At 38.0% G+C, this 72,089-nt stretch overlaps 1 protein-coding gene across 1 annotated transcript; it reads left to right on the plus strand.

Moving 5' to 3' along the window:
- The first annotated feature begins 1,736 nt into the window (after positions 1 to 1,736).
- On the plus strand, positions 1,737 to 47,931 carry mRpL48 (mitochondrial ribosomal protein L48). Its single transcript, XM_090370133.1, has 5 exons — positions 1,737 to 1,989; positions 8,266 to 8,379; positions 16,837 to 16,970; positions 34,296 to 34,404; positions 47,725 to 47,931. The coding sequence occupies exons 1-5, from the start codon at positions 1,987 to 1,989 to the stop codon at positions 47,929 to 47,931; spliced, it is 567 nt and encodes a 188-aa protein (XP_090226259.1). The 5' UTR covers positions 1,737 to 1,986.
- The last annotated feature ends 24,158 nt before the right edge of the window (positions 47,932 to 72,089 follow it).

The following is a 72,089-nucleotide window of genomic DNA, read 5'->3' on the forward strand; positions in this document are numbered from 1 at the left end:
GTGGTGACATTACTTTATTTACTTATTTATTTGAGGAAGTAATTTTATGAGAATGAACCCCCTCTGCATCCATTAAAAATGTTTGTGAAGAGGCGAAAAATTTGTTATAATTGCTCAAGAAGAGAAAAGGAGATAGAAATTATTCTACATTATCTTTAAGTTGAACTGGATTCAATCTCTCTCCTCTTTTTTTTTTTTTTTTTTTTATGGAAGGATAAAATATTCTCTCCAGCGCTCAGGCAAATAATTCCACCAGCTTTTTATAATAATATACGGTATTAGCAAGAGGTTCGTGAATAAAAGAACTGGCAAAATTTTATCATTTCGATCCATTGAAGGAGTTAGTTCTTTTGAACAGCTGGTTCTGCTTCATGATAACTGCACAGAAAGTAAAATCAGTTTCTTTAATAATATACGTTTTATTATTGTTGTGGAGTTTTAGATGCACCAGCAATTAAGCCATATCGAGCCACACGTTATTTCTATAAATTGCATGTGTTCTTTGGTCGATTCGCCTGTTTGCCGAAAATAAAATCGAGTTTTCGGGAGAAAAACCATGACATTACCCTCGTTTGAGACCATGAAACTCAGCCATGTTGCGGAAAATGCCCATAAATATTCCTCACGTTATCGACTGGATATTTTTTCGCCCAGCGTGGGGAAGGATGGAGATTTTACTAACTGTGCTCCCCGCGAGGACATACTGTAAACGTAAAATGCCTCAATTACGATAGTAATCTGCGTGTCTCGTGATTATCAGGCTTAATGTCGAAGTTTGCAGATGACACAAAGGTTGGCAGGGTTGTTAATGACAGTAATGGCAGTGTGCTACTGCAACAGGATCTAGATAATTTGGGCAGATGGGCTAAGAAGTGGCAACTGAAGTTTAACCTTGACAAATGCAAAGTACTGCATATGGGTAGAAGTAACCCCAGAGAAACGTACCAACTGTGTGGTACTACACTTAATGTGGTAGAAAATGAAAAAGATCTGGGAGTAATTGTGCAGTCAGATATGAAGTTTTCTGAGCAATGCAGACAAGCTGCTAGGGCAGGTCATGGGGTTTTGTCAATGATATATAGGAATTTTGCTAGCAGGGAAAAGGAGGTGATTGTCCCTCTGTATAAGGCAATGGTCAGGACACGCCTTGAGTACTGCGTACAGGTCTGGAGGCCTCATTTTAGGAAGGATGTAGATTTGCTTGAGCGTGTACAGAGAAGAGCAACACGATTGGTGAGGGGAATGAAGGGATCCTCTTACCAAGAGAGGCTTAAGTTCTGCAAATTGCAGTGGCTGGAGACTAGGTACCTGCGCGGTGATCTGATTGAGGTCTATAAGGACTTGAATGGGTTGAGCACGCTGAATTCTGATTGGATCCTTCCACTTGTTCAGATTACAAACCTACGGGGACAAGTTCAAATTAAGAAAGGACAGATGTAGAATAGATGTGCGGAACTTTGCCTTTAGCCAGCGGGTGGTTAATTGCTGGAACAAACTTCCATCTGTCGTTGTGGAAGTTGATAGGTTAAATAAATTTAAGGAGGAACTGGACAGGCATTTGGAGGGAATGGTGTGATTTTTTTTTTTTTTTTTTTTTTGGCTGATGCTGCATAAGCTCATACACTTGCTTTCTTGCATCACGTGCCACTACTACTACTACCTTGTATTGGTCTAACTGTTTTAACGTGCTTCCACCAGTAGCATCCCGTTGCCTCGACGTGGTGTTCATCACGGAGCAGTAAGATATCTATTCTGTAGTGTTCATCTGTAGGTTCGAGCACAGAGTAGTATTCTGTGGGTGCGAGACAGCTACAACTTCGTAATCTTGATGATGACAACTAATGAGTTACTGGTGTTAAAGTTTCGTGACCACTGAATTCCTTTTTTCAGTAAATTGGTATTAAATGTAACCGAAAAGCGGTTTGATTTATACTGAAAAAACTTCATTACTTCAGATTAATACTAAATAGCAAATTTATTTCCTCCATGGTAAGTTATTCTTTTTAAATTTTCTTTCACCTGAATATGAAAAAAATTCTATATTTGTTTGTCCATGGCTTTGCCCTAGACTTTTTCATCTGCACAGACATATCATAACCATTTGAATGATCTTCATGTGGAATTAGATTTATGATATTAAATTGATTATTTTTTTAAAATTATGAACTTAGTTACTATAGAATTGCAGTTAGCTGAATTTCTGATTAACCAAAATTTTTTCAAACTTTTTTTTTTCCACTTATGTTTTTTCCTGTAATATCAATCAAAGAAATTCTCATATTTATTTCTAAGAAATTAATGTATCACATAAATTTTATAAAAGTATGATTTCACTTATGTAAAGCCTTATAAATGAAGCAAAGAAGAGTAAATTTCATCCATGTGACTTCTGTATCATAAATAAATGCAAATAAAAATTTATATAATAGTCAACCACAGCATAAGTGTTGTTGATCTTATAAGTAGCATGGATAATGCTACTTATAAGATTAACCCAAATTACCTGGCTTTTTTTCACAGACACATCAAACTTAGTATTTTTGATATGCTTTGTTATTTTAAATTTTTATCTGAATAGTTCCTTGATTTAACTTTCCATAAATAGGGATTTTATGTTAGTAATTTGAAATAATGTAATAAGTAATAATCATCTGTAATAAATTCTTTGGACGCTTTGACAGAAATGCACAAAAATATACTGTTTCAATTTAAGCTGACACCACTGAGACGAGTACAGAGTTTCATCACATTTAAAATGTCATCATATATTACTAAGCCCTATTTTCATCAGTAGCATATTATAGTGTTTTCCAATATAACAAATATGTATTTAAAAAATAAACATTCATATTAAGAATTAAGTATTAACCCACTTGTGATTTAGTTCTCTTTTTTAAATTTTCTTAATTTTATTAGCAAGGGAATTGATGCTCTACTTAGCATTTCTCTTGAAGAGTTGGATATATGTTCATATTCACAATTCTTTTCTGCCTAATACTCTTATTTTTTTCTTTTCTGTGTTTCCCATGCTTACTTCTGAGAAACAACTTTCCAGATTATGATGTCGATGGTAAACCCAATACGTTTGAAAATATTGCATTCTATCTCAAGGCCAAAGGAAAAACGTTTGTCAATAGGAGTGACATCACTTTTACTGGCGCCTCCGTAGCCAGGTGGGCAGGAGCAATAGTGCGTAGCACACGCTTCTTGATTAGACTGGGGTTCGAGCTCATGACCACCAAATACGGAGGATGCGGAAAGGTTAGGGAATGACCACCGCATATCCCCGGAGCAATATGGCCTTGGATACTAATGCTCCTAAAAATCAAACAACACATCACTTTTACTTACGAATGAATGTAAAATAAATTAATAGGAAAAAATATGTATAATGTTTATTTTGCCAGTTCTCCCATATAAATCCATCAAACATATTTTGATATGTTAGATTTAACCCTGGGGGCTCACATCTGGTGAGTATGGGCTTGGCAAACCCAGGGTCCTGAGGTGGATATCATCATTCTTCTCTTTCTTGGTGATTCCTTTATACTTCTCTCTCTCTCTCTCTCTCTCTCTCTCTCTCTCTCTCTCTCTCTCTCTCTCTCTCTCTCTCTCTCTCTCTCTCTCTCTCAGGGGGTAACTCGGAATTTTTTTTTTTTTTTGGCTGGTGCAGCATAAGCCTCAGGCTTCCTTGTACCATATGGCTAATAATAATAATAAGAATTCAGGCTAAAGGCCTCAGAACTGCAGGAAAGTTTACAGACATAAGTTAGTGCAAATGCAGCATGAAATGAAGGCATTCATACTATGAGATTAATGAAACGATGCCACTATAATAACTTGGTTAATTTACTGCGTATGCACGCGATGCATTTGCACTAACTTATGTCTATTTTCTTTAACCTTATGTCAGATGTTTCACTTTGCTATACCGCGACTTTATGACGTCGCCTCCCCCCCCCCCACAATTAAAACTAATGATTTCTTTCAGGTTACAGTTTGACAATAATAAACACGACCATGGGTGCCGGCAGCATTGTGCAAGTGCACCACCTTTGGTTTTTGAAGTAATACACAATTTTTAATATTTTCATTAATTTATTGAAACAAGATTATTATTAGTTACGTGGTGCAAGGAAGCCGGAGGCGTATGCTGCGCCAGCCAAAAAAAAAAAAAAAAAAATTCCCGAATTACCCTGAGAGAGAGAGTCAAAAGTAGACAGGAATCACCAAGAAAGAGAAGAATGATGATATCCAGCTCAGGACCCTGGGTGTGCCAAGCCCATACTCACCAGATGTGAGCCCCTACATGTATTTGAAAATTTGGTGAACAACAAAATTATTCCCACATGCACCACCTTGCAAAATATCCTGCTGGCATCCATGCATACAACTTTTAATAATTAAATTTATACATAAAACAAAAGGTGATATTGTACACGTCAGCAGGGCTACGTTAACCTACGGCCAAACCGGCCATGGCCGGCGGACTCACCCAAAGAGGGGCCTCATTTTCAGTGTAAATATTTTCTAAAGTAGTGATAAAAATTTCTAATAATAATAAAAAGTGTAATATAAAAGCATATTTAAACTTAATTTTGTTAACCCCAGGGACTCACATCTGGTGAGTATGGGCTTGGCACACCCAGGGTCCTGAGCTGGATATCATCATTCTTCTCTTTCTTGGTGATTCTCTTTTACTTTTCTCTCTCTCTCTCTCTCTCCTCTCTCTCTCTCTCTCTGTGTAACTTGGGAATTTTTTTTTTGGCTGGTGCAGCATTCAGGCTTCCTTGCACCATATAGCTAATAATAATAATAAAGTGTTTAAATTTTATTTTTATACCTTTTTATTGTACAATAAGTTTCTACTAAAAGTGTTTTTATTAGAAGGTATTTTTCAAGTCAAAAAACACATTTTTGACCTCTTATTTTACATTTTTATCAAGGAATTATTATTCACAATATAAATATATGCAATATATATATATATATATATATATATATATATATATATATATATTAAACTGACCTCAAATTTGAATATGGCCGGGGAAAGAGTCTCAAATTTATATATGGCCAAATTTATTTCATCCTTAATCAGGCCCTGCACATCAGCACTAATGACTAAGAGTAGAAGATCTGCTTACATCCAGGTCAATGTTGAAAAAAAAGTCGCTAGTTAATAGTTAAAATTGAAAGTGTGTGCAGTTCGTTTCTGGAGAGATTATGCAAGGCTCATGTAGTAGAATTTTTCTCACCATGGTCTGTGCTTGTTAACAGGAGAGATTACTTCTACATGGATGGGATACACTTATATAGAAAGGGTGCAAGAATATTTGCTGATGCTATTGAGGCAGTGTTAGGTGAGTTGAAAAACTGCTAGCTTAGGGGATGGGGGGGTATTCACAGACTAACAGATTAATTAGGAAGGGAGGAGGCATTATGCTGTTAGTTAAGAAACAAAATCTAAGGAAGTGCATCCAGTTGACATTGGTGGACAGCACAATGTTGAGTCAGTTTGGTGTGACATAAGCACTGGGAAAGAAAAAATGAAGGTAGGAGTTTACTATAGGCCTAATGACTCAAACGAGTACAACAAACAACTATACAGAGAAATAGTGGACCAGTAAATCAAAATGTCTTATAATAGGGGATTTTAACTTCCCAGATATTGACTGGAACGTGTGGGTAGGTCACTTGCACACTAGTAAGACTTTTGTGGATTTATTGGATGATTGTTTTCTACAGCAGCATTTCAAGAGGCAACCAGAGGGAGTAAGTACTCTTCATCTGATTATCAGCAGTGATTAGTCATGCATTAAGAATCTGCAGATTCTTAATGCAGCTTGGTGGTTCCTTTATCTGCAGTGATCACAGCATACTGATGTGGGATTTACTTAAAGATGCAACTGCCATCAGGGATAAAAGGGAAGGGTTTTGCTTTCATAAAGGTGACTACAGCGGTCTCACAGGGTTTTTAAATTCTATATGGTGTGACTAACTGATGATAATGCGAACAGCAAATTCTAAATGGGAAGTATTCAAGGAATTAATGTTGAAAGGTACTAGGCTTTTCATACAATCTAAGAAATACTGTTCAAGGATTAGACCTAAATGGATGTCAGATGAACTATTGAGACTCATGGCAGTGAAAAACTATGCATATAAATTTTCAGGCAACCCAGAAACCTATGGTAGATATAAATTAGTCTGTACATCAAGTTGCAAAGGAGGTTATGAGAAATCTTATGGGGGATCTAAGGGTGACACGAGTTATTACAGACATGTTAGTTTAACTTCTGTTCTGGGGAAAATAATGGTCACTGGTTAAAGAAGCATTGCAGGATCATCTAGACAAGGCTGCAGTTAAAGTCAGACACAGCTTGGGTTTGTTAAGGGGAAGTCTTGTGTGACCAATTTGATTGGATACTACAATGTGGTCACAAAGGAACTGAATGCAAAAAAATAATTTTGATATCACATACTTGGAATTCAGGAAAGCCTTTGCTACTGTTGTATACAGAAAACTGCTGTACAAATTGGAGCAGTGTGGCATTAAGAGCAAGTTGCTGCTGTGAATAAAGGGATGGTTGAATGGGAGAAGACAAGAGTGGTAATCAATGCACACTGCTCTTCGTGAACTAATGTTATATTAGTGGAGTCCCAGGTTTCGGTGTTGGGCTCATTGCTGTTTTCTTTATTTATCAATGAGGTTGATGAAGATATATCAGGCTTAATGTCCAAGTCTGCAGATGATGTGAAGGTTGGCAGAGTTGTTAATGACAGTAACGACAGTATGCTACTGCAACAGGATCTAGAACTTTGGGCAGGTGGGCTGAGAGGTGGCAACTGAAGTTTAACATTGACAAATGCAAAGTACTGCATATTGGTGGCAGCATCCCTAGAGAAACATACCAACTGTGCTGTATTCACTCGGGTAGTGGAAAATGAAAAAGATCTGGGGGGTGATTGTGCAGTCAGATATATAGTTTTCTGAGCAGTGCATATAGACAGCCAGAGCAACTCATGGGGTCCTGTCAATGAAATAAATGAATTTTGCTGGCAGGGATAGAGAGGTGATTATCCTCTTGTATAAGGCAGTGGCCAGGCCACACCTTGAATACTACTTACAGGTCTGGGGGCCTCATTTTAGGAAGGAGAAGCTGCTGGAACGAGTAGAGAAGGACAACGAGATTGGTGAGGGAACAAAGCAGTGCTCTTACCAAGAAATACTTAAGTTCTGCAAATTGCAGCATCTGAAATCTAAGCACCCTGGAAAGTAATTTGATTAAATTGTATAAGGTCTTGAATTTTTTTTGCAGGCTCAATCACTGATGACTTTCTTCCTCTTGCTCAGATTATGAACCTGAGGAGGCATAAATTTAAATTGAGAAAACACAGTTGTACATTACATGGGTGGAAATTGCCATTAGCCAGTGGGTAGTTGATTGCTTGAACAAAGTTCCATTGGTCATAATGGAAGATGATAGTTTAAATAAATTCAAGGAAGAACTGGACAAACTTTTGGAGCAAATGGATGGGTGAAATGGGAAGGTGTTTTTTTTTTTTTTTTTTGGTTGATGCTATATAAGCTTGCTTTCTTGCATAATGCTAACAAATCTTCATTCTTTTTGTAGTTGCACACTAACCTTTAACTTATGCCAAATTTTCTGGCTGCTGCATAATTGTTCCTGGTTTTGGAAAATTATACAACTTTCAACTTGAATCCACTGTTGTACTTCATTCTTTTTGAAGGATTATTCATTTTAAAGAAGCACACACACACAAGTAATAAAAGTAGTAACAAATAAGACAAAATGATGCTGTTGAAGAATAAAACTCTGAAAGAATAGAAAATACAAATCACTTTCCTTTAACCCATTATTCAGGCCTTGAGTCACAGCAATATCCACAAGTGACTCAAGGCTTGAGTCAGATACAAGCTTATAAATAATACTAAGTATTTACCTGGCTCCTGGGGATAGCTTCCAAAAGTAGACTGGCAGCAAATAATTTGATACATGTGCTTCATAAAAGGGTTTTGGAATTATAACTCTACTTATACAATGGGTATGATTAAAATATGTATGTTTTGTATTAAAATATAAGGTCAACTTATACACCAATCACTGTGGTAATAAATAAAAAATTTCAGTTAGTGACATATTCCTTATGAAAATATTATTTGAATTTTTGCTAAATATTTTGGTTATGTTAAGCAATTTGTGATAATTCTTTTTTAATACAAATATTTATTTTGAACAGAATACTATTACAAGAGTTCTTTGCAGTGGTAGGCTGTTTCTTCGTGATAAAAGTTTTGGACATGTGTATATGAAGCATTTTGCTTCTTCTATTCACGAACCAGAATATTTAGAGGTAAGAACTACTCTCTTTCAAAAGTTTTTTTTGTAGAAGTTAAGAAAGAGTCTATGAGAACTGTTGGCAACCTGCTTTCCCACCACATGATTGTTGGTCCAAATTATCTTGTCAGTCAATATAAACAAAAATGAATTTTTCTTTTTTACTTTGATAATCTGTGGTTCTGAGAAATTTATAACTTTATTGTTATGACAGTTAAATTCAATGCCACTCATAACTGAGTGGCATTGAATTTAACTGTCATAACAATAAGCCATGCTTTTTATGGTAGTGTATAGATTTGAATTTTATTATCCTAGGACAATAGCCAGCCTTGTCTTGGAGGGTTCCGTGCTTGCAGTAGAGCTGCTGACAGTTGCTCTTTTATACTTGTTTTTGTAAAATCCAAACAGAGGAAATGGAAAATGTGTTGGCATTGTGATCCACTGGGCATTTAGTAGCAGCAACCACATAATCATGTGAACTTTCGTGGGGATTTTCATTTCTAAATTTTGTCTAGTAACTGTTCCACTTGTAAATTTCCTTAACCTTACCAAATGCACATAGTTAGGTTATAATTAATTGTAGTTAATATAAATGTTAAAAAACTGTATGGTTGATCATAATTTTTTTATGTGGCATTGTGATGAGTCAAAATGATTTTTAAGCATGAGCAACAAGAGAGAAGCCAGTAAGCTTCTAAACAGCTGACCTGTCAGTGTCTCAGATTTTTAAATGTAAATAGCAGATTTGCCTATTTGCGTGATGCTAGAGCTGGCCCCAGAATTTGTGGGGCCCTGTTCCAGAATTACAACTGAAATCCCCACAATATCTGCCATCAAAGGCAGATATTGTGGGGATTTCAGAGACATGGTGTCACACAGATATAAGGAGTGGAGAACTGGAATTTGGGGAGTACAATGTCTACAGAAAGGACAGACAGGATAGGAAGGGAGGAGGAGTTATGCTATTAGTTAAGAAATACATAAAATCCAAGGAAGTGAAGCCAGTCGACATCGCTGGACAGTGCATTGTCGAGTCAGTTTGGTGTGACATAAGCATTGGGAGATCAAAATTGAGAGTAGGAGTGTGCTATAGGCCTAATGACTCTGATGAGTATAATAAGAAACTGTACAGGGAAATAGAGTGGGCCAGTAAATCAGAGAGTGTCTTATAATGGGGGATTTTAATTTTCCAGATATTGACTGGAATTTGGGGGCTGGTCACTCACACACTAGCAAGGCTTTTGTGGATTTATTAGATGATTGTTTTCTACATCAGCATGTTCAGGAGGCAACTAGAGGGAGTAATACTCTTGATTTGATTATCAGTAGTGATTCTTCATGCATTAAGGATCTGCAGGTAAATGAACCACTAGGTGGCAGTGATCACAGTGTGCTGAAGTGGGATTTACTCAAAGAGGTAACTACCATTAGTGGTAAAGGGAAGGGTTATTGCTTTTGTAAAGGTGACTACGATGGACTGAGACAGTATTTAAATTCTATACAGTGGGACCAACTGATGATGTTACCAACAGCAAATTCAAAATGGGAAGCATTCAAAGAACTTATCTTGGAAGCTACTATGCTTTACATACCAACTAAGAAATATTGTTCAAGGTTTGGGCCTAAGTGGATGTCAGATGAACTAATGAGACATATGGCAGAGAAGAAAAATGCATGGGATACATACAAATTAACACGTGACACAGAAGCCTATGATAGATACAAGTTGATCTGTAATCAAGTTACAAAGGAGGTTAGGCAGGCAAAGGCAGATTACGAGAAATCTTTGGCAAGGGATGCAAAGAAAAAAACAAAGTTCTTTACTTATGTAAACTCTAGAAGGAAGGGGATGAATCAGATTGGTCCACTTGATATCGATGGGTCAACTGTTGATGATCCTGCTCAGGTAGCTAACAAACTAAATGAATATTTTGCATCGACATCACACATGAGGAGTTATTCAGCGAGGGGAATGCCAGAGGTGTATTCAACTCTGGCAGTAAGCTAGAGAATCTTGTAATAACTGAGAGTAAAGTGGAGGAGAAATTGTTGAAGATAAACGCAAGAAAGGCACCTGGGGTGGATGGGATCTATCCAGTTATATTAAAGGAAGCAGCAAAGGAAGCAAGCAAACCCTTAGCCATAATTATGAGAGCTTCTTTGGACTCAGGGGAAGTACCCATGGACTGGAGATGTGCAAATGTGACCCCAATTCACAAAGGAGGATCAAAGGGCGACACAAGCAATTATAGACCTGTTAGTTTAACCTCTGTTCCTGGAAAATTAATGGAGGCACTGGTTAAAGAAGCACTGCAGGATCATCTAGACAAGACTTCAGTTATATCTCGGACACAGCATGGTTTTGTTAAGGGGAAGTCTTGCCTGACCAATTTGATTGGATACTATGATTCAGTCACAAAAGAACTGGATGCAGGGAATAACTTTGATATTATATACTTGGATCTTAGAAAGGCTTTTGATACTGTTGCACATGGAAGACTGCTGCACAAATTGTAGCAGTGTGGCATTGGAGGCAAATTGCTGCTATGGATAAAGGGGTGGGGAAGAAGACAGAGTGGTAATCAATGGACACTGCTCATCGTGGACTAATGTTATTAGTGGAGTCCCTCAGGGTTCAGTATTGAGTCCATTATTGTTTTCTGTATTTATAAATGATATTGATGATGGTATATCAAGCTTAATGTCCAAGTTTGCAGATGATACGAAGGTTGGCAGGGTTGTGAAGGACACTACTGACACTATGCTACTGCAACAGGATCTGGAAAGGTTGAGCAGATGGGCTGAGAGGTTGCAAATGAAGTTTAACATTGACAAATGTAAAGTACTACATATGGGAAACAGCAACCCCAGAGCAACGTATCAACTCTGTGGTACTACACTGACAGTGGTAGAGAATGAAAGGGACCTGGGGGTGGTTGTGCAGGCAGATATGAAGTTCTCTGAGCAGTGCAGATGGGCTGCAAGAGTAGCTCATGGTGTATTGTCAATGATATATAGGAATTTTTCTAGCAGGGATAAGGAGGTGATTATTCCCTTGTATAAGGCAATGGTCAGGCCACACCTAGAGTACTGTATACAGGTCTGCAGGCCTCATTTCAAGAAGGATGTAGAGATGCTGGAACGAGTACAGAGAAGGGCAACAAGATTAGTGAATGGAACAAAGTGGTGCTCTTACGAAGAAAGGCTTAAGTTTTGCAAATTACAGTGTCTGGAGACTAGGCACCAGCGAGGTGATCTGATAGAGGTGTATAAAGCCTTGAATGGTTTGAGCATGCTCAATGCTGATGGGATTCTTCCTCTTGCTCAGAATAATCACCTGAGAGGGCATAAATTCAAGTTGAGGAAAGACAGATGTAGGATAGACGTGAGGAAATTTGCCTTTAGCCAGCGGGTGGTTGGTTGCTGGAACAGACTTCCATTCCTTGTCGTGGTAGTTGATATTTTTATTTATTTATTTTTTTTTATTTTATTTTTTTTTTTTGGCTGATGCTGCATAAGCTTGCTTTCTTGCATCAAATGCCTCTACTAATGCTAATGCTAATTACTTTCTGGGGCCCTGGGATCCTGTGTAAAACTTATACGGGGTGTTTTTGTAGTACCGATTTTTTAATTTTTCAAATTTTATAGCAACTAAGAAATAATTAAATAATTTTTTATTATACTATACAAAAATTTTAAATACGATAATATTTAATACATTAATCAACAATATTGTGAGCCACCATAGCCAGGAGCGGGAGTGCAGTAGCACATGCTCTTTGAGTAGACCTGGGTTCAAGTTTCTGACTGCTAAATACAGTTGACCTGCCAACCTGCAATGGATCAGCTGGGCAGATTATGGTCCATTTCCCTCAACATGAATTGTTGAGGAGGCCTCCATTCTGCAGTTGTGGGTTGATAATGGGTGCAGTTTACTCTTTTTTTTTTTTTTTTTTTTATTGTTTTGACCATTTGAGAGCAGGGCCCTGTTCGACAGAACTGGCTGAACATGCTTTTGGCTGGCACTGGGTGATGCTATACAATTTAAAAAGATATTAGCAGAACATGGATAGTGGTATTTGTCTCTAAGTTGAACATAAGCTTTAATGCTGAGTATTTGGTGGTCAGTTTTCAAGGAGAGTAAAGTTTTTCCATGTTTGAAATTGAATGTAGGTAATGTGTATGAATTTTGATATTTCATATCAGCTACTACTAAGTTGAAATAACTCTGCAATCCTATAATATTCTAGGTCAACAGAAAAACTGCTCATTTGTATAAAACCCTAATGTAACGAAACTTTCATAAGTTAGACAGGTGAATTAAGCCAATTATAAAAATAATTAGTTATTTTAGAAGTTTTTTTCCAGCCTTAACTGGTACTTTCTGGTAATATTGTTAGTAAATTATAATATATCAGTGAATAGAAAGTGTTTACTGAATTTGTTTTTTCCTGATCCAAATCTACTTTAAATACTATAAAAATAAAATATCTTGTTACAGAAAAAAAATACTTTTTTGTAGAAACTGTTAGTTACTTTTGTTTAATTTTTTTTCACCCTAACTGGTCACTTAATTGAGCACACTTGATGGCCAAATTGTCCCCACATGATCTCTAACAACCATACCAAACCAGCCATCGAGGCCTTTGACTACACCCTTTTTCCTGCACCTTGGCAGACGAGATGGTAAGGTAGTTGTGCAACTGGCTTCACTTCATTTTTGAAAATTATAATATATATTTAATAAGTATTTTTTTTTTTTTTTTTTTTTTTCCCAGTCAGGAAATCTCTCAGTACAGTAAACTGTAAATCCAGCAGCCTTTGGGACTGATAGGTGCCAATTTATACAATTTCCCATATTTTAGAGAGTATACCTAGTTGAAAAGATGGATATTAAAAACTAATACTGAACTTTACATCTATAAATATTTATAATGACTAAAAGGTAGTGCTAGTGGTTCCACTCCAGTGCCCTTATGTTTAACTTCAATAATTTCTCCTCCACTTTGCTTTCAGATATGAAGTTCCCATGAGCTATTCTGGCAGCCTCAGTACAGAAAGGCTGCTAGAACAGCTCATGGGATTTTGTCAATAATATACAGGAATTTTGGTAGCAGGGATAAGGATGTGATTATCCCATTGTATAAGGCAGTGGTAAGGAGGCCTCATTTTTCATTTGTAGTATGCAAGATGAGTCCTCATTAGGGCCACATCTTGAATACTGCATAAAGGTCTGGAAGCCTCATTTTAGGAAGGATGTAGTGCTGCTGGAACAAATGCAGAGAAGGGCAGTGAGATTGGTAATCAGAACAAAGGCATGCTCCTACTAAGAAAGGCTTGAGTTCTACAAATTGGAGCATCTGGAGACTAAGAACCTGTGAGATGATCTGATTGAAGTAGTGGATTGAGCAAGCTCAATGCTGATGGGATTCTTTCTCTTGCTCAAACTACACAGAGGGCATAAATTCAAATTGAGGAAGGATGGTTGCAGAATATATGTGCAGAAGTTTGCCTTTAGCCACCAAGTGGCCAATTGCTGGAACAAACATCCACCTGTTGTTGTGAAAGTTGATAGCTTAAATAAATTCAAGGAAGAATTAGACAAACTATTACAGGGAATGGATTGGTGAAGTGAGAAATTTTTTTTTGGGCTGATGCTGTATAAGCTTATTTTCTTCCATCATATGCCATTACTACTTCTCCCTGTAAAATATTATTATGAAAGCAGCCAAAGACAGAATAAACTTGAAATATTTCCACCTGATTGAGATTTAGCCAGACAAGTTTCTTATTACTGAGTAGAAATAGTTGAGAAGAGTTGCATTAACCCAGAAAGCAGCAGACTGAAAAAAAGGAGAAACCAATTTTTAAAGCCTGGAGGATAACCCAATCAGAGGAACAAGAACAGAATCCATAACATCAGTGAACAAAGCATTTCATTCCAGAGCCAGAACTAGGCAATACTATGCATGGGGCAAAATGTTATAAGTACACCCCCATTATATACAGGTAGTCAATCTTTATGAATTTATAAAAATTACTATTGCAGTGATCTACGATTTATTAATAAAATAATTTAAATAATACAATGAATATAACGAAACAAAAATATCAAAGAAAAAAAAAAACTTACAAATATTCATTTATATCTACAGAGAATTTATTTATATATAAACTACAAAAAAAGTATATAACTACAAAGAAATTAAAAAATCAGATAATTTATGTTTATATATCTAGTATAAAATCATAGAAAAAAAAATATTGCAAAATATAGTATTTTTAATATTATAACACAGACTAAAAGTATGCAAGAAGGTGTATTATTTTAATTGAATTTTTCTCACTTTGAAAGACCTTTCACAAGAAGCTACTGCTCCCGGTTGGGTAGGAAAAATTCATAACACTATTTCTATATTTGGACAAGATTCTATTAGCCAATTCTCATGAATGAATTGGAGAAGTTGTAAAGGGTTCACAGATTTTATATCCTGCAGAATTGATAAAAGTTGATTTTTCAAACTTTCAATATCTGTTGAAATAACTGACACATTTAAATCTTTGCTCTATTTTAATGCAAGATCAGAAGTAGCCTTCTGCAAGTTGGATTTATTAATTAATGCGAGTGAAGTTCCAAATATAATATGAAATGAAGAGAACAAAATATGTCATGGAAAATTGGGTTCACGGAAGCGAATGACTAAACTCTGTCGTTCATGGTTTTCAAGAAAACCCATTAGTCCTAATCCAACAGTTCACCAAATATACAACGTCAAAAAAACAGATAGAAATACTCTCATAGCATAATAAAAATTTGTCTCAATACTACCATTAATAAAAAGAAGAAGAAAAATCAGCCTTTCAAATTATTCCAGATTTGAACCGGCATTCTGTTGTACATTTTTCATTTCTGTTACAGTTTAAAATCAACATCTTGTGAAATAGCCATTGATTTATATTCACAATCCATTCAAAGAAAGTTTATTTGAAAACTCATAAAAAAACTAAATTGCCTTATTTTAAAATAAATTTATATGGTAAATAACCATTCTGAGTTCAGCTACAACTCAGATGATGTAAACCATGCCAGAGACCAAGCTTTGAGTAACAGTTCACTTATGTTGATCATTCAAAGAAGCAGTAAGAACAGTGTTATTTTGGAACAAAATATTTTATTTAAAACCATTATATGCTGAGAAATGTATGTATCATTGGTGCACACACACACACATATGTCATAATTAATAGCCTCCATGAAAGATAAACTTAATAAACATAGAAAAAATTAATGTGAGTGAAGAACTGATTTCAGCTTTTTATTGGTTTGATAATAGAATCTAGTGAGGATCTTGAACTGTCACCTATTATCAGATTTAATGCAGTTTGATGGTAGTTTACAAATACTCAGTAACAATCAATTTTGAAAATTATTCATGTGCCATAAGAGTGTTTTTACTTCATATGTAATATAATCAGAATGACAATTTTTTTTTAGATTTCTGCCTCCATTGAAAACTTTACTTGGGCCCTGATCACTCAGCTATGGTCATGCTTAAGTTTTTCTTTTTTAATTCAATTCATTTATAGCCTGGGAGGCACTTGGTTTATTGTTTGGAAAGTCAGTTCATGCTTAAAATAACAAACTGCTGGCTCCCTAATAATTTTATTGAACTGTACTCATATATGGTGCTAAAGAGTAAGATTTTAATCAGTGCAATTTTATTGTAAACATGGTTTTGAAAACAATATTACTGTTATAGTTTTATTTTTTAAATAATTTAGCTTTACAGCTACAAAAAAGGCAACTATTTTGATTTATGAATATTGGCTCTTTCAAAATTTTGGAATATGAAACATGTTATGGGAGGTTTTTTTTCCTAATTTATCAACTATGTAAATGCAGAAATTCAGTAATCCATTCATGAATGAGTATTCTGCACATCCAAAAAGGCTATATAAATGAGCATCCCATTTTATTAATGGTAAGCTCTGGCTAGTTTCTTCTTGAAATTTTGATGTTTTGTAAAAATGAAAAAATTGTACCTAAATGCTTTGAAATATTATTTATTTATATTATTTTTTTGTTTGTTCTTTTTACCTGGTTTGTTCACATCAGTGAATTTATTGCCAAATATGGAATTAGAAATGTAAAGCTTTTCAAAACATTACAGATGCCATTTTTGAATCATATATTGGAAAACAAGATTACATTGCCCACACATGTAAATTTACACACATTTGTACTCTTGAGAGGATTAAGTGAAATTTTGTTAAAAACAATTTTCATTAATGTCCAGATGTGTGAGATTTTAGAAGTGGAAAAAATATAACTTCAAAAAATGCAGATTATTTTTATTACTGTGATTGAACAGTTATAATTTTCAATTGTTTTATGGTCAGTTTCAGGAGGGAACCTTTATCTTTAAATGTTAATTCTAAATTTATTTAATCATATATACTTTATTTTCAGTACTTAAAGCCACGGATACCATCTTTTGAACTGCTTAACATTCAGTTGAAATCCTTTGATTATGCAGTATTAGAGTGCTTTGCAAGATATGTTCATAAAGTTGCCTTGAAGATGGGAATTAGTGTTAAAAATTGGTAAGATTTTGCATAAAGGACAGTTTTATGAATGGTTTTATTTAGTATTATACTACTGTATTTTTCTTCTTTTGTTATATTTCTAAACAAAAACTTTTATAGTTACAGGGGAAAAATATTATGCAAAAACGATGTTGATTTATAGAAATAAATAGAAATTGTATCAAAATGAGACCATTTGTGGTGAATCAAAAAACCACACAGTCATAACTGTTATCCATATGAAAATACAGTATAAAGTAAAATGTACAGATTCATGGCTTTCTTTCATTTTGTTACAAGCCTTCATTCATAAAAATTTGTGCTCACACCATAGCTTTTCATCTGTTCATGTAGCAATTGCAAGAAAAATCCTTAACTGTTACATGAAAATTTCTTGCAAGTAGTTCTCAAGCTCATTTAAAAATATGCTTTTTCAATCCATACTTGCAAACAAGCTCATAAACACTTTTGTACACACACAGCTACATGAATGAGCAATTTTTTGAACTGGTGCACTATGACAATATGTTAATACATTATTCACAGTGAACAAGCTCATAAGTATAATGGGGGGAACAGAAGCAGTCATTGCCGATTGTGTTGAGATATTAAAATTTAACTTTACAAATCAGGTTTTAAGAATACCAAGTAACATTTGACTGCTTGTTATATTACTTATACTCAGTGTTTTTGTTTTGCCCACTTCCTCTCACGGCCCCGGGTGCCAAGCGAATGTGATCGAGCGTTTTCTCTGTGCTTAAAAAGTGATTATATAAAAGCGATTTAAAGTTATATTAAGTTACTGTCCTTAAGAAATTAATTTTTTATATCAGCTACTGTCACAAAAAGTACTTGTACAGAGCAAGAAAGAAAAGCTACCTTTCTTTATTTTTCATACTTCTTTTACTAACACTTAATACTCTACGCTTGGTCACACCAGGCACTGCTCCTGCCTCCCCGTGGCGGGGCCGGAAGTCTTGGCAGAAAAGCTCATCTGCCAAGGACTAAAAGGAGCAAACATGGATCAACATGCCTTTCCGCCTCTCGAGCCGACAAGCTCTCGGCCAGAGTTAGAAAATGAGCATAGCACGTCGCAACCCAAGAGGATGAAAACCACTTCCTCAGCGACAAATTGTCCTGCATTTCTAATAATGCACTCTCTTACAGATCAGCCTCTCAGTAAACTCTCTCTGTTCCTTATCCAGAAACACCTGGAAAGTCTGGCAGGATCTCCTAAGACAGTCAAGAGGCTACAATCAGGCGACCTTCTATTGGAAACAGTGAATTGTAAACATTCAGAGAAACTGCTTAAACTTACAAGCTTTGCTGGAATTCCAGTAAAAGTTTCTCCCCATGCTACCCTAAATACATCTAAGGGCGTTATATCCAGCTGGGATCTATTGAATGTCACTGAGGAGGAGATAACACTAGAGCTTCAAGATCAAAATGTTATTGCTGTGAGAAGAATTATGGTGAAAAGAGAAAATATACTCACACCAACAAGGAATATTATTCTAACTTTTAACACGCCAAATCTACCACCATCGATAAAAGCAGGCTACCTACTCTGCCGCATTAGACCATATATTCCTAACCCATTGAGATGTTTTAAGTGCCAGAAGTATGGCCACTCTCAAACGGCGTGCAGAGGAAACCAGGTTTGTCCTAATTGTGGGTCCGCTGACCACACCCAAAGTGACTGCTTGGCAAAAGAAATGACTTGTCCCAACTGTAAGGGAAACCATCCTGCCTACTCAAGGACGTGCGACAGATGGAAAACTGAAAAGCAAATCGTTAAATATAAGATAGAAAATAAAGTGAGCTTTCAGGAAGCACGGAAATTAATTGCTCCCAGTATGAATAAACGTACGTACGCCAATATTACGCAAAAATATCAATCAGTAGCCACCCAAACTGATGTTACAGTCCCTTCTACCACCTCAATCTCTGACTGGGCTCGGACTGTTCTCTCTCAGCAACAGTCCAATCTCCCGAAACAGTTGAACCAGGCAAGTAATACTGCACTTACAGTACCAGCTACATCTCCTGCTCCTCCCCCAGTGATTTCTTCTATATCGAATAATCGTAACTCAAATTTAAAAAAGAATATCCAAGAAACGTCTATGGATACCATTGACTCATCCAGACAGGAAGAACCGATCTTAGAAATATATGCGGAAGAAGAAATGGACACCGGTCGACCATTATTCCCAAAAAAAGACAAACCAAGGCCTGAACGTCACAAGACAGTTACATTAAAAAAACAGTCAGAAGCAGCTTCTTCTACTAAACATCAGTAATGCCTTACATTCTACAATGGAATTGTAGAGGATTTCGTAGCAACCTTAATGACATTCAAGTCTTAATTAACCGCTACTCTCCAGTTGGTTTCTGTCTACAGGAAACCTATCTAACTCCGCAAATTTCCACCAACATAAAGAACTATGCCATCTATCGGCACGATCGTAATAATTCAAATACTGCCCGTGGGGGAGTGGCCATCTTAGTCAGCTCAAATATCCCGACCAAGCAAATTGTTTTGCAAACTACAATTGAAGCTGTCGCCGTACGTTTGATAACCCAGATTGCTTTAACACTGGTATCAGTCTATCTCCCACCAAGTCATACCTTCTCTTACCAAGACCTTGAAAACCTGCTAATGCAATTAGTACCCCCTGTCTGTCTCTTGGGTGATTTCAATGGCCACAACCCCTTATGGGGATCTACAAAATTAGATATACATGGCCGCTTAATTGAAACCTTTCTGGATAAGGAAAACCTTACTCTTCTTAATACTGGTGCACCTACTCACATACAACTACCAACTGGACAAACCTCTGCAATCGATCTATCAATATGTTCCCCGATTCTGTTTCCAATTATAGAATGGTCTGTTATGGACGATCCCATGGGCAGTGACCATTTTCCGATTATTTGCGATCTGCTCACTGCACAACCACCGTTAGTTATACCCTGCAGGAAATGGAAGTTCTCTCAAGCTAACTGGGTCAAATTTCAATCAGTTGTCACCCTGGATGAACAATATATACGAACACAGTCAATAGATGAAGCCACAGATTATATCACTTCTCATATAATATCTGCAGCTAAATGTTCAATTCCATTGTCGAATCCCCAATCCCGACGGCACCTTAACTATTGGTGGAATCAAGAATGCACAATAGCTAAGAAGTTAAAAAATAAAGCGTGGAATTTATTTCGTAGATCCCCAACCACAGCTAATCTTATCAATTACAAGAAACTAAGAGCAAAAGCACGTCGCATTCAAAGAGAAGCAAAGAAAAATTCTTGGATTCGGTTTGCATCTACCATAAACAGAAACACTAACTCCAGGTTAATATGGAAGAAAATCAGGCAGATTTCTGGAAAATTTCCAACCAATCCTTCACCAATTCTTTCATGGAATGGGCAAGAACTATCTGCTCCTCAAGACATTGCAAATGCCTTGGCTAAAACTTTTGCCGAAGTTTCTGCGGCATCAAATTATTCTCCGGATTTCCAGAAAATAAAGACCAAGACTGAACAACGAGCCATCAATTTTCGAACCTCAGTTTCTTTTCCATATAATCAGCCTCTTCAATATCATGAACTTATACATGTCATTAAAACAACACGCAACAGTGCCTCTGGACCAGATGGAATATCTTACATTATGTTACAAAACCTTGGTGACAGAAACTTACAAATACTACTGGTCTACTATAACCGGATATTTATGGAAAACATTTATCCCAGCTCTTGGCATCATGCCACAGTTCTTGCCTTTTTGAAACCCGGTAAAGATCCTACCAGTCCTAACAGTTATAGACCTATTTCTCTATCCAGTTGCCTCGGTAAATTACTTGAAAAAATGATCCATAATCGCCTTGTTTGGATCATCGAAACGCAACAACTAATTAGCAATAATCAGCATGGCTTTCGAAAGAACAGGTCCTCCTTAGATCTCATGATCAAAGCTGAGTTTGCAATTCGTAATGCCTTTGTGAAAAATGAACATCTTGTTATGGTTTCCATAGACATAGAAAAGGCATTTGATACTACCTGGCGTCGTGGCATTCTCAGTGACCTCCATGCTCTAGGTCTATGAGGCAACCTTCCTATATTCATCAGGAACTTTCTCAGGACTCGTTCGTTCCAAGTTCGATACCGCAACTCGCTTTCTAAGACATTTTTACAGGAAGAAGGAGTGCCACAAGGGTCCGTACTGAGTGCAACCCTATTTTCCCTAAGAATCGATTCCATCACAAAAGATCTTCCAAATACTGTTGAGACCTACCTTTATGCCGATGATCTCTCTATTTCTTGCCATTCTCTGAATATGAGATCCATTGAACGACAGCTGCAGATATCTTTAAATAAAGTCCAAAGGTGGGCAGAGTTAAATGGCTATCATCTATCACAGCAGAAAACTGTTGCAATCCACTTTTGTAATCAACGGAAAATGCATACAGATCCCGAACTTCAGATGCAAAACTTTACTGTTCCAGTGACTAACAACATCAAACTCTTGGGATTAATCCTTGACAGGAAACTGAATTTCCTTGAGCACATTAAATCTGTGCGTATATCCTGCCTCAAAAAGCTGAACATACTAAGAGCTTTATCTGCCTTGTCTTGGGGAGCAGACCGTACATCTCTCTTGCTTTTATATAGAGCATTGATCAGATCCCGATTGGATTATGGTGCTCCCCTTTATGATTCTGCCCGTAAGAGTACACTACGATGGCTGGATCCTATACAGCATAGCGCATTGCGGATTGCACTTGGTGCTTTCAGGACATCTCCTACTCATAGTTTGTATATTGAAGCACATGAGCCCCCCCTTCACCTCCGCAGAAAAACGCTGCTTCTTAAGTATGCAGCCCGAATACAAAGTTGCTTTCAGCATCCTATTGGACCATATCTCTTTAATCCACCACTGCAAAACCTTTATAGAAATAAACCCAGTAAAATAAGACCGGCAGGCTTACGCCTTATTGAATTAACGCAGAGTTGGAACGTTCAAATTTTCAACAGGAAACATGTAATGAATTACTCCCAACCGCCATGGATTCCTCCTCCTCAGTTATATTTGGATACTTATCTTGAAAAGTGGGGAAAGAATCGTCTACCAACGCTCAGTGTGAAACAACTCCATGCAAGTCATATTCAGAAATACGCAGATTTTTTGCCCATATATACTGATGGCTCCAAATCACATTCAGCCGTAGGAGCAGCGGCAGTATTTCCGTCTACTATCATCTCGGCTGCCCTTCCACCTGAGTATAGCAGCTTCTCCGCAGAACTTCATGCAATAAAATTAGCTTTAGACAACCTGAATCTCTACCCATCTATGAAATATGTTATATACACAGACTCTCTCAGCTCAATAACCGCAATGCAAAACTCTTTCTACAAGGCTCATCCTGTGTTAAATCAAATTAGAAGACTCCTGTTACAAATTGAAGAACGTCATCAATCAGTGACCTTTTGCTGGATCCCAGCACATTCAGGGATAATGGGTAACGAACTTGCTGATGTAAATGCTAAAAATCCGTCAACCTTTGATTTAACCTCCATTCCGATTCCAGCCTCTGACTACTGTCACATCATACAAACAGCATGTTTCGCGAAGTGGAAAGATCTGTGGCACAAACAAAAGAATAATAAACTCTACCAGTTGAAACAGGATCCAAAACATTGGCACTCTAGCACAAAAACAGTGCGAAGAGAAGAAGTGGTTCTTGCACGGGCACGTATTGGACACACATATCTGACCCACCTCCATCTGCTCAGAGGCGAAGATCCTCCTCAATGTCCATACTGTTCAGAAAAATTAACAGTCAAACATATTCTGATTGACTGCCCTCACTATCAACAGGACAGAACATCCGTCCTGAGTTCCCTGAAAAATCTACAAGAACCAATGACATTACAACATATTATTGGAGATGATGCAAACATCAACGAATTTTTCTCATATCTGAAAATAATTGGATTCTATGATAAATTTTAAATATCTCTATAAACGCAAACAAGTTGTTACGCCTAAATTATGTTTTTAGCTCTTTCATGTGAATAGGCGCATTATAGCCACAGCAGCTTATGCGCCGATAAACACCCATAACACACACACACACACACACACACACACACTTCCTCTCACATTATTGCACTTTACAAATGCTTTCGCTATTACGAAATTTATTACATTTCTTTTATTTAAGTAAACATTGTCCTTTGCTATCTAGGTCAAATTTATTATTGGAATTATCTTGGCTATTCATATTGCATCACAAGATCTAATTATTTCACAATGTGTTGGTAATAAAGGCTTCCAGGGCACTGACTTCTGGATGGCTTAGGCCAGAGGGGGTTAACAAGGAAAGAAGTAAAATACATATTATACTATCCATCGAGGCTCGGATTGTCTTTGGCCCTTTAATGTGAAACTTGGTTTTGGAAAATTTGTACTGGCAAATTCAGAGTAGCTGCTGATGTTATATATTCTATTGACAAGGATCACCTTACAGGTAATGATAATGTGACTGATAACCCATGTGTTAATCTAGAACATCATCATATGCATGCTTTGAATGAGTCTTATGGTAATGACATGGAAGAATTATCCATCAAGGCTAACGATTTTTCATATAGTGATAAGTACTTGTCAAACACCAGTTGAGAAACACTGTTATAAATAACTATTCACTGTACAAATCTGAAAATCCTCCCTTCCATGGAATATTGTTCCCACATCTGGGGTGATGCCACCAAAACTTCTCAAGCTTCTGGACTCCATTCAGTAGAGGGCAGTAGATTAATTAATAGCCTAGCTCTTATAAAGTCTTCCCACTCTGTCTCATAGCCATGCAGTTTCTGCTACATGCATTTTCTATAAATACTTCCACTGAGTGTTCTTTTCAATTGGCACTGCAATTCTCCAATCTCATCCAAACCAGTCTGAATACTTGCCACAACCAGTCAGCATCTATTCACTATCAAACTCTAGGAAATTAGTCTGACGTCAACAGGAATCTTCTGTCTTAATGGTCTTCAACTTATGCATGGTATTAAGTACTATAGGTTCTAATATCTTGTGTTTTGAACTAAAAAAAAAAAAAAAAAAAGTATAATGGATAAAGTGACATTTTTGCAAAAATGAACTTTTTTTTTTTTTTTAATAAATTTAGTGTCCTTAAAATAGAAAATTTGATATAATATACAGTATTGTGTTTATGTCTTGATCTGATGTGATGTTGGCTACATTTCATAACACCAAGATGTTTTTTTTTTTTCTTTTAATAATTTTCATTCTACTATAATTTGATAAACTCTTGAAGTTCACATCTATGTATTTTCTATTAATATTTCATAAGTTATTATGATGTGCTGCAGTTGGATAAAAGTCTAATATATTAACCAGCTGATTGAGTTGCATGAAAAATAAATTTCAATTTATATTTGTATGGCCATGGCCAGTATAAGTTTAGTGTCATTGCAACTGATATACAAACATAAAAGTTAACAGGGGACTGCAATTTGTTTGTGGCAGCATACAGGCTCAATTTTAACATATGTATCCGTGGCTGTTGTTCGTGGATGATAGTAAGCCCTGTAGAAATGCCACTTTTAAACCATAATGCTGTCATGAGCATATTTTTTCAAAATCATGCAACTTGGCTTACTAAAGAGGGAAGCTTTCACCTACACTATAATCATGCCATCACTTATTATGACATATTTTTGTTCTGCAAACCTTATCAAGGAGGGTACTGTAATCTCTGAAATGTAGTATCCCATCAATAGAACAGGATTGGCTGATGATGGTTTTTATGAAAATACTGCCAGTTAACAAGAAATACAGCTGCCCACATCAACGCCAGAGCTTGCACTTGGGCATCACGTGACACAGAGGCAACCCCCAAGGCAGAATGCGCTGGTCCCAAAGGAACTAGTAGTTGTTGGTGACTATTGTCAGGGAAACGGGGAACATGCTTTGTAAAAAGGATAGGTGGAACAGGACCAGGGTATGTCTGCCAGGGGCAAAGGTTGATGACGTTGTAGAGCAAATATCATCTTTTAAGGGCACAAAAGGTGATATAGTTGTACACGTTGACACTAATGATATTAGGAGTAGGAGACCGGCAGAATTACTTAACAAGTACAGGTCACTGTTGAACAAAAGCCGAGAATTAGGGTTGAATTTGAAAGTGTCTGCAATTCTGCCCAGACACGATAGGAGGGAGTATATGATGAGAGCCTTGTCGATCAATTCAGCCCTGGAAAGATTGTGCAAGGCTCAAGGGGTAGAATTTTTTTCAGCCTGGACTGTACTTGTTAACAGGAGAGATTGTTGCTTCTACAGGGATGGGATACACTTAAATAGAAAGGGTGCAAGAATACTTGCTGATGCTATCGAGGCAGTGTTAGGTGGGTCGGAAAACTGCTAGCTTGGGGGGAGACAAAGACCAATAGATTGACAGTAGCCACTGGCAGAGGTGAAAGAGATTCTTGCACTGCTTCTATTAGAATGAGCAGAAGCCTGAAAAACAAGATGCATGATATTTCAGAGACTGCTGGGAGCCATTGCGGTACAAGTAAACACATGGGTTGTGTTAGGGTAGCTAAGAATAGAAACAGGTGCAGGTATACTTGCGTGTACACCAATGCTAGGAGTTTAGTAAATAAATTTGATGAATTTGAGGTATTGCTCAAAACATCAAAGGCAGATATTGTTGGGATATCAGAGACGTGGTGTCACACAGATATAAGGGATGCAGAACTGCAATTTGGGGAGTACGTCTACAGAAAGGATAGACAGGATAGGAAGGGGGGAGGGGTTATGCTATTAGTTAAGAAACACATAAAAACCAAGGAAGTGAAGCCAGTCGACATCGCTGGACAGTGCAGTGTTGAGTCAGTTTGGTGTGACATAAGCATTGGGAGATCAAAATTGAGAGTAGGAGTGTGCTATAGGCCTAATGACTCTGATGAGTATAATAAGAAACTGTACAGGGAAATAGTGGGCCAGTAAATCAGAGAGTCTTATAATGGGAGATTTTAATTTCCCAGATATTGACTGGAATTTGGGGGCTGGTCACTCACACACTAGCAGGGCTTTTGTGGATTTATTGGATGATTGTTTTCTACATCAGCATGTTCGGGAGGCAACTAGAGGGAGTAATACTCTTGATTTGATTATCAGCAGTGATTCTTCATGCATTAAGAATCTGCAGATAAATGAACCACTAGGTGGCAGTGATCACAGTGTGCTGAAGTGGGATTTACTCAAAGAGGTAACTACCATTAGGGGTAAAGGGAAGGGTTATTGCTTCCGTAAAGGCGACTACGATGGACTGAGACAGTATTTAAATTCTATACAGTGGGACCAACTGATGATGTTACCAACAGCAAATTCAAAATGGGAAGCATTCAAAGAATTAATCTTGGAAGCTACTAGGCTTTACATACCAACTAAGAAATATTGTTCAAGGTTTAGGCCAAAATGGATGTCAGATGAACTAATGAGGCATATGGCAAAGAAGAAAAATGCATGGGATACTTACAAATTAACACATGACACAGAAGCCTATGATAGATACAAGTTGATATGCAACCAAGTTACAAAGGAGGTTAGACAGGCGAAGACAGATTACGAGAAATCCTTGGCAAGGGATGCAAAGAAAAACAGCAAAGAGTTCTTTACTTATGTAAACTCTAGAAGGAAGGGGATGAATCAGATTGGTCCACTTGATATTGATGGGTCAACTGTTGATGACCCTGCTCAGGTAGCTAACAAACTAAATGAATATTTTGCATCGACATTCACACATGAGGAGTTATTCAGCGAGGGGAATGCCAGAGGTGTATTCAACTCTAGCAGTAAGCTACAGAATCTTGAAATAACTGGGAGTAAAGTGGAGGAGAAACTGTTGAAGATAAACACAAGAAAGGCACCCGGGGTGGATGGGATCTATCCAGTTATATTAAAGGAGGCAGCAAAGGAAGTAAGCAAACCCTTAGCCATAATTATGAGAGCTTCCTTGGACTCAGGGGAGGTACCCATAGACTGGAAATGTGCAAATGTGACCCCAATTCACAAAGGAGGATCAAAGGCTGACACAAGTAATTATAGACCTGTGAGCTTAACTTCTGTTCCAGGAAAATTAATGGAGGCACTGGTTAAAGAAGCACTGCAGGATCATTTAGACAAGACTTCAGTTATAGCTCGGACATAGCATGGTTTTGTTAAGGGGAAGTCTTGCCTGACCAATTTGATTGGATATTATGATGCAGTCACAAAAGAACTGGATGCAGGGAATAGCTTTGATATTATATACTTGGATCTTAGAAAGGCTTTTGATACTGTTGCACATGGAAGACTGCTACACAAATTGGAGCAGTGTGACATTGGAGGCAAATTGCTGCTATGGATAAAGGGGTGGTTGAGGGGGAGAAGACAGAGAGTGGTAATCAATGGACACTGCTCATCGTGGACTAATGTTATTAGTGGAGTCCCTCAGGGTTCAGTGTTGGGTCCATTATTGTTTTCTGTATTTATAAATGATATTGATGATGGTATATCAAGCTTAATGTCCAAGTTTGCAGACGATACAAAGGTTGGCAGGGTTGTCAAGGACACTACTGACACTATGCTGCTGCTGCAACAGGATCTGGAAAGGTTGTGCAGATGGGCTGAGAGGTGGCAAATGAAGTTTAACATTGACAAATGTAAAGTACTACACATGGGGAAACAGCAACCCCAGAGCAACGTATCAACTCTGTGGTACTACACTGACAGTGGTAGAGAATGAAAGGGACTTGGGGGTGGTTGTGCAGGCAGATATGAAGTTCTCTGACAGTGCAGACGGGCTGCAAGAGTAGCTCATGGAGTATTGTCAATGATATACAGGAATTTTTCCAGCAGGGATAAGGAGGTGATTATTCCCTTGTATAAGGCAATGGTCAGGCCACACCTAGAGTACTGTATACAGGTCTGCAGGCCTCGTTTCAAGAAGGATGTAGAGATGCTGGAACGAGTACAGAGAAGGGCAACAAGATTAGTGAATGGAACAAAGTGGTGCTCTTACGAAGAAAGGCTTAAGTTTTACAAATTACAGTGTCTGGAGACTAGGCACCAGCGAGGTGATTTGATAGAGGTGTATAAAGCCTTGAATGGTTTGAGCATGCTCAATGCTGATGGGATTCTTCCTCTAGCTCAGAATAATCACCTGAGAGGGCATAAATTCAAATTGAGGAAAGACAGATGTAGGATAGACGTGCGGAAATTTGCCTTTAGCCAGCGGGTGGTTGGTTGGTGGAACAGACTTCCATCCCTTGTAGTGGAGGTTGATAGCCTGAATAAGTTTAAGGCTCAGCTGGACAGGTATTTTGAACGAACAGAGGGGTGAAGTGGAAGTGGGTTTTTTTTTTTTTTTTTTTTTGGCTGATGCTGCATAAGCTTGCTTTCTTGCATCAAATGCCTCTACTAATGCTAAAAAGCCTTTCACTGTTTGTTAAACTTGGAATAATATGAAAACAGAGCTACAAGGCTCAATAGGTTCTACGGTAACAATATTTAAAAGGATAAAAAAAGATGACCTCAATCTGGTACATAGAATGACTTCAGAATGGCACTCTCAAAATGTAGATGGATAAAAAAATTTAATGAAATTCTTGTACTCACAGCACCACGAATGATTCGACGCACCTCTGAATTGGCAGTCAAGGACCCCAACCCAACCCCAAAAACATCAAACCACCCCCACAAAATTATGAGCGAGAGAAGACATTGTCAAAATTAATTACAACGAAAAACTTTGATCAGGCTTTAAAAATAAATTAAGATCGTGGCAACGAAATAAATCGAGATGAGAAGTTTAGAATAATTTTAAGAAACTTTCCTTGCTTAAGCTGACTAAGCTTTTTGACAGTCTTGATCACAGGTTGGAAATAACACAATGTGTGTACGTGTCAAGATAAATGGAGAGATTTCTTCTGGCGCATGCGCGTAAAAAACCACTAATCAGACTTGATAGAATTTATGTGTAATGGTGTTGGATGTTCAGAATTTTTACTTCATTAAAAAGAAATGTATGACCTTCATTCATAGCATGAAAAGTGCTTTCAGCTCTTAATTGAGCCATTGAAATGAAATCACTTTTTGATATGAAGTTAGTGTTTTATTATATTGTTTAATTAAATTTGCTAGACTAAATAGGTTGGACTATATTAGCAAATTAGATTCCATTATATCGGACAGTTCAACTTATCAGGAAATAGACCGTCTATATTTTCAAATTTAGTTAACCAATATAATAAAACACTAACTTCATACTGAAAAGTAATTTCATTTCAATGTGTTTCTACTTGTGTTACTTGTCCAAAAAGTAATGAAATATAATATTTCATTACTTTTTGGACAAGTAAAAAAACTCTGTAAACCCGGTTGTCTCATCCGTCCGACTGTGCCTTACAGAAACTCAGCTTTTTTGCATTTGGCCACTCATCTATACAATATCATAAAACCTTTAAAAACTGCAACTCATTATTTAATAATCTTAAAGATTGCAAGCTTGGCCAGTAATGATAAGTTGTTTTCTTTAGATGTCACTTCTTTGTATACAAATGTTAATGTAGAATATGCACTTGATATAGTTTGGGAGTTATTAAATAACAATACAATTGCAATAAATCGTACTAAATTACCTAAAGAACTTTTCTATTTAATTAAGCTTCTGATTGAAGCAAATTATATTACCTTTCAGGGCAATATATATATATATATATATATATATAGGCAAAATTTCAGTCTACCTGTGGGTCTGAGTGGCCTAATATTGGAGTTGAACCTTGCTAACATCAAACACTTAACGTTTAACATAGTTTCTATTACTTATTATGGGAGATAACTAGACTACGTGCTCATTATTACCAATGATTACACTACTTACAAAGATTCACTCTTTGTAAGTAGTGTAAGACATCTTACAAAGATTCAATAATATTCATACAAGACAGCCTTTTACATTAGAAAAAGAACACTAAATGAAATCTTTAAATTTATTAAATTTCACTCTTGCACGGGAGGGGAATAAAATACAATTCAGCATTTACCACAAGCCTACAAATATAGGTAAGTTTCTTCACTATAATAGTTATCACCTATTCGCTTAGAGATTGAGATACTAACCAACAGGTTTTTAAATAGAGGTTGTCCTTTCACCTATTAACCAAATCAAACCAAGCAAAAGACAGGTCACAACATATCACACCAATCAATAGAACCAATAAAAAATATTTTGTTTCCATTCTGTATATTGAGCAATGGCATAAACAACTTAGTAGACTCTTTAAAGATACAGAATTTAAAATTGTATCAAGACCAATGCAGAAACTACATACTATGCTAAAAAAATCACACAGTCCTTTCCTCTTTCTCAGTACAAGTAACTGATCTTGTATACAATATATCCTGTAGTGAATGTGGCTCATCATATCAAGACTTGACCCGGCATACCCTAGATTTGAGGGTGAAACAGTATGTTGCTGTTAAACTTGGAATGAAAATCTTCAATGCCTTACCAGTTAACATAATAGTTAATATTAACAAAGGTTACATTGCAATGTTTTTCACAATTTCAATTGAAATTGTGAAAAACACTGCAATGTAACCTTTCTGGTTGCCTTTTCATTTCTTATTTTAATTTCTTACCAACTATCTGTTCCTTTTTCGTCTCTTACCTGGTTATCGTACCATATATCACTACACGCCTTATCCATTTCGTAGAATTCACTTCTGGTGTATACCGTAGATTCAATATGATTAAACAAAACCTTCTTTACACTTTCTTCATAATATATGTGTGTGTGTGTGTGTGTGTGGCACTTTTTCTCTCTCTCTCTCTCTCTCTCTCTCTCTCTCTCTCTCTCTCTCTCTCTCTCTCTCTCTCTCTCTCTCTCTCTCTCTCTCTCTCTCTCTCTCTCTCTGTTAGGTTTTCTGAAAAGAAAATTCAAAGTTTTAAGTTTAAAATAACTCAAGGAGGGTCCGTTTCACGGACCCCAGTTTGGGAAACTGTCTTATAGAAATCAAATTCTGGAAGACACAGGAAGATTAATATTAAGAAAATAACCAGAAGCATTTCTTTTTACTGACATATCCTTTACATTTTTCTAGTAACTTACAAGGAAGCTTGCTTTATCCTTTCATAAAATGATATAAGTAAGCAATCATTCAGCCCAATACTTCATTATTATTATTTTTTTTTTATCTTATTATTTTTTTTTTTTTTTTTTTGAAGCAGGGGGCTGTGTCATAGGGCCTTCTTCAAGAGGGTTAAATGACAGTCTAGACTCTAGAGAGTGAGTGGTTCATATGAATGGTTCTTCAGATGCCTTTTATGACAATAATTGTCATAATTAAGATGAAATTATTTTCATTTGTTGGAACGCTGCATTTCTAACTTATTTGATAAATATATCTAGCATTAACATAGGCACATGGTGCAAGAAAGCAAGCTTATGCAGCATCAGCAAAAAAAAAAAAACAAAAAAACTTCCACTTCACCCCTCCATTCGTTCAAAATACCTGTCCAGCTGAGCCTTAAATTTATTTAGGCTATCAACCTCCACAACAAGGGATGGAAGTCTGTTCACCCACCAACCAACTACCTGCTGGCTAAAGGCAAATTTCCGCACATCTATCTTTCCTCAATTTGAATTTATGCCCTCTCAGGTGATTATTCTGAGCAAGAGGCAGAAATCCCATCAGCATTGAGCATGCTCAAACCATTCAAGACTTTATACACCTCTATCAGATCACCTCGCCTATGCCTAGTCTCCAGACACTATAATTTGCAAAACTTAAGCCTTTCTTCGTAAGAGCAACCCCTTGTTCCATTCACTAATCTTGTTGCCCTTCTCTGTACTAGTTCCAACAGTTCTACATCCTTGTTGTTGTTGTTATTTGGGTTTTAGGAGCATTAGCAACTAAGGCCATATTGCTCCAGGGATATGCGGTGGTCATTCCCTGATCTTTCCTCATCCTCCGTATTTGGTGGTCACGGACTTGAACCCCCGTATAATCAAGAAGCGTGTGCTACACACTGCTGCTCCTGCCCACCTGGCTACGGAGGTGCCACATCCTTCTTAAAATGAGGCCTCCAGACCTGTATACAGTACTCAAGGTGTGGCCTGACCATTGCCTTATACAAGGGGATAATCACCTCCTTATCCCTGCCAGAAAAATTCCTGTATATCATTGACAAGACACCATGAGCTACTCTTGCAGACCGTCTGCACTGCTCAAAAAACTTCATATCTGCCTGCACAATTACCCCCAGGTTCTTTTTGTTCTCTACCATTGTCAGTGTAGTGCCACAGAGTTGATTCGTTACTCTGGGGTTACTGCTTCACATATGTAGTACTTTTCATTTTTCAATGTTAAACTTCATTTGCCACCTCTCAGCCCATCTGCTCAACTTTTGTAGATCCTGTTGCAGCAGCATACTGTTATTCGCGTCCTTAACAACCCTGCCAACCTTCGTATCATTTGCAAACTAGGACATTAAGCTTGATATACAATCATCAATATCATTTATAAATACAGAAAACATGAATGGATCCAATATACATAAATTACTAATATTGAAACAGTGTAGACACATTGGGGGTTTGAACTTCATGTTCTTACTATCTAATATCTTAAATGAAGGTATGCAGTATGAACTGGCCATGGGTGTGTAAAGCCTTCTGAATTAGCGACCTATTTTTTTTTTTTTTTTTTTTTTACCGCTGATGTTATGAATCTAATTTCAACATCTCTTCACAATCTAACTTGACAAAGACATGTTGAATTGCAGTAATGTGTTCGAAATTCAGTTTTCCAAGTTCTGAATTCCAGCTTTCCTATGCAAAATGGCACGTGAGGTTTCTTATACCTGAGTCATAGACCAAATAAATTCTCCATAAAGGCTTTTTTTTCATTTTGCCTGTAGTTGGTTTCAGACCAGGTGTAGAGTTCTTCCTCCCACATACAGGCAGCAAAGTGGAACAAATCACCCCAGGGGCTCACATCTGGTGAGTATGGATCCTGAGCTGGATATCATAATTTTTCTCTTTCTTGGTGATTCCCTTCTAATTCTCTCTCTCTCTCTCTCTCTCTCTCATCTCTCTCTCTCTCTCTCTCTCTCTCTCTCTCTCTCTCTCTGGGTAACTCAGAAATTTTTTTGGCTGGTGCAGCATAAGCCTCAAGCTTCCTTGCACCATGTGGCTAATAATAATAATAACAGAATATATGTACAAGGGCTGTTCAACGAAGAACACTGATAATTTTTCATGAACAACCATACTCATTGCCATTTCTAGCTGAGGTGCTGAATTTAAGACTAAACCAAGCAGCATCACATAGCAACTGCACAGTTGACTAATGCACACAGGAAATTAATGCAGTTTGCTTTAATTTCCTGAGTTTCTTCAGGAAAACACTTCCTGAATGTCAGAAGATTATGCTATTACTATTAGTTGTTGTTGTTATTTGGTTTTTAGGAGCATTAGCAACTAAGGCTATATTGCTCCGGGGGGATATGCGGTGATCCCTGACCTTTCCACATCCTCCGTATTTGGTGGTTGCGGGCTCGAACCCCGGTCTAATCAAGAAGCGTGTGCTATGCACTGCTGCTCCTGCCCACCTGGCTATGGAGGTGCCTATTACAGTTAGGTAATGCACTTAAATTTGTTTGCAAAGGCAACACCAATTGTGAGCAAAGACACTGTTAGAAAGCTAGAAAGAAAATCTGCTAGAAAGTTTTTGGATGCTAAAATAACAGCTTATTTGTATAAATAATCCTCCTGACATAGTCATCGTAGGCTACACTTCTTATTCATTTAGTAATGTTAATTGTCTAATATAGGCAAAAAAAACAATTTTATTTATTTTTTATTATTTTTTTTTTTTGGCTCTAGAATATTGAATCCTCTGATTCACTCTTTAACTTAAATTCTTAATTTAAACCACATTGTGTTGGAAGAAACAGTTCTGTCTAGCTGACATGTTTCATTTATTCTGTAAACCTAAAACTAAGTTTAAAGATCTATTAGAATTTCAATGTGAATTGTAGTATTCCTCCTGTAAAAATCAATATTAATAAATCAGCCTGTAAGATTCATTATTAGAGCACATGTATTCCAGTATACATTCAGTATTTTGATTGTCAATTTTTTTTTGGAAATGGAGAGAATTTATTGTAGTTATGACTTTGTATTAACATTTGTAATGTTCTTAGCACTAAGACTTTATGAATTATTTTAAAATAAAGTGAAAATCTGATTTGTGCTTTCCAGTTGGGCAACACCACATCAGTCGTTTCATATAAATGCATTAACATCAGAAAAGAAAACAGTGATACCTGAGGATCAATATGACCTAAATATATATGAGAGAAATGTTCAGGTTAGTGACATTGTATTAATATGAGGGCTGTTCAATAGAGAATGACAATGATTTTTCATGAAAAACCATACCGCTTGCTAGTTTTAGCTGAGCTGCTGAATTTAAGACCAAACTAAGCTGCATCACATAGCAATTATGCAGTTGACTCATGTGCATGGTGTGACCTTAGCAGTCAGTCAAGCTTACGTAACAATGAATGTGACACACGAGGAACAGTATTCTTCTATCAAATTTTGTTTCCATCTCGAGAAAACAGCTGAAATGTATGAACTGCTAAGAGGCTTATGGTGAATCTATGCTTCCACATAGTGCTCACAGGTGCTTTAGGGTGTTTAAAGATGGATGCAATTCAATCGCAAAAATCTGCAGTCCTGGAGCTCCAACCACTGCTGTCACCATGGAAAACATGAACACAGCTTCTGTAATTGCGAGATGATTGTCGTAAAACAGTAAGGCAACTGGCAGAGATGTTGAGAATAACATTTTTATTTTTCAATAAAATCTTTTTTTTTTTTTTTTTTTTTTCTTTTGGAACCCAGCATGCATAAACACAGTATAACATGTTTGTGCATTCCAAGACTACTCACACTTGAGCAACAGCAAGTTCGCATGGAGGTTTTTCAGGAGCTGCAACGGATGGTTACTGAACACTGAGAGGTTCTGCACAAGGTATAACATCAGATGATATGTGGCTTCATCATTCAATCCAGAGAGTAAGCAACAAAGCCCTCTTTGGAAGTCTGTGGCATCAGCAACACTGAAAAAAAGCAAAGGTTGTGGCCATTTTTTTTTTTGACATTCAAAGGAATGGTTTATTAGCACATTGTGCCACATCATACAACTGTTACTGGACCTTACTACAGAACTGTACTGCACATTTTGCAGGATTACATTAGTTTCAGATGACCACAACTACACACAGGTGGGTGGATGCTGCATCACAAGAATGCTAGACCTCACAGTTCTCATGCTGCCATCAAGTACTTAGCCAGAACTAATATCAGATGTGTTCCTCATCTGTCCTTGCACCCTGTAATTTTTTTATTTATTTTTTTTTTATTTCCAAAGTTAAAGAAGGAGCTACGAGGAAAATGTTTCCAGTCATCAGAAGTTGTAAATATTTCAGAGGTGATTCTCAAATGCATATCAAAAAGTGGCTTCCACCACATTTTTGAAGAATGGCAGAAATATTGGAGTTAGTGCATTTCGTCAAATGGGAACTACTTTGAAAAGGACCATCAAAATATGGATGATTAAGAAAGGTATGTTGTTAAAAAAAAAAAAATTATGATCATTCTTTATTGAGCAGCCCTCATACATATTATATATAGTAATTTGTATTAACTTAATTGACCTGTTTCTTTAAGGAATCTTACTAGTGTAAAAGACAGGTCAATAGTATATGATGTATTCTGTGTTTTACATAGGCTGAGCCAGTTTTCCAAAGAATTAGTGTATTACTCACATAAAGGCCCCGAGTGCCAAGCGAGTGATCATAGCGATATTTCCAAAGTGATTTGAAAGCGTTTTTTCTCTAAGCGACAGATTGTAGAGATTGTTAAAACCCTCTTTATTTATAAAATTATTTAATTTTGGCTTTTTCTAAATAAAGAACTAAGCTTCATATCAAGGAAGGAAAGACCCTTTCTTTTATATTTATATATATATAACCAATTTCTCTAACACACTAACCACTAATCTCTTATCGCTTGGTCACTGGTGGCACCGCTCCTGCCTCCACGTGGCGGGGCTGGTAGTCTGAGTATTAATCTAATACTCAGGGCGAAAAGGAGCAAATATGGATCCATTAATATCACCAACTGTAGAGCCTACGTGCTCGCATGAACTTGAGTCATCTCAAGCAAAAAGAATCAAAAAAGATGATTCTTCACATGACATACCTGCTTTTCTAATTTTACACTCTTTGTCAACGAAACCTCTTAGTAGCTTGTCGCCGTTTCTTGTGCAGAAAAGCATAGAGGCTGTAGCAGGTACTCCCAAAATTGTCAAACGCCTTCGCTCAGGAGATCTTCTTATAGAGACTTCCCATCCCAGTCATTCTAGACAACTCCTGAAGCAAACGATCTTCGGAGGCCTTCCCATTTCGGTAACCCCGCACAGAAGTTTAAACACCTCAAAGGGAGTCATCTCGGAATGGGACCTCCTTACTGTTTCTGAGGAAGAAATTGCCGAAGAACTTAAAGCACAACGTGTTGTCGGTGCTAAAAGAATTATGACCAAACAAGATGGTGTCCTTACACCCACAAGAAATGTTATCCTTACCTTCAGCAGTCCGAATCTACCAGAATCAGTAAAAGCTGGCTACCTTTCCTGTAAGATCCGACCATATATACCAAATCCACTTAGATGCTTTAAATGCCAGAAGTATGGTCATTCTCAAACAGCATGCCAAGGTAAGACAATCTGTCCCCTGTGTGGCTCATCAGACCATTCCCAAACTGAATGTACAGCAGCTACGCCAAAGTGTCCCAATTGCCAGGGTACTCACCCCGCATATTCTAGAACTTGCGAATTATGGAAAACGGGAAAGAAAATAATGAAGTACAAGGTAGAGAAAAATGTATCTTACCAAGAGGCACGTAAACAAATATTAAATGTGATCTCTGCCAAAACATATTCCAATGCAGTTAAAAACACTAAAGAATTTTCTACACAGACTTATATTACTATTCCTCCTAAATTATCTCTTATTCAATGGGCTAGATCCATCCTTGCGGATGGTGAGACACTAACAGCAACAAAGACAAAAAGTCCATCAAATTCTACTAATACAAAGCCATCCAAGCCACAACAAGACGTTCCAAACTCAGGCACATTATTAAAGGAGAAAGATGTTCATCGCACACAAAATAAACCAACTGAACGAACCATGGAAACCAATGAGAAATTAGACAATGATGATGCTGTTCTCATGCTTCATGCTGATGATGAGATGGATATTACTCGCCCAGTATTTTCAAAACGAGAGAAATATAAACAGGATCGAGGGAAAAACAAACGATCAGACCAATCCATCTAACCTAAACCCAAATAATGCAGAAAATTATTCAATGGAATTGTAGAGGACTAAGAAGTAATCTGAATTAAAATACCTAATGCACCAGCATGATCCTGCATGTATTTGTCCTACAGGAAACTTATTTATCATCAAATTATAGCCCACACGTCTCGCGGTATACACTATATAGACGTGACAGATGTTCCGATTCTCCAGCAAGAGGAGGAGTAGCAATATTAGTTCGTAGTAATGTACCATCGAAAACCCGTTCAGCTTTCCACTAATCTAGAAGCAATAGCCGTTCGTATTGTTCTTGGGATTAATCTCACCCTTGTCTCCATTTATATTCCACCAAACATTTCATGTTCCATTGCAGAACTTGATAATTTACATAATCAACTACCCCCAACCTGTATGCTTTCTAGGTGATCTAAATGCTCATCATCCTTTGTGGGGTTCCCCGAACATGGATCGTAGAGGGAGGATGATCGAAACTCTACTTGATAACCATCACTTAACACTACTGAATACCGGTGTGAATACTTATATTCACTTGCCTACAGGTTCTAGCTCTGCTCTGGATCTGTCCATATGTTCCTCGTCCATTTATCCTAGCTTTGATTGGACAGTATTAACAGACCTTCACAACAGCGATCACTTTCCTATAATTTGTGAAATACAGAAGGATACAAACTATAACATCTAACCAAAAAATTACGTGGAATTTTCACAGAGCTAACTGGGAAAAGTTTTCGAAAACAGTGCAATTTGATAACCATTTGATTCTTTCTGCATCTATTAATAATGCCACTAGACATATAGTAGAACAATTACTTGAAGCTGCTACCAGCGCAATACCGAAAGTTAACCTTACGAAACAAAGGTACAATAATTGGTGGACAAGGGACTGCTATCTTGCCAAAAGGAAACAAAACAAAGCTTGGAACACTTTTCGCCGAAATGCTACAATGGAGAACCTTATAAACTATAAACGGCTGAAAGCTGAAGCACGCCGAATTCGTCGAAAAGCTAAACAGGATGCGTGGATTCGATTCAGTTCTATCATCTGCAGAAACACTGACCCCAGAATAATTTGGAGAAAGATCCGTATCCTCAGTGGAAAGTGTCAACAAACCAAAGCCCCAATCTTGTCCTGGAAAGGAATAGATATTTCTTCTCCAACTGATATTGCAGAGGCTTTAGCACAAACATTTGCAGTCACTTCATCATCTCAATCTTATGAAGACTCATTTAGACGCAAAAAAATTTCCGTGGAAAAATATAAAATTAACTTTGTTACAAAACAATCTCATTCTTATAACCTTCCGTTCACTATGAATGAACTCAACGAAGCTCTCCAGAATTCTAGAAATAGTTCTGCTGGACCAGATGGCATTTTCTATATAATGCTTTGCCACCTCAACTCAAACTCAAAATCTATATTACTGAAATTTTACAATAGAATCTTTGAGGAGAATGTTTACCCTGATACATGGCATCAGTCAGTTGTGGTAGCCATAGCGAAAGCCGGGAAAGATGCTTCCTCTCCCAATAGTTATCGTCCTATATCTTTGACCAGCTGTTTAGGAAAGATAATGGAAAAGATGGTACACAAGAGACTTGTCTGGATTATTGAAGATCAAGATGCTATATCATGCCATCAATTTGGTTTCCGCCGTAACAGGTGTACAACTGATGTCCACATCAAGGTTGAAGCTCACATTCGAAATGCTTTTCTTAAGAAACAGCACATGGTAATGATAACATTCGATATTACCAAAGCATTCGATACAACCTGGAGATATGGAATCCTCCAAGACTTATACAAACTTGGACTGAGAGGTAACCTGCCTAGATTCATTCAGAATTTTCTTCACCTCAGGACCTTTCAAGTAAGATTCCAGAATGAGCTGTCCAAAATTCACACACAAGAAGAAGGAATACCTCAGGGATCGATTTTAAGTGCCACACTCTTTGCATTACGTACCAGTAGCATTATAAGAGACATCCCAGCCGCAGTAGAAGTTTATATGTATGCAGATGATCTTGCTATTTCCTGTCAATCATCGAACATGGCTACCATCGAAAGACAACTACAGATAGCAATAAACAAAATTGAAACTTGGACAGAAAGCAACGGCTATCAATTAACCGAGGGGAAAACAGCAGCAATACACTTCTGTAAATTACGATCGCTTCATCCGGAACCTGTATTAAAACTGAAAGGCAGAGAAATACCGATGACAGACTGCATAAGATTATTGGGTCTGAATTTAGACACCAAATTAAATTTTCGTAAACATGTGACCTATCTACGAACTACGTGCCTCCAGAAACTAAACATCCTTCGTGCAGTATCCTCAACATCTTGGGGTGCTGACAGACAGTCACTGCTCAATTTATATCGTGCTCTAATCCGGTCACGATTAGACTATGGAGCCATAGTATATGCATCAGCTAAAAACAGCATCTTACGGTCTGTGAACACCATTCAACACAGTGCCCTTCGATCAGCACTAGGCGCCTACAGAACCTCGCTAGTTCAAAGCTTGTATATAGAAGCACACGACCCTCCGCTTTATCTTAGAAGACAACGCCTACTCTGCCAATACGCTGCTAAAATAAGAAGCTTTCCAACTCACCCCTGTTGGGTATATCTCAACCAACCTTTATGGTCAACACTTTATGAATCTAAACCTAATGAACCCAGACCTGCTGGAATTCGTCTTCAAGAAGTAATAAAAAAGTGGAAACTCGATCTCAATAAAATTGCGGAAAGTGTAAATATGCCTTTACCTCCATGGAATAGACATCATATAAACATTGATCTTTACTTCGCTCAGTGGCCAAAAAATACCATTCCACTATGTAATATCCGACAGTTGCATGCCAATCATACTTCGCAACACACTGGAAAGCTCATAATCTATACGGATGGATCTAAAACCCAATCACATGTAGGTGCAGCAACCGTGTTCCCTTCGCATGTAATTTCAAAATCCCTTCCAGTTGAGTGCAGCATTCTATCTGCAGAACTGTATGCTATACAGCTTGCATTAAGTGAAATATGCCAACAGTCATCCCTCTCTGTTTTAATATACTCGGATTCACTGAGTGCTATTTCAGCCATACAGGGTAAATGACATTCTCGTCACCCTCTTCTACAAGAAATTGAGTTTTTAATCAACCTTTGTCAAAAGAAACACTCTGAAATAACTCTTTGCTGGATCCCAGGACACTGCGGAATAGAAGGCAATGAAAAAGCAGACATTGCAGCTAAGTCAGCATCAGAACTGCCAAACAGAACAATGATAGTTCCACACACTGATTTTAGTCCAATCATTATTAGAGAAAGTGAAAATGAATGGACCCAAATATGGAAAAATGAAGTCAACAATAAACTACATGAAATAAAACCTAATCCAGAAATATGGAACTCAAGCATCAGAGAGAGTCGCAGAGAAGAAGTAATACTTGCCAGACTGAGAATTGGCCATACTCATCTTACTCATTTTCATCTATTGGCAAACAAAAATCCCCCACTCTGTTTTCAATGCCAAGTTCAACTTACAGTAAAACACATTCTTTTGGTATGCCCTCGATTCAGAAATTCCAGATTGCTTTGTTTTCAGAGTTCATACAATAACCAGAATCCAGTTACCCTTCAACAGATCTTAGACAATAACGCGAATATACATGAATTGTTTAATTTTATTCGGCAAATCAGATTTGATAAACAAATCTGAAAAAATGTTTGATGTACATTAAAAACTTTGAAAGACATCTTGGCCATTGATGCCCTTGTGTCTTAAAACCATTAATCAACAACAACAACTCACATAAAGATCATTAATCTTTTCTAGTTTATTCTGTACTGCAATTCCTTTCTTTTATGGATTATTCCAAATACAAGAGTGATTCATATGAAAGCAGCAGAAGTTAAATAAGGAATTCTTTATTGAAGAACATCATTATTTTTCAACAGTGTCCTCTTGCAATGCATGGTCTCATGTCATGAAACTAATGCCTGGCTACCACTCGACTTTGTTTGTTTTTAATTTAATCTTGACAAACAAACGTCATCAAGTAAAGTTCTCATTGGTCAGTTGCTAAACAATACAGTAGTAATTTGACAACTGACCAATGATAGTGTTACTCGGTGACATACGTTTATTTAGGTTAGAGTGAATGGAGTATAAAGATGAGAATAATTATTTTTGAAAATAATTTTTTCAAAAACATTCTCAACACTTGAAATTTTCTTCATAGCCAATTCATATGGATGATATTCCATGGATTCCTTACAAAATCTTAATTTCCATACTAACCCATGAAGGTTACTTTGATTGCTGTATTCCATACTTAGAGATTTACTTATATGCAACTTAAAGATATGTTTAAAACATGCTTCCACTTAATCACTTCTTAATTTGCATTTTTAAAAGATATTTTAATTTGAATGCAAACATCATTGACATTGAGTGGAGAAAATCTGAGGAAGATCTATGAATATGGCTCTCCCTAAAAAATTGGTGTAGTATGTGGGGAATAAAAGCTTAAAATATTTAAAAAGAAAAAAAAATATGAGCCAACATTTGTAATCTGAATTTGTGAATCTGAAGTGTTTCACAATACTTGCTCTTCCTGCTCCCTTAACTGATGGCTCATCAGGGTCTCCAGAACTGCCATATTGATGTACTTCTGCTCTACAAGTTTAATATAGTTATTTAAGTCAGTTTTCCTGCTCTCTCTCTCTTGGAATGGTTAATTTTTTACATTTTTCAAAACGAATGATACTATAGGTATTGAAATTTCATTTTTTGTTCAGCAGTAGTAGCTTTCATATGCAGTGTGCTGACAGCAGTTGTACTCGGTTTTAATCAAAATAAGTATTCCACTAAACTGCAGGGTCAACATGAAAAGCAGACTTTATAAAAAAAAGACTTCCAGAAGAGTCCTCCTTTGTATTAGCCAGCTCTGCTATTACTTTCTCAAAAGATTCTTCACCATACATCTCTGTCACTAAATTTTATGTGACCTCAGTTCCTTGCACTTGATCTTCCTGAGAAAGACATATTGCTTCTTTTCATTTGGATTGAAGAAATCCAAAAGGTATCACTAATACATAAATGGGGTTTAAGAGTGAAGTTGGCAATTACAGACCAGTTAGTCTGACTACAGTGGTAAGAAAATCTTAGAGGCAATGATTAAGAGCACAATCCAGGAACATTTAGATAGACAGATAAATAGACAGGGCTATTTTTCTCTTTTGTCTATAGTTGGTTTTTACTTTAAAATTCTTTGACAATGAGTACAAGTTGGTTGAAGGACCAGTAAAGATGTATCTGGCCAAAGCTATTATTCTTGGATTGTAGAGTGATGCTTGGAGTAGTCGAAGAAACAAATCATTTATGAATTGCATCATAATGATACCTGAACAAGTATTTTACATGCACTTGGCCACAAAGACTGAAGAAAGTCTGAAATTGTGACTAAAATAGGTGTTTCAAAATATGCTGCTGTGACAGATAATTCTGCAATCATAAATGCAATATCAATACTTCAAGAGAAATATCAACATCTAGTCATGTATACATGTTGCACATATATTCTGAACTTAACTGATGATTATGCAGCTAGACTACAGAAGGCTTCAATCTAAGTGCTAAATCAATTTTTGAGGAAATTAACAACATATAGTTATGGTCTTCATTGCAACCCAGATGAAAAAGAGGGAATGCTGCATGTTTCAATTACCAGTAAATAAAACAGTGGAATTCAATTCTATACTGCTACCACTTTGTTAGCACCATGAGCTTAATAGCATGTTGGATAGCCACTGGCCCAAATCACTACTCTGACACAATGCAACATGTAGTCAAGAAGGAGTAAGAGTGATACAAGGACTGTTGGACCATTCATGTAAAAAAAAAAGAGGGTTTCCTGGAGTGATATGGGGATTGTGCTGATGAGCATCCCTTTCCAGTTCATCCCACAGATTCTAAACAAATTCAACAAGTGCAGCTGTCTCTCTGCTTTAGCATTAGATGTGCACTGGCAATTATAATTCTGTGAGATCCTGTCCACAGAATTATAATTGCCCCATTGTTGATGAACCAATTTGGGTACTAGCTGAGCCACATGGTTTTATGGCACTTTCCTGTGCATGTCACATACCACATGACCCCCATGGACTTACATATAATCCAAACCTCTGTGGTCCTAATAAAATGACCAGGCAGTTTATTTTGTTTAAAGAGTTTATTAGATTCATAACAAGTTCTTAAATGTCTTGCTGTGAAAGAAGATTAGCACAATTCTGGATGAAGTGACATTTTTATGTGTATACAAAAACTGTATGACTCCCACTTTCTGAAGCAAAAAGAAAAACAGTTCTTTAAAAAATTCAAGAAATGAGAAATATGGCTTTCAAAGGAGCTCATTTTGCCATGAACAGCCCAGATCCAAAATACAGCAAGAATAGTAATAGTCATATAGTGCAAGGAAGCCACAGGTTTTTGTTACACTGTCCAGAGAAAAAAAAGTAGATAAGAAAATATAAATTATTTGCTTCCCTTCTCACATAGGTAACTATCCAGTTGATCTTTGAATTTATTCAAACTATCAGCCTCAACTATCTGCGAAGGCAACCTATTCCAGCAATGAACGACTCGCTGGCTAAAAGAAAACTTCTTATAATGTAGTTCAAAACCTCTTCCCCTGTAATTTTAATTTATGCCCCTGTTCTGGAATTCTCTAAACAATGAAAATTCCACCTCTATTAATTTTACTAACCCTCCCAGAGCCTTATAAACCTCAATCAGGTCACCTCTAAGGCACCTGGTTGCCCAAGCTCTTTATCCCACATAATCAGAGCCTTTCCTCATATGGTCGGTCTTTTGCCAATCTTTCCACATGAGTTGCCCATCTTTGGACCCTTTCAAGAAGCTCAGTGTCTTTTATTCAGATGAGATCTCCGTACCTGAACACAGTATTCCAAATGTGGTCACAATTGCATTATACAGTGGGACTATGACCTCCATATTTCTACAGGATAATGTTTGACAAATAATCAATAGGGATACCATGGGCTTTCCTTACTGCCTGTTTACACTGCTCAGAAAGCTTCACTGCCAGTATTATAATTCCCAGATCCCTTTCTTGCTCTACTGTTTTAATTCAACCCCACCAAGTGTGTAATTTATCTTGGGGTTGCTGTTCCCCAAGTGCAAGACCTTGCATTTTGCTGCATTAAAACGTAGCTGCCACTTTTTTGGCCATTCCTTGAGCCTGTTCAAGTCATACTGAAGGAACACTGCTTGGTACTGATAATTAACTACTCTACCAATCTTTATGTTCTCGGCAAATTTTGACATAAGGCCTTCTATCTTATCATCGATGTCGTTTATGAAAATCAGAAACAACAGTGGTCCAAGAACAGATCCTTGGACACCCCACTTCTGACTTTACACCAATCTGAAGAATATCCATTAATCACAACCATCTGCCTTCTGCACCTACAGCCACCCATCAATCCATCTTAGAATTTTTCCAGTAATCCCAACATGTTCCAGCTTATATAGTAACCTCTCATGAGGGACTGAGTCAAATGCCTTGCTAAAATCCAAATAAACTCTGTTAAAATCATGCCCTACATCCAGCTCACTAGTAACTGTGTCAAATAGCTTACTAGGTCAGTTAGTCAAAATAGTTACTTTCAGGTCATTCATGGAGCCTGTAGGGGGGGGGGGAGACAAAAAACACATTTCTACTAATCTTGTATACTTTTCTGTGAAGGAGAGATTTCAATAAACATCAGCGTAAAAGTGGGACTCAGCTTCTGTTGGGTGCCTATTATTGGTGGTGGTTTGGCTGTCAGTAACTTTTGTTTTCTCAGCAGTTTGGTTTTATGCTCTATCACATCTAGAACAGTGGTCGTCAACCTGGTCCCTACTGCCCACTAGTGGGTGATTCAAGCTTTCATGGTGAGCAATGGGGGGTTTTGTCCATTGTTACAATGTAGCTACAAGGTGACCTGATTGAAGTGTATAAGACCCTGATTGGATTGAGCAGGCTCAATGCTGATGGGATTCTTTCTCTTGCTCAGATTACAAATCTGAGGGGGCATAGATTCAAACTGAAGAAAGACAGTTGTAGAATAGATGTGCAGAAGTTTGTCTTTAACCAGCAGGTAGTTGATTGCTGGAACAACTTTCATCTGTTGTTGTGGAACTTCAGATGGGTTAAATAAATTCAAGGCAGAACTAGACAAACATTTCGAATTAATGGATCAGTGAAATGGGAAGGGTTTTTTTTTTGGCTGATGCTGTATAAGCTTGCTTTCTTGCATCATGTGCCTCTATTAATGCTAATGCCAACCACACACACACACACAGGAAACAAAACTGAGCCTTAGAGGATAGCTAGATGGAGCACCAGATGTGTTAGGCAGTTTTTTTTTACACTTTGAAGATTGAGATGTATCACATGTTTAGTGGTTATACAGACCAGTTTCAATCAGTATCTGATTAATTTTGATTGACTGCTTTATTAATGTAGCATGCATTTGTCCATTTGTAGAGTGTTCATTTTTCTTTAAAGAAATTTATTGTACAGTATTACAACTGTATTCTTACGTTCATGCTAAAACTCTTCCTTTTCTCTCTCAGCAACAGTCTCTAAGGTTTACAATTTTATTGACTTGCTAAGTGATTTTATTGCCTTGCCATGTGCACACCAGTCAAACAGCTTCTGACTTTAAAAACAATTTGTAAATTCTATGTCAGCAATGCTGAAAATGCTGATTCACCTACAAGACTAACCTAGAATGTCCCATAACAAACCTTCCATCTTCTAAGCTACCCTTCGGAAGCTTTAAATCATCATCTCCCCCAAGTAGCTTATGAAATTACTAATCTCCCTGGTATATGTTAACAACATATTCTGCAATCTACTCCATAAGTAATCCACGGCTATCAGGAGTCTAATTAGTCACTGTTATTGTAAGGAACTATGTTCATTTGCCTTTGTGGCTAAATAAAGATCCACGAAAACGTGTGTGTGTATGTGTGTGTGTGTGTGTGTGTGTGTGTGTGTGTGTGTGTGTGTGTGTGTGTGTGTGTGTGTGTCACTAGCAATGAACATGGTCATCCGAAATGTTACCGTTTAAAAAAAAAAACTAAGTGACTGTGGCAGGGAGGTTCAAAAATCAAAAAGGACAGCTGTCAAAATGAATGTGTCCATACTAGAGTGTCCTTTGTCATTGTAGCAGTAACTTAACATGCAATTTCAAATACTTCTGGCTGAGGCCCACAACAGCTTTAGAGAGATGTCCATTAAAAGAGGATTTCATTGGATGCTGCATCAAGACATTATGCCCAGTGCACAATACATTCTGTTTGCCAGTTTCTGGCCAAAAAACAAATCCCTGTGTGTGAACATGCACCCTACTCACCAGACCTAGCCTCTTTGAATTTTTTTTCTCCTCCCTAAACTAAAAAAAAAAAAAAAAGTGTACTTAAGAGAACCCCATTTTCATTCAATTGAAGACATTCAGAAAAAAACAACTGGAAGTGGTAAAAGAGCTTGCAGAGAAGATTTCCAGAAATGTTTCTGTGCTTGGAAGAAATGCATGGAACAATGAGTGCAAGTCCAAGCCAATTATTTTGAAGGGAATAACTTGTAAGGTACAAAACATTTCATTATATTTATTTTATTGCAACAATTTCATTATTTAATAACCATGCCTTGTATGTATAAGATTTTTGAACAATGCTTTTGACCCAATTACTAATCTTCCTGGTAGAATGCTAGTTCTATGATTTACTTATAAACTTTATTAATAAGTATTTCTAAAATATTACTTATGTGAGAATTGAAGGGCATTACTAACACTCACATAGGTTAATAGGATTGGATAAGAAAAACACTTCGCTGCATGGAATTATTAAACAAGGATTTATTTCATCTGGTGATCTGAACATGAGCAGTGAAAAACAGAAATTTAGACTACAATATAATGCTGTATATTACATTCGTTTTTAGAAAATTGCAGTAGGAAACTGATAAAATTAACAAACTTTCATATAATCCTCATCAATACATGCAGTTAGATGCTTTCCTTACTCTAGTATTGTTATTAACCCATTCTGTTTTGCTTTGTTTTTTTGTTTGTTTTTATTTATGATTAAAAATAAAAAGTCATTTAATTTCAAAACTTTGGCTAACTGAATTGCTGCATGGAATTGGTGCTACAATTGGAAAAAATAGTTAAATTTTTTTATATATATTTTTTTTATTAGGTATTTAATCTCAGCTCAGTACTTGCACCAGTATTAATTGAAGTTCTCCAGTTATCATTACCAGCAGGTGTTACATTACACATTCATCATCATGAGAAAGAAGATGACGAAATTAGATATGTTCCTAATTATGAATTACTTGATTTGAAGAAGGAATTAGAGGATATTAAAAATCCAAGAGGACAACATATAAAGAAAACAAATTAAATAAATTCACCATTTACATGAAGCATTTTTAATAGAAGCATATTATTGTTAATACAAATTTAGCATTTTCCATGTTTTGTATTCCTCTGTTCATAATAAAGAGCATGGAAAGATTTAAGAAGTATTACAAGACTAATTTCGCAATAAACATACCTTTATTGATTGTCAACTTTATCTCCTTCAGAGTAGTTGCTTTATAAAACTATACATTTTAACTAATAATCTAATCTTAAAAATATTTCTCAAAACTTTTCTTATGACTAATCATTCTCCTTTTTTTCTTTTCTTTAATCAGTGCTGAGAAGTTTCCTAACATTGAATTTAGAAAAAAAAAAAAAAAAAGTTATGGGGAAGGCAAGTTTGTTGTTTGTCCTAAATACAACTAAAACTTGTTTGACATGCCTTTCAATTCTGGCTATCTGAACTAATGATGTTCCACTTTGGTGAAGTTGAACATTATTAGTTCATTCAAAACATTTTTAGTACATGGACCAGTTATTGTGGTGCTACAATGGACTGACTGGCTTAGAACCTATTTTTGGCCACTGGTCATGTAAAGTTCCCAAGTCCTGTGACATCTTTTTTTTTTTATGAAAATCCCAAAAATGAGAGGTATTAGAACCTATAGTAAGTACTGTGCTTGGGTTGGAGGTTGAGAAGACAAAAGAAGATATTTGTTGACATTAGACTTGAACTTCTGTAGACTGTAATTTTCAGGAACTATGTATGAAGGAAGGTTGTTCAAGAAAACGGCAGTAGAATGAAAAAACAAGGAAGATGAAAAGTTAGTTCTGCAGTTTGAAGTTGGACAGTAAATGAATGTTGGCTGGTGATGGCACGTGTTCAGACTACTTTGAAGGAGAGAGCAGGAATTATAGAAGCCAATTCAGAAGAACAGTACACATGGAAGTATCTATAGAAAAGGCATGCAGCAGAAACAGTACGTCTATGAGACAGTGGAGAGACTCTCTTAGAGATGAGGTTTTGGGGGTATTGCCCCAAAATGTGGGAACAATATTCCATGGTAGGGCGGATTTGCAATTTGTACAGAGTGAACAGCAGTTTGGAAGAAAAGTAATGCCCCCAAAAGATATATCATCTTGCCTAGAAATTGGAGTGTCACCAAAGATAAGCATAGGAGCTGAAGAATCCTTTTTGCAAGATATAAGACAAGACAGTTTTAGAAGGATTGAAATAAACTAAGTTGTCTTTTCCCCAATGGAGAATTACTTGGGGATCAACATTTAAGGAATTGGTAGTGGATATTTGAGCAGTTGAAGCTGATTGAGCAGGGCAAGGTTTCTCAAACTGGAATGCAATGTGCTATCATCGGCAAAACTATGGATTGGATTTCCAGTCAATGGAAGGAGGTCATTAATATACAAGAGTAAAAGAGTGGGGGAAAGAACTGAACCTTGGTGGACACCAACATTAGTGGAGAACTTATGTCAAGATTCATCAAAAGACAGAGCCATCTACCAGTTTTCTCTCTGACTGCTCACTGAGGGTGAGCAGTCAGAGAGAAAATTAGATAACCAATTACAAAAAAAAAAAAAAAAAGTTGGCAAACCATAAGATGGAAGCTTGTTTAGAAGACCTTTATGCCAAACACAATCGAAAGCCTTTGAGATGTCAAGAGCAACTGCTTGTGTTTCACCGAACTTTTCCATTGAATTTGTCCATAAATGGGTAACATAAGCCAGAGTATCACCAGTGGATTGACACTGACGGAATTCATTCTGGCAATCGTTGATCAGACAGAAGGATTCTAGGTAGTTTTAACAGTTGGCGGTTAATTGATTTCTCCATTACTTTAGAAAAAGTAGAAGTACTGTAATTGCAATGGGACAATAATTGGATGGGAGGGATTTGTCACCCTTTTTAGGAACCGGACTGGATATGAGCAAATTTCCAAGCAGAAGGAAAAATGCCTTTGGAATAAGAAAGGTGAAAATTGTGGCACAGAACAGGAGTAAGTTCAGGAGCACAGGTTTGAGACTAAGTGGTGAAATACCATCAGGACCTGCAGCTTTCTTAGCATCAAGATTCATCAAAATCCTTCTGACATCCTTTTGACAGAGGACCACAGCAGGCATTGAATAGAGCGTGTTGAGAAAGGTGGAAGGTGTTTTACCAAGCTCATTAATACACGAGTTGGAAGAAAAATGGGATGCTAGCAGTTCAGTTTAATGCTTGGCTGAAATGACAATAGAACCATCTGGTTTTGATAGGTGGGAGCAGAGATGGCAAAAGTTGAGGCCAATTGCTTTGCAAGAGACCAGAATGCTCGGCTACCATTACAGCAAGAACAAAGTTTTCTACTATATGCACTATGAATAATGTCTTTTGACGATACAATGGATGTCATGGTGAGATTCAATCTTCCTTGCATTTTAAGGGTGCAGCTCTAAAACTGTTTTCGCAAGCCAGCCTCTAGATAGTCTACCAGACTGAACCTATTGCTAACCCTCTAGGAGGCTTCCGGATCAGGTAGTGTATAATCTAACTGCCTCTGTTCTGTTACATAGTGACTGGAGGGAGTCCAAGTAGTGTGTGTATATACGAGGAGCAGTATCGAGGCCACGTATCAAGGAGCTGGATACATCTTGCCATGTGTATGCCACATCTAAAAGAATTTCATTACTTCATACAGCCTGTTCTCCAACTATTCTTACTACTGAACAGAGGTAGCAATGGGGGTGCAGAGGGGGAGGTTGCTCTGTGTGCAAACTGAAGGCATTATTGATCATATTACATTATCACACTCAAGGGTGGCAGGAAGACATGTTGCCCCCTGTTGTCAAAGACCCTAGTGATGCTACTGAATACATCATGAATTGTCAAACTAATAGCGTTAGCATTAGTTGAGGCATATGATGCAAGAAAGCAAGCTTATACAGCATCAGCCAAAGAAAAAAAAAAAAACTTTCCCATTTCACCCATCCGGTCACTCCAAATGTTTGTCTAGTTCAGCCTTAAATTTATTTAAGCTGTCAACTTCCACAACAGTCAGTTCAGGCAATTAACTACCGGTGGAAGTTAGTTCAAGCAATTAACTACCCGCTGGCTAAAGGCAAGTTTCTGCACATCTATTCTACAACTATCTTTCCTCAATTTGAAACTATGCCCCCTTCAGGTTCTTAATCTGAGCAAGAGGGAGTATCCCGTCAGCAATGAGCCTGCTCAAATCATTCAAGGCCTTATACACCTCAATCAGATCACCTCGCAGGTGACTAGTCTCCAGATGCTGCAACTTGCAGAACTTAAGCCTTTCTTCGTAAGTGCACCCCCTTTGTTCCTCTCACCAATCTTGCCCCCCTTCTCTGTACTTGTTCTAGCAACTCTACATCCTAAAATGAGGCCTCCAGACCTGTACGCAGTACTCAAAGTATGGCCTGACCATTGCTTTTTTAACAAAGGGATAATCACCTCCTTGTCTCTGCTAGCGAAACTCCTATATATCATTGACAAAACTACATGATCTGCTCTGGCAGACCGTCTGCACTGCTCAGAGAACTTCATATCTGACTGCACAATTACCCTCAGGCAGTGGTGTAGGAATGCCTTGGCATTGGGCAGGTGCCAAGGGTGCCGACAGGAGAGGCACCACTGACAGACTACATCAGTACAGTGTCAAGCTGTTTCAACACCCGAGGATAGCTGACGGAATGGCGCCCCTCGATGATGTCGAATCAAGATGACAGCACAGGGAGAGTGAAAATTCATTTTCACACGGTGATTCAAGCCTGCATGCATCCTTACATCTGAGTACATACTGCATAGCATCATAGATCTATTTGCTGTCCAGATTGTAACTTTGAAGGGACCAATCAGGCGATCGCTTCATCAGCACATGCTCGAATGCATAGCACTTCGTAATTCACGCATTGTGTACAAACTGAATAAGTTATAAGTTATAGTGTTTTTGTGATTGCTATATAAACAGGTAATCGTGAATATTGTGATTTATAATTTAAATAAAACAATAAAGGCCAAATTAATTTTAGACATGCCACCAAGGCACCTCCGTAGTCAGGTGGGCAGGAGAAGTAGTGCGTAGCACACGCTTCTTGATTAGACTGGGGTTCGAGCCTGTGACCACTAAATATGGAGAATGCGGAAAGGTCAGGAAATCACCACTGCATATCCCTGGAGCAATATGGCCTTAGTTGCTAATGCTCCTAAAAACCAAATAACAAACAAGAAACATGCCACCAAAGGAAAAAAAAGTGGAAAGACTGCATAAAGAGGAAATTAGAAAAAAACATTCCATTAGTTTACAAATCTGGCTTACAATAAGCCACTCTAAACCTGAAAGTGACAAAGAAGACGAACATGATTCGAAGATTACTGAAATGGAAATCCAAGAAAAAGCTCAAACAGTTGAAATTATTTTAGAAGAATTAGAAAGTGTGGAAAATACCAACAACAGTTGGCGGAAGAAAATGATGGCAGCAATAATATTAACATGAAACATGTAAGTCTGATTTTTAATGATCCAACTAGATGGAACTTTAATGCTCACAAAAACAGATCTTTTATGGCGCAACACGGTCCCGAACATATAGTCTTAAATACGAATCCTGTCACTAATGGCCGATGTTTCAATAATTCGTGGAAATACAAAAATGAAGGTATTGAAAAAAAAAAAAAAGAAGAAGAGAGGAAATGGTTATGTTATTGCCAAAACAAAGATGCAATATATTGTTTTCTGAGCCTTTTATTTGTTAATCTGGCGCAAATAATGTTCCATTTTTCAGTTCATATGGTTTTAAGGATTGGAAAAATCTAAATCCAAACGTTCTTTTTCATTTGAGAATTCATTACAACACAAACAATTTCACAAATTGAAAATTGTTAGAAAACGGTTTTCAAAAAGGTGGACTAATTGACGACGCTGCACAAGCAGCACTAAGAAGCGAAATTTCGAAATGGCGTCATATATCGAAAATAATATTGAAATGTATATTGTTCTGTGCTGAAAATAATTTGGCATTTCGTGGACATGATAGTAATATCGATACCGAATAAAAAAAAGTTGTGGCGTATTTTTAAACTTGATAAAATTTGTCAGCCAATTTTACGTTGGTATGAAAAATGTTCTGGAATCGCATATTAAACACCACACTAATTATTTATCTCCAGAAATTCAGAATGAATTTATTAATTTGTTAGCAACAAAAGTACGAAATTAAATAATTTAAAATAACTAAATGCAACAAGGCATAATATGTTAAGAGTAAGAGTTTTATATCTGTATAATATCGGTGTGGATACACCATAGATAACTCTTAAGAAAAGACTACGATAGTAGCGTGGAAGGCATCATTTCCCCGGTATCTCATATTGTGCTCGATGATAGGCCAATAGCTTTGAAACGGTGCCGTTTCACTTCCACGAAGCAACAGATGGCAGCTTGTCGGGATGAAGGAAAACCACTTTCTTCTAGATCTCTAACAGAGTGCTTACAATAGTAGGTTGACCAGAGCCTAATGTCCGAATGTTTAATACACCTTGGTCTGCCCACTGCCTAGGGATACACAGAAAATAGTTGACCAACTCGACTTCTCGGTATACGGGGCAGGTAGTCGGATAGGCATTACGGGTCCCACTCAGTTGCAGATGGTAATCTCTATCTTTTAATTCAGGCATAACAACAGCACTATTGCTTGCTTGAAGGCCATGGGTGCAAAAGATGTGTACCCAGTTAAGTCTCGTAATGCAGTCGTTATATAAAAAATTTTGGTCTCCATAAATCGAAGTAATAAAAAAAATTCAATAAAGAATAAAATTTTATTTAGCGAATTCTAAAAAAAAATTCGGTAAAAAGAAAACATTTATCTCTAAATAGAAAAATTCGTTATAAAGAAGTTTGTTAAACAGAGGTCCAGCTGTAGTTATTATTTATTATTATTTTACCAATTATCGAAAAAATGCGCGTAGCCACGAATCTGCCAAGGGCGCCGAAAACATAGCTACGCCTCTGCCCCCAGGTAATTGTGCACTCAGAGTCCATGAGTGTAGTACCACACAGTTGGTACGTTTCTCTTGGATTACTGCTACCCGTATCCAGTACCTTGCATTTGTCAATGTTAAACTTCAGTTGCCACTTCTCAGCCCATCTGCCTAACTTTTCTGGATCCTGTTATAGCAGCATACTGTATCATCTGCAAACTTGGACATTAACCCCTATACAGGGTGTCTCAAAAATATTGGTACAAGCGTTTAGGGGAGGTAGGTAACATCTAAAGGAAAGTGAATCACATTGGAACCCATATACGGAAACGTCACTCGGTACACGGCGCTGTTCATCAGTTCGCGAGACGGAAAATTTCTGGTTTACTCATTCAAGCAGTGGACGCCGCACAAAGAGCATGCATCGATATACGATCTGTGAGCTGTCAGACATGCACCTAGTGTATATGGATTAGCAGAGGGCAATGGACGAGCCGCTCAACGAGAACGCTCCCCAGACAGACATGTACCGGACCACCGTTTGTTTGCGCGTGTGCATCAAAATTTGTGCGATTATGGGTCATTTAGAGGTAATAGGAGTAGTGCGGGCAGACCACGTTCAACGCGAACTCCCACCATAAATGCCGTCCAGAATAATCCTACTACCAGCACACGTGCCGTTGCCTCTGCCTTAGGAGTGTCTCGTTGCAGTATGTCTGGCACGACGATTCCTTACACCCCTTTCATCTCCAAAGGGTTCAGTTACTGCTCCCCCAAGATCATCCTGCATGTGTGGCTTTTGCGCAGTGGTTTCTCCACGAAAGTGTTCAAGACTTGAATTTTCCAGCCTATGTTTTGTTCACGGATTAGGCTTATTTCACTCGGGAAGGCTTATTCAATCAGCACAATGCTCATGTGTGGGCTCGCTCACGACAACCCACACGGTGTGCGCCCCCATGCGGCACAACATCGCTTCGCAATAAATGTGTGGGCATGTATGGTCGGTGACTGCTTAGTTGGCCCATACCTGTTACCATCCCGCATGAACTCCGCTAAATATCGGATCTTTCTTGAACAAGTTCTACCAGGGTTACTTGACGATGTTCCAGCAAATGTGAGACACAACATTTGGTTTCAACATGACGGGGCGTCTACCCATTATGGAAGATGTGTTCGTGACTATTTAAACAGGCGTTTTGGGCGTCGATGGATTGGCCGTGGTGGACCCGTTGCCTGGCCCCCACGCTCACCTGATTTATCGAGCCTTGATTTCTTTCTGTGGGGGGGGCCTCAAATCTATCGTGTACGAATCGCCTGTGGAGACGGAAATGGATCTAGTGGCGAGACTCGTCTGCACTGCTGCTACTGTCAAAGAAACTCCAGGTGTGTTCGACCGTGTCCGCCAATCCATGCTGCGTCGGTGTCACTCATGCATCGCGTCTCATGGTGGAACCTTCGAGCATCTGTTGTAACATCATGAAATGCATCCATCTCGTACTCCATTGTTAATATTATGTCAAATAAATATTTGCCACTAATTACTGTCTTGTGTCAATTCTTCTTCTTGTGCCTCTGCTACTACTTTCCCGTGCCGTTTCCGGTTATGGGTTCCTATGCGATTCACATTCCTTTAGATGTTACCTACCTCCCCTAAACGTTTGTACCAATATTTTTGAGACACCCTGTATACCTTCATCGATATCATTCATAAATACACAAAACAACAATAGGCCCAGCACCGAACTCTGGGGGACTCCACAAATAATAAGATTAGTCCACGTAGAGCAGTGTCCATTTATTACCACTCTCTGCTGTCTCCCGCTCAACCATCTCTTTATCCATTGCAGCAACTTGCCCTTAACGCCAAACCGCTCCAATTTGTACAGCAGTCTTCCATGTGCAACAGCCAAAAGGTTTCCTGAAATCCAAGTACTGTATATGATATTAAAATTATTTTTTGCATCCAGTTCCTTTGTGACCACATCGTAGTATCCGATCAAATTGGTTAGACAAGATGTTGTTGTTATTTGGTTTTTAGGAGCATTAGCAACTAAGGCCATATTGCTCAGGGAATATGCGGTGGTCATTCCCTGACCTTTCCACATCGTTCGTATTTGGTGGTGACGGGCTCGAACCCCGGTCTAATCAAGAAGCGTGTGCTACCACTGCTACTCCTTCCCACCTGGCTATGGAGGCGCCTAGTTAGACAAGAGTTTCCCTTAACAAACCCATACTGTGTCTGAACTATTACTGCAGTCTTGTTAGGTGCTCCTGCATCACCTCTTTAACCAGTGGCTCCATTATTTTCCTCGGAAGAACAGAAGTTAAAACTAACTGGTCTATAATTATTTGTGTCCCCCCCTTTGCGAATTGGGGATATATTTGCATATCTCCAGTCCATGGGGACCTCCCCTGAATCTAAGGATGCTCTCATAATTATGGCTAAAGGTTTGCTAACTTCCCTCACTGCCTCCTTAAATATAACTGGATAGATTCCACCCCAGGTGCTTTTTTTTATGTTTAACTTCAACAATTTCTCCTCCATTTTTGCTCTCAGTTATTACAAAATCACTTAGCTGCCTGTTAGAGTTTGAAAAACTGGCATCCTCCTCCTTGAATAACTCCTCATGTGTGAATGTAGATGCAAAATACTCATTCAGTTTATATACTTGAGCAGGATCATCAATAGTCGAACCATCTATGTCACTTCCTCGTGCATTTCACAAATATACATGGTCTCAGTTCTAATCTCAATGATGTCCATTTCCACTTAGTCTGCCAAACCCCATGTACTTTTTCTGACAGAATCTCAGTTATCACAACCACTGCTCATCTCAATTGTCTAAATTATTCGCTGTATTATTCACTTCAAATGGTGCTACTTGTGCATATGTCCGCTCTGATATTCCCTATCAGAGAGTTAATAATTTGGAATCTCCTCTTTTCGATCTTCTCGGGCTTAACATCTATATTCCGTCGTCAAATTGGTCTGTTACTTCCCAACTGCACTAATTACTTGGAACTCTTTAACTTCCTCTCTTTGAAACTTGGCTTTCTCCGGTCCAACTTTCCTAACAGAGGTAATTTTCCTTTGTAAGTTTAATGTTCACAACTCCAGCTGGATCACGTTTTCTAGTCACATGGACCTAACTTTTCGAGATGCCAAGGCTTTTGAAATTATTGACCTCACACAGACTGTTCATTTACCTACCAAAATATAGACATTCCTAACCGCACAGCCAACAGTCTTGATATTTTTCTAACAAACAATCCTTCTAAGTACACTGTCGAATTGGGTGGTCCTCTAGGCACCTCAAATCACAACTTGCTGATGGTCATTTCTCCAAGGTATTGATTGCAAGAATGCAAAATGGGATCATCTGCCAGATTGCTTTTCTTCTTTTCCTTGATCAGATTTCTGTTTAAAACCTTCTGATGTCAATGTTTTCTCAGACCGTGTAAGTGAAATTATTTCTGTAGGAATGAAATCCTTCATTCCACACTCCAACCATAAAATCTCGTCCTTTTTCTAAACCTTGATTTTCCAGTAAATGTGCTATAGTTCTTCAAGATAAGAATATTGCATATCGCAATTGGCTTGTATACAAATATCCAGATTTATTTTCTGCCTACACCAAAGCTCTCAACAACTGTAAAGCAGTTATTAATCTCTCCAAACCAGATTTCGAATAGGCTAAGAGTAGAAAACTTCTTTCTTGTCCAAATGGTAGCCAAGCATTCTGCCCTGCCAAAACTATTGGTCACAACTTTTGCCCACCTTTGTCAAAACCATATGGCTCTTTTACCGCATCAGCCAAAGATTAACCCTGCCAAAACTATTGGTCACAACTTTTGCCCACCTTTGTCAAAACCATATGGCTCTTTTACCGCATCAGCCAAAGATTAACCTGCAGCAGCATTCTAATTTTCTTCCAACTTGTGTATTGTATTGATGATCATGGTAAACCACCTAGCACCATTCCTAGTACACACCATTCAATGTCTCCTGTGGTCTTCCATCAAAAGGAAATTTCTCCGCTTGTTCTCAAATTCTGTGCTTCTGAGTTTACTCCTGTTCTGTGTTGGCCTTTTTTTCACTTTCTTGTTCCTAATGTGTCTTGTCCCTTCTGCTTCGAAATTTGCTCATATCCAGCCAGTTCCTAAAAAGCGTGACATTTCGCTTCCAAATATCGTCCTATTGCACTTACTTTTACTCTTTCTAAATTAATGGATGGTTGGTTATTATGAGTTTTATGGCGCATCAGCATCTAAGGCTATTGTGCGCCATACCCAGGGGCTCATATCTGGTGAGTATGGGCTTGACACACCCAGGGTCCTGAGCTGGATATCACCATTCTTCTCTTTCTTGGTGATTCCCTTCTCTCTCTCTCTCTCTCAGGGTAATTCAGAAATTTTTTTTTTTTGGCTGGTGCAGCATAAGCCTCAGGGCTTCCTTGCACCATATGGCTAATAATAATAATAAATTAATGGAGAAATCAATTAACCACCAATTTTTAAACTAACTAGATACCTCCCATCTGATCAATGATTGGCAGAATGGATTCCGTCTGTATCGATCCACTGGTGATATTCTGCCTTATGTTACCCATCTATGGACAAATTCAATGGAAACGTTTGGTGGAACTCAAAATAGTTCCTCTTGACATTTCAAATGCTTTTGATTGTGTCTGTCATCTTATGATTTGCCAACTGTTTTTTTTTTTATAATTGGGTATCCAATTTTCTCTCTGACCACTCACTTGAGGTTGTCACAGACATTCTCTCAGTTAACCCCAGGGGCTCACATCTGGTGGATATGGGCTTGGTATACCCAGGGTCCTGAGCTGGATATCATCATTCTTCTCTCTCTCTCTCTCTCTCTCTCTCTCTCTCTCTCTCTCTCTCTCTCTCTCTCTCTCTCTCTCTCAGGGTAACTTGGGAATTTTTTTTGGCTGGTTCAGCATAAGCCTCAGGCTTCCTTGCACCATATGGCTAATAATAATAATATGCCAGACAGGCTGTACTTGCTACCTGGGAGTCTTAAACGCTGATGTAACTGATATTCGGGTTACACTCGAGTCAAGTGGACTCAATTTCGACGAAGTCCGGACGGTCTGTGACAGCCAAATCCTCTGCTTGTCCCTTCACGGTGGTGGTAGGACTGTTAGTAATCCAGGGTATAACCCCCATGCACAAGCACACTGTGGGTGACCACCAAGGTATGAACCAATGTAAACAGGGGTATAGATATGGCGCCCACACAAAATGGAGGAATGCCACCCCTCTATGTTACCAGGCAATACTCGGTGGTATTTTACTCTCATCAACCGGTGCAATACCACAACTTTGCTTATTGGAGGCTTGAAGTGGTGGAACCCATGTTTAGTCTCCAGAGCTAAGTTCCGGTCAACCTTTCGCCATCTCTTCCATCATGCAGTATGATTGATGACTTTTGGCTTCCGGATCAGCTAGTTTATAACTTGCTACCTCTACTCTGCAAGATAGTGACTGGAGGGAGTCCGAGTTGTGTGTATGCGGAGGGCATTGTCGAGGCCACGTTATGTCAAGGATCTGGGTATATTCTTTCTATGTGTACGCTATATCCAAAAATTTCATTACTTCCTACAGCATGTCCCCCCCCCCCACCACCACACACTTTTTCTTACTATTGAATACGCCATGAATTGTCAAACTAATAGAGTAAGCCTCTAAACCTCCCAAACACTTCCTAGTTCATTTCAAAAATATACGTGATTCAATTCTAATCTCAACGATGTCCTTTTCCACTTGCAGTCTGCCAAACCACATGTACTTATTCTGACAGAATCTCTGTTATCGGTTGATTCAATTACTACTCATCTCAGTTGCCCAAATTATTCGCTGTATGATTCCTTTCGCCTCAAAGGCGATACATGCATATGTCCGTTCCGATATTCCCTGTTAGAGACTTGGTAATTTGGAATCTCCTCTTTTCGATCTTCTCTGGCTTAAAATCTCTCAACCTCATTCTGTCAAATTCATCTGTTGTTTCTACCGTTCTCCCAACTCCACTAATCATTTGGAGCTCTTTGACTTTCTCTCTTTGCAACTTGACTTTCTCCAGTCCAACTTTCCTAGATAGATAATTTTCCTTGGCGATTTTAATGTTCACAACTCTAGCTGGCTTCCGTATTCTAGTGACACTGACCCAGCTGGTCGAGATGCTGAGGCTTTTGCAATTACTAATGACCTTGCACAGATTGTTCATTTACCTATAAGAATACCGGCAAAAGATCAAGCTTGTTGGCTGAATGCCAACAAGCTTGATCTTTTTCTCACAAACAACCATTCTAAGTAGACGGTCGAAGTGAGTGGGCCTTTAGGCACCGCGGATCACAAGTTGGTGATTGTCTCTTCTCCAATGGAGCCTTTATCTCATGGCTATTCCCAACCTCGTGTTGTTTGGAATGTCAAAATGGGATGACCTGCGAGATTTCTTTTCCTTGGTCGGACTACTGTTTCAAAACTTCTGATGTCAACGTTTGCTCAGATCGTGTCAGTGAAATTATTCTTGTAGGAATGGAATCCTTTGTCCCACACTTCACTTTAAAATCTTGTCTTTTATCTAAGTCTTGGTTTCCCAATAAATGTGCTAAGACTTTTCAAAATAAGAATGTTGTATGTCGTAATTGGCTTTTTTTTTCCAATTCTTCAGTTTCATTTTCTGCCTAGACCAAAGCTCGCAACAATTGTAAAGCAGTTATTAATCAGTCCAAACTCGATTTTGAACAGGCTAAGAGCAGAAAACTTTCTTCTTGCTCTAATGGTAGCCGAGCATTATGGTCTCTTGCCAAAGCCATTGGCCGCAAATTTTTGCCAAAATTTGCGGCCAATGGCAAATTTGCCACCTCTGTCAAAATCAGATGATTATGTTGTCACTTCGGCCAGGGATAAAGCTTACCTGCTAGCATCCCATTTTCTTCCAACTCATGTATTAATGATCTTGGTAAAACACCTCCCACCATTCCCAACACGCTGAATTCAGTGCCACCTGTGGTCTTCCGTCAAAGGGATGTCAGAAGTATTTTGACGAATCTTGATGCTAAGAAACTCCAGGTCCTGATGATATTTCGCCACTTGTTCTCAAAACCTGTGCTCCTGAACTTCCTCCTGTTCTTTGCCGCCTTTTGACAAATCTCTCCCATCCAATTATCGTCCCATTGCAATTACTTCTACCTTTTCTAAAGTAATGGAGAAATCAATTAACCGCCAACTTTTAAACTACCTAGAAACCTTCCGTCTGATTTACAATCGCCAGTATGGATTCCGTCAGTGTCGATCCACTGGTGATATTCTGGCTTATGTTACCCATTTATGGACAAATTCAATGGAAAGGTTCGGCGAAACACAAGTTGCTCTGGACATCTCAAAGGCTTTCGATCGTGTTTGGCATAAAAGCCTTCTAAACAAGCTTCCATCTTATGGTTTGCCAACCGTTTTTTTTTTTTTTAATTGGTTATCCAGTTTTTCTATCTGATCGCTCACTGAGGGTGATCTAGATGGCTCTCTGTCTTCTAACTTCACCACTAATGCTGGTGTCCCCCAAGGTTTAGTTCTTTCCCCCACTCTTTTCCTCTTATATATTAATGACATTCTTTCATTGACTGAAATCCTATCCATAGTTTTGCCGATGATAGCACATTGCATTCCAATTTCCCTTTTGAGAAACCTTGCCTTGCTCAATCAGTTTCAACTTCTCAAATATCCGCTACCAAGTACTTAAATGCCGATCTCTAGGTAATTCTCCAGTGGGGAAAAGACAATTTAGTTGATTTCAATCCTTCTAAAACTGAGTCTTGTCTTATATCTCGCAAAAAGGATTCTTCTGCTCCTATGCCAACCACAGGTATGGTGCCAACGACCCTACATAACAGCCTAGCAGCAATAGGTCTCCCAGCGAACACCTACAGAAGGAACTCCAGAAAGTCGCAATCCTGAACACCTGTAGGATAGTCAGAGAGTTCCTCGACCAACAATAACAATCACCCTGTGTACTTGGTAGCAATACCCGTCACGAGATGGAGCCCCTAATCAGGGAGAAATAATATAAGAGCAATAATAATAATACATGTTAAGCAGGTGTTTGAATAATTTCCATCTATTCTGATTACATCTTACGTTGATGCAGTTATTCCTGAAAAATATCAGGTAATTGATTTTCTGACTTAAAATATAATATTTCAAAATGTTAATATTTCTTATTATCCTATATATTATATTTTATATTTGGTTAAATTCAAAACATTGATTTAAATTCAAAATGAGATCTCAAGAGCCTCACATCTGGTGAGTATGGGTTTGGCACATCCAGGGTCCTGAGCTGAACATCATCATTCTTCTCTTTCTTGGTGATTCCCTTCTACTTTTGACCCTCTCCCTCTCTCTCTCTCTCTCTCAGGAATTTTTTTTTTTTTTTTTTTTGTGGCTGGTGCAGCATAAGCCTCAGGCTTCCTTGCACCATATGGCTAATAATATTAATAATCTTACGAATATCAGCGGGATACCAACAGAAATCTATACACTGTATAGTACAATGAAAAGCACAGAACACTACAACGTTAAACGAGATAGTTATAGTGGCGGCATCTATTGATAAAATGTTAAACCGTCTTTCGTTACTAAAATACAAAATCATTTCAGTATTTAATATAATTTAATTACTGCCTAATCAATTACTGCCTTGGACATGGATTATTTTTAATACTAAAAGTTTTAACTATATTACTTACTTTAATATTAAAAAGAACCCATGTCCAAGGCAATAACTGATTAGGCAATAATTAAATTATATTCAATACTGAAATGATTTTGTATGTTAGTAAAGCAAGATGGTTTAACATTTTATCATTTTAACTATATTACTAAATGCTAACATTTACCAGCACACATTTTCTCAAATATCTTTCAGTAACGTCAAATTTTTAAAAACAATTTTAACCAAGTTGAGGATTGAGTAATAAACATGAAGAATAAGCTTCCAGTTTAAAGTTCTGGAGTTAATTTAATTTAAGCCCCCACTAATAGATACATATAACCTTTGATGGCCTGGCGGTCTAGGGTCAGCCAAACGAGGATCCTTCCCCCTTTTGTTGTCAGGGTCACACGCACTTGCGTGTTTAGTTAATGATTAATCCCCCCCCCCCCCGTAAAGATGAGTACAGATCCTGCGTGTCCTGCAGCAATTAAAGTACCTATAGCTACGCATCATATAAGAAAACATGGCGAAGGGGCGGCTTTAAGCTGCACGATTCTCAAAAAAAAAAAAAAAAAAAAAGTTGATATACTGTACTTGTTCAGACTCTTGCAGTGTTGTACAATCGTATGTAGAGTACTTTTACCTACAATTTTATTAAAATAATGTCTTCTATGGAATTTATATTTCAAAATAAATGAAATTTTGTACTTTTGAATTTTTGGCTTAAATTTTCGCTTATATTAATCAAGATTTTATGATGTTTACTGAAAACTAATCTATTTTAGAACACTATAGGAAAATGTCTTGGCTTGGGGCCCCCAAAGCCTGGGGCCCCTAGGCACGTGCCTCATTGCCTTAATGGGTAATCCGCCACTGAGTATAGTATAGAGAAAAAAAAACCATTTTTTCTGATTATTTGACATGCAGAGATTACAGACAACTAAACAATAAAAGTAAGGCATAAGTAAAAACAAGCCCTACACTGAGAAACAATGAAAAGACCGATGTACAGAGTCTGCTATTTGCCATATTCACTTCATTGTTAAATGAAAAGCAAGGCCCGTGGGTGAAAAGCATGAGAAGAAACGTCGAGGGCAAATGAATTATTGGTCAGCCAACCAGAACCAAAACCACCTTGACTTCACAAGGTACAGGGTTTTGATAATGAAAATCAGCATGGTGAACATTCAAGCATATCAAAATATGTGCAGGTTACTGGAGGAGGAAACGTGACAAGCAAGGAGCATGCACAACTTTTATTACTTTTATAATAAAAAAAAAAAAATGACTAAAAGTTACAAAGGGAAACAGGTCTTAATAACCACAGTAAGTTTTACTAATATGCATGGACAGACTGATGGGGAAGGCCACGAGGCATCGCCTCAAGGCCAATGTTCAATCTGGATTCTTGCAACTGCAACTGCTGTATTACATTCCCCTCTCAATGTGAGAGGGGAATGTAATACAGTTTTTAACCAGACATTTTGTCCCAAGAGGGTGGGAATTACCCTCCCGAAATGTCCTCTGAATTCAACACTGTTCAGGCGTCTAATCAGTATCGTAGCTACTCTTTTTCGGGCCTGGAGGCAAAGAACATGTTCGGTCCCCTACTTAATTAATGAAAATTGCAAAGAGAGGAGACAGCCAAAGACGCCGAGCCCCTAAAGGGCCCGGAGGCAATTGCCTTGCCTGCCTACATGGTAGCTACGCCACTGCGTCTAATGATAAATTACATAGGGTGTTTCACAAAACTATAGCTAAACTTCAAGAGGTTGTTGTATATTATAAAAAACAGTAAAAATAATATGTTTGATGACCGCGAACGTAAGTGGCTGCATAAGCAACACACACACACACACACACACACACACACACACACACACACACACACACCCGTCCTATATGGAATAAATTGCAGCCCAATATTGCTAATAATAATTGTTTATAATAAAAATTGCAAATGACACCTGTTCCCATTTATTCCGACATTCGAAGACGCGATAAATTGCAAATACGTATGAACCTGTATTAGCAATGACTATCTGTCAATTTGGAAAACTTGTTTTTGGAAGTTTACCAACCAGCATGGCGAACCGATTTCCCACACTTGGGGTAAAAGTCCAGAGTTCGAATCCCGCCAAAATGACGCAAGGAATTTTTTTTTTGGTCTTTTCAACGTGACTGAGTTAGTCTATCTCAAGCGGGGTTAGATAGTTTCCTCCCCCCCGAAAGTCCAGTTTTTCGTCCAGCAAACCGACCACAGAACATACTCAATTTACAGACAATTATAGTGATTAGAGCGAGTGACGCACCATAAAGTGAAAGGCAGCCAGCCACAGGCTTTTGGCTGCACTGCCACAAAAAAAAAAAAAAAAAAAAAAAAAAAGCAGATAAGAAAATACAAATGTGCTTCCCTTCTCGCACAGTTAACCTTTGATTTATTAAAACTATCAGCCTCAGCTACCTGCGAGAGCAGCAATTAACGACTCACTGACTAAAAGAAAACCTGATTTGTCACAAAAACATGCTTCACACATCATCCGCGACCTACGCCAGAGGCGCTTCCCACGCTACCACCACTAGTTTATGCCGAGCACTCGACACGGCGAGTGTGTGATTAGAGCGAGCGACGCATATTTTCGTGACCGGTTCGATATCTCTAGTTCTAGTGAGCCGATTTACAAAATTCAAACGCCATTCGTTTGAATTTCATCGAACTGCATTAGAAAAACACAATGAAACAAATAATTTTCGAAAGTAAAATTTGAGTGTTCAACAGTGCCGAAGTCAAGTGCGGAGCGTTCTCGGGAGTATCGAGCAAGAATGAAAGTGACAGGACCTAAGAAAATAAAGACGAATGTAGCAATGCGTGCACGAGAACCAAAAAGAATATCGAAATTGGGTAAAAGACAAAGAGAAAATCAAGCGGTAGAGTTAGCAGGGCTTTCGTCCATCAATGCCACTCCTAACAATGATGTATCCGAAGTGACTTAATTATATACAACGGAACATTTCTCCAATTCCGTAGCAGATGAGTTTAAATGATTAAGCTCCTTTTCCTTATGATGATTACTTTTTACATAAGAACGCTCATCCAACCAATTTCATTGGCACTCAGAGTGGCAATCATAGCGAACAGATCGCACTTACGTTTGGAATTATCCTTAGGAAAGCCAAGGAATTTTTCTTAGGAAGGCCGCTGTTCAAATTCGTTGCAATCCCAAGTATACGTTTCTTACTTTATCACCATAGTTAGGCAGATTATGGCCTTGCTGCCCTTGTGCCGTAAAGCCCATAAACAAACAAACTTTTTTTACTTTAGCTATCATAAATCCGTTGTATCTTGGCTTCCAGCTGAAATTATGGAAGTTTGTGAATGATCAATAAAATATTTACAATGGAAAAGCTCATTTATTTCGTAATCAATATACAGGGTGTCTCGAAAATATTGGTACAAACATTTAGGAGAGGTAGATAACATCTAAAGGAATGTGAATCGCATAGGAACCCATAACCGGAAACGTCACCGTAAGTCGGTACACAGCGCTGTTCATCAGTTCGCGAGACGGAAAATTTCTGGTTTACTCATTCAAGCAGTAGTCGCCGCACGAAGAGCATGCATCGATATACGAACTGTGAGCTGGCAGACATGCACCTAATGTATGGATTAGCAGAGGGCAATGGACGAGCCGCTCAACGAATTTATGGAGAACGCTTCCCAGACAGACATGTACCGGACCACAGTTTGTTTGCGCGTGTGCATCAAAATTTGTGTGATTATGGGTCATTTAGAGATAACAGGATAAGAGATGCGGGCAGACCAAGTTCGACGAGAACTCCCGCCATGAATGCCGTCCAGAATAATCCTACTACCAGCACACGTGCCGTTGCCTCTGCCTTAGGAGTGTCTCGTTGCAGTGTACAGCGTCTGGCACGACGATTCCTTAACCCCTTTCATCTCCAAAGATTTGAGTTACTGCTCCCCCAAAATCATCCTGCACGTGTGGCTTTTGCGCAGTGGTTTCTCCAAGAAAGTGTTCAAGACTTGAATTTTCCAGCCTATGTTTTGTTCACGGATGAGGCTTATTTCACTCGGGAAGGCTTATTCAATCAGCACAATGCTCATTGTGTGTGGGCTCACGACAACCCACACGGTGTGTGTCCCCATGCGGCACAATATCGCTTTGCAATAAATGTGTGGGCAGGTATGGTCGGTGACTGCTTAGTCGGCCCATACCTGTTACCATCCCGCACGAACTCCGCTAAATATCGGATCTTTCTTGAACAAGTTCCACCAGGGTTACTTGACGATGTTCCAGCAAATATGAGACGCAACATTTGGTTTCAACATGACGGGGTGCCTGCCCATTATGGAAGGTGTGTTCGTGACCATTTAAACAGGCGTTTTGGGCGTCGATGGATTGGCCGTGGTGAACCCGTTGCCTGGCCCCCACGCTCACCTGATTTATCGAGCCTTGATTTCTTTCTGTGGGGGGCCCTCAAATCTATCGTTTATGAATCGCCTGTGAAATGAGACTGAAATGGATCTCGTCTGCGCTGCTGCTACTGTCAAAGAAACTCCAGGTGTGTTCGACCGTGTCCGCTAATCCATGCTTCGTCGATGTCACGATTGCATCGCGTCTGATGGTGCAACCTTCGAGCATCTGTTGTAATATCATGAAATGCATCCATCTCGTACTCCATTGTTAATATTATGTCAAATAAATGTTTGCCACTAATTACTGTCTTGTGTCATTTCTGCTTCTTGATATAATATTAACAATGGAGTACGTGGTGCTACTACTTTCCCGTGACGTTTCGGGTTATGGGTTCCTATGCGATTCACATTCCTTTAGATGTTACCTGCCTCTCCTAAACGTTTGTACCAATATTTTTGAGACATCCTGTATACAAATCAAAATACCTAAAAGAAACGAAGGATGTTTCAGGTAAAACCATCTACCGCGCTTGCTTAGCACAAGCACAATTTTTCAGCTTTATTTATTTATTTCGTGTCGAAAACGCACAAAAAAAGCAAATATAGAAATATTCAAATATCACATAATGTATATAATCAAAGCTAAAAAAAAAAAAAAAAAGTCAATAAACAAAACTGCTAAATATCATAAACATACACAGCAACACAAAATAAAATGTCTTGATAAAGTTCTTTACACAATTTCTGCCCAGAAACGGGCCACCTCATTAGCGTTCTCTGTTGCCTCCAAGAGGTGAAGCATGTTGCAAGTTGTAGGAGCAAGGGGGCAGCTGATAAGATGTTTTGTTGCTTGTTCAGCTCCACATTCACAGAGTTGAAATTTGGGGTTGGACATCCCATTTCTTCATGTTGTCCCTGGATTTACCCAGGGTCTGCCACAAGCATGTTCAACCGGCTCTGTCGAAAATTGCCCCGCGCTCAAATGGTTTAGATAATAATATCATCCGCGTCTTTTCCGCATTTCTATCAACGAGCCTACCGCCATCTTAACGTTTAGTTATCCACATTATCGTCGCTCCAAGCAGAGCCGTGCCGAGGCGAATGAGGCTCTTGCCTCAGATTAAAAGCTGAAAAGGGGCGCCAAAAGAAAGATTAAATAATTGGCAACGTTGCCATGATTAACAGTAGGGCGCAATTTTTCATTCTTGCTTCAGGTACTAAAATGGCTGGGCACAGCCCTGACTCCAAGAGCGTTTGCGCGAATCGACTTGAAAATTGCTAGAAGTAAAGTGTATACTTCCTTCTCAATATGTATGTTTCGTTTGTTATCGAACATTGCATTTATTTAAAAATGCATTTTTCACATTATACTAATATCTGTACTGTTTTTAAGTTGTGGAGGTAAGGAAATAACAAACAGGATCCGCAAGTAATTTTTGAACAGGGCCCCGCAAATTTTGCGGCCGGAATTGAATCTACCTACACCATTTCTAAGACGGTTGAGTGATCGCCAAACTTTCCATCCGTACAGATGTCCCGGGGGTAATTTTTCTTGTGATGTTTTCCAACCTTGAGTTTGAACTCTTCTGGCTTTCCATTTGACAATGCGGACAAGGATGGCGTAGTAAGCAGATTATTTGTCGTAGCGAGAAATTCTCGTCGTGATTTCAGTCTTTGAACAGAAGGTTGCTGTTTAAACGTTGGGTGTAATGGATTCTCCATCACTTTTTGTATTTCGGTACTTGCCTGTATCTCCGTTCTCACATCCGGTGGGGAAATACCAGCAATACCAGTGTATAGCTTCTCGACCGGAGTAGCCTTTAAGCAGCCGGTTATCAGACGACAACCATCATTGGTACTTTTACCTTCTTTGCATGAGTGGAGTGGTACCAGACTGGGCTGGCATATTCGGAAGCTGAGTAGCATAATGCTAAGGCAGTTGTTCTTAAGGTATTAGGATGTGTACTCCATTTTGAATTTGTCAGTTTTTTTTAAGAAGATTATTGCGTGTAGTGCCCTTCTGTTTAATGTTTTCATGGTGTTTCCTGTATGCTAAGGCTTGATCTAGCGAGATGCCCAGGTATTTTGGGACATCACAATGTTCTAAGGCAATACCCTGCCACTTAATGCCCAACCTTTTGTTGGCGAGACGGTCTCGCAGGTTGAACTCGCAGACCTGAATCTTTATGGGGTTGGGTGTTAGGTGATTATTTTGATTATCATGATTTTTCAGATGAGATCTCTCTACTTGAACACAGTATGCCAAATGTGGTCTTACAATTGCTTTATACAGTGGGATTATGACCTCCCTATATTTATAGGATAACGTTCGATAAATTATCGATATGACACCATGGGCTTCAGAAGACTTCATATCTGCCTGTATTGTAACTCCCAGATCCCTTTCCTGTTTTTAATTCAACCAAACAAGTACAGTATATAATTTATTTGTGTGTCCCCAAGTGTAACACATTGCATTTAGCAGCGTTAAAACGTAACTTCCACTTCTGACCATCTTTCAAGTCTGTTCATGTCATCCTGAATGAGAGCTACTTGCCACTGATCATTTACGACTCTGCCAATCTTTATGTCATTTGCAAATTTTGATATCATGCCTTCTATCCCTTTGTCAATGTCATTTTTGAAAAGGAGAAACAACAGTGGTCCAAGAACCGATCCTTGAGGTACCCCACTCCTGATATTACACCAATCTGAAGAATATACATTAATCACAACCCTCTGCCTTCTACCCTGCAGCCATCCATCAATCTATCTTAGAATCTTACCAGTAATTCCAACCTGTTCAAGCTTATACTATAACCGAGTCAAATATTTTGCTTTGTTGGATGAGTTGAAGCTCATCGAATATTCTCATGCTATATGAGAATATATTCAATGAATTGAAGTTGTTTGTGCAGGACAATGTTTCACAAATCGGATGGTAAAAAAAAAAAAAAAAAAAAAGAAACATGGGGTGTTCTATCATCAGAAAAGAAAACCGGATATCTATTGCAAAAAATAAAAGAAAGTTGGCAATCCATAAGATGGGAGCTTTTTCAGATCTTTAGCCAAACACGATCAAAAAGCATTAGAAATTACAATAGCAAACTTTTCCATTGAATTTGTTCAAAGATGAGTAACATAAGAAAATTTATCACCAGTTTATCAACAAAGGGGGGAATCCATATTGGAAATCAAATAGAAGGCCGAAATAGTTTAAGAGTTAGCGGTTTATGGATTAATATGGAAAGAGTAGAGGTAAATGAAATATGGCGGTAGTTGGATGAGAGAGACTTATCACCATTTTAGGGATTTGCTGGATATGAGTAAATTTCCAATCAGAATAAAAACACCACTGGAAAAAGAAAGTGTAAAAAGACGACACAGAACCGGAGCAAGTTCATGAGTACATGTGTTGAGAACAAGCGGAGAAATACCATCAGGACCTAGAGATTGTTCATAATTTAAATATCCTTCTATCGGAAGGGCCACGAGAGGCAATAAATGGAGTGTACTGGGTATGGCAGGTAGGAATTTACAAAGATCCAAGCAGGATGCAATAGAACCTTCCCGTTTTAGGAGATGGGGGAGTATGGATGGATAGAATTGCAACCTACAGTTTTAGCAAGACAGTAGGATGCTGGACAAGAAGGATTTGGACAAAAAGCTAGTTTCCTACTCTTAGCCTGTTCAAAATCAAGCCTGGATTTATTAATGACTGTTTTACAATTGCCGCAAGCTTTGGTGTGTACAGCAACTGAAGCTGGAGAATTAGATACAAGTAAATTGCGACATGCAACATTACCTTGAACAGCGTTAACTCTTCGTTGAAAAAAAAAAAAAAAATATATATATATATATATATCAAGGTTTGGATAAAGGAGGTGGTTTTAAAGTGGAATAAGGGATTTCATCCTTACAAGAATAATTTCATCAACATGACCTGAGCAAACACTGGGATCAGAAAACAAAACAGTAACGTAACCAAACAGAAGTACAGCAATCTCGCAGATCATCCTATTTCGCATTCTTGAAATCCAAACAACATGAGGCTGAGAATGGCCACGAGAGAGAGAGAGAGAGAGAGAGAGACCCATTGAAGAGTTCATGCAGAAATTCTGTTGAAGGTACTAATCGCACCTCGCTTAACTATGTTTGAAAATATTTGAATTAAAAAAGGAAAATCTGTCAGCGGGAAGTAGTTTTACCTTTTTGATACCATTCTTTGTACACCTTAACCGCAGTCGGCCGTGAGCAACCTCAAAGACGTGCTGTTTCCGATACGGAAGCACCTGACGCACAAGCTCCCAAAAATCATGCCCTTATGAAACTCCGTGATATCTTTAATACATCCCATAACAGCTACTTTATCACTTTAACTTGCACGACCAGATGCAAATTACCACTGCTCTAGTGTATGAAGCTGTTCGGCTTTTTATACTGCGAGCTATGTTGTATTGTCCATTATGAATGGGGTGATCGTGATTAAATGATCCCCGAGTGTAAGTTGTAAGTATAATTAGCCACAAGAACTGACAGAAGAGCTCCAATTGTGGTGATCTTTTAGCAGTTTATGCCAAGAGAACATTAGGGAGTTATAAATCTGCAGAACAGTTTATTTCAGATATCGGAACGTATAACCTTAACCTGAGCAATTCTGTGTTTGTATGTTACATGTAACGGCACTTATTGTATGTGTACATCATATTTCTAGTAGAGACAAATGTGTACGATTTAAATCTTTGGACATACAAAATGTAGCGTTGAAAGGACAAATAAATGGAATGTAAGGAAATTATTCTCAGTTCTAGCATAGCTGCCAACTTTTAATTTCCAAAAGTTGGAGCTTAAACATTAGCAAGTAGGAAGAAAACGAAGTTTTTAACCAAAAATGTTTTCTTTTGTTTTTGCAAAAGGGATAGAGTTATTAAAAAAAAAGGTTTTTAAAAAGTCCACAGCATTAGAAATTAAATTTCACTGCAGAAATACACATTTTATATTAAAATAGCGCCATAGGATTGTTTTCTAGTA

This window comes from Mastigoproctus giganteus, chromosome 3, assembly GCF_048544385.1.
Source record: "Mastigoproctus giganteus isolate SK-2022 chromosome 3, ASM4854438v1, whole genome shotgun sequence".
NCBI classification, from domain to species: domain Eukaryota; kingdom Metazoa; phylum Arthropoda; class Arachnida; order Uropygi; family Thelyphonidae; genus Mastigoproctus; species Mastigoproctus giganteus.

What these genes read in the sequence shown, in the direction of transcription:
- mRpL48 (XM_090370133.1), top strand. An exon ending in ACGAACCAGAATATTTAGAG is followed by an intron (nt 8,380 to 16,836) that starts GTAAGAACTACT and finishes CTTTATTTTCAG; the next exon opens with TACTTAAAGCCACGGATACC. An exon ending in TATATGAGAGAAATGTTCAG is followed by an intron (nt 34,405 to 47,724) that starts GTTAGTGACATT and finishes TTTTTTTATTAG; the next exon opens with GTATTTAATCTCAGCTCAGT.